The sequence below is a fragment of the Beta vulgaris genome, chromosome 5 (genome assembly GCF_026745355.1).
Source record: "Beta vulgaris subsp. vulgaris cultivar EL10 chromosome 5, EL10.2, whole genome shotgun sequence".
NCBI lineage: Eukaryota > Viridiplantae > Streptophyta > Magnoliopsida > Caryophyllales > Amaranthaceae > Beta > Beta vulgaris.
The window spans coordinates 35,225,957-35,298,045 of record NC_079206.1 but is presented as its reverse complement, the minus strand read 5'-3'; the positions used below and the strand labels follow the sequence as shown (position 1 = coordinate 35,298,045).

Sequence of the window (72,089 nt, the reverse complement as noted above, 5' to 3'; positions counted from 1 at the left end):
TTCAAGTAGAGGGGTAGGTAATGGAATTATACAACCTACATTATGATTGGTCAATCATTTTTAGGTAGAGGTCATGCAAGTCATTTAAACATTAATTATTAATATATTTATCATTGAATCATTATTTCTTATAGAACTGTCGACAATATGTATAAACTGGTGGATAATTACCTCATATTTACACATAAAATTTTAGATATATGAATTTTCCTTTTCACTTGTATTTTTTCATCTTAGTATTATAGATATTGTAGTAAATGTATATTACTAAAAGATTATCTTATTAAATCAATGTGATAATAAAAGGCAATTTCTTGAACTCCTAAAAGAACATCAAAATTGACACTGAAAGTAGTGCAATCAAAATTTGACATTTTCTGACATTTCCCTCTAAGATTATCAGCACTTTCATAATTATGAAAAGTAGAAATAATGACCTTTAGAGTCGCACATTATCAAACATGGTTAGAAAACTTACTTAGAAATGAACTTATGTTAAACCTTATATTCTATCTATGCAAGCGACTCTCCAATTGCACTTCCTCACGATAGACGAAGGAGCAAAATTCTTGTGCACTCCAACATTATTGATGGTTATTGATCCCAACACATAGTCTTGTCTACATTGATGCTTCAAATGACACTTTTGATGTTCGAAAATTGTGATAGTTCATTGATGAAACCAACAAAATTTTGTTAATCCTAAACATCAATTTATTGGAATTGAATACAATGGTCACTAAAGATATACAATTCAATTTCGCCCCTTTTAGGGTAAATACAATTACACTAAGACGTTATTTAATCATTCCATACATTTTCTCATCCATCTCCCTTCCAATATCGTTGATCTCAACACAAGAAAGTTCCACTATAACGACATGGCTTTTCTGGATTCAATAAGGTTTATCCTTGGTGACCATCCTATTCCTACAACATATTAATAAATAGATTAAATTAGAATATCATAGTTACATCCAAATTTCAAAACCTTGTAAAGGAATAAATCATATCAAAATTCTGAATTGTTAGAGCAATAGATCCAACAAACATAAATAGCAAAACAACTTAAAACCTAGCAACATTATTGATCCCATTTGAATCACAATCACCTTTGAAAAGAAATACAAGTAAAATCGAACAGTTCAAACATTGTTGTTCGTTCTTTTCTAATCATGGAATAATTACTTAATTAATCCAATGGAGAATTAATCAAGGTGTAGCTCTTAACCAACCTCATGTAGAATTAGTTCTAATATCTAACTATTGACATTGCCTTACCTCCCAACAATCCCTTTTCGAACCATTAAAATTTGTAACGCCCCGATCCCCCCTAACTTTGTTAGTACACCTCTAACTTTTTCATTCTCTCTCCTTCCACCTTCTCCTCCTTTCCTATCTCTCCTTTTTTCTACTTAAATTCTACACATTTTAGGAAAACCGAACTCTTTGTGTTCCTAACTTTGTCTGACTATACACCTCTAACTTTTCCACCTTCTCCTCCTTCCATGTCTCTCTTTTTTTTCAACTTTAATTTAACACATTTTAGGAAAGCTAAATTGTTTTTGTTCCTAACTTTATCTTACTATACAGCTCCAACTTTTTCATTCTCTTTCCTTCCAACTTCTCCTCCTTCCGTATCTCTTTCTTTTCTACTTTAGTTCGACATGTTTTATGATAAAGCCAAACTCCTTTTGTTTCTTATATTTCCCATTGTCATCTTTAGCTCACTTCTCCTAATTGTGTGCTTCCCTCCTTCCCTAATATAGGATGTAGGATAATGGACTGAATTGAGTTAAGATTGTTTTATAAAGCAACTCTCTCAATCATTCTCAGGACATTCTTTTAATTCTCCTAAACCTACACCTCTAACCTCTTAAATATTTTTTATAATTTAGTTGTACACATTTTCAGAACGTCAAACTCTTTATGTTCCTTATGTTTCCTAGTGTCTTCGTTTACTTCTCCTAAATCTACACCTCTAACCTCTTCACTCTTTTTCCTTACTCCCCTCCTCCACTAATCTTATCCAACATTTGCCAAATGTACCAAAGCTTTTCTAGTATTTTAACTTATATCACTTCCATAATGTTACTGCTACTCCATTCCTTAACCCCCAACACGAAAAGCAAGTTCATCAATCAATTGAGTTTACCAATGATACAATACGCCTAACACTATAAAATATTTTTAGAAATCAACAAGCTTGTAGAAATAATGACAAGTAGTAATGTACTTACAACTATGTTGTTCCTCGGAATTCCAAGAATAAAAATATATGTTGGCTCATCTTCAATCGTAGAGTACACCTAACAATATAGAGAAAGAAACAGATAAAGTCATTATTCTACCAAACAAGAACAAAGGAAGTAAGTAATTGATTTAGTTTCTTAGAGGCCAAAAATGTTGAACCAAAATGCTCTATCTGTCACTATTTCATAGGTGGTAGCTTGCTATGGACGTTTATATACATCCATGATTTTATGTAGTCTTCGGCGTCACAAATTCACATATCTAATGGTCATGAGTTCATGACTAAGATACCATAAATTTTGTTTTTGAAATTCACATACGCTGACAAGGCTACATAGCACCTGGTGCCTCTACAATGGCTGCAATCTGGTGTTGTGCAAGGTGAAGATGGGAGTTAGTCTGTTGCAGACGAGGGGTAAAAGAGCAGCGGTGGAGAGAACTTAATGTGCTATTTTTTTGTCCTAATTGGTAGAGTGACTAATTATGTGCACAACATTACCGTCCTTTAATTTGTACTATAAAGCTCTAATTCTACCAAAATTACATCAAAGGAACTCTAACTTCAATCTTCCCACATTGAATGGAGGACTAACATTTGTTCAGCCCCTCACAGGAATACATCCGTAATTTTCTATATCCAAAATACACATGGATATATAACTTACCAAGTGTAAAATGAACAATATAGAGCAGGGCTAGTTGGCCATGCCCATCCATCATGTTCAAAGCCACATATGTTACGAGGAGACCTGCAGAAGAAGTTTATTAGGTAATTTATATGTGACTGAACACTGTTATTCTTTCAGTGATTAATAAGTCTACATACACAGTTCCATAATTTCTCATACCTAAACCTTATGCAATCATTCCCCACAAAAAAATATCCAGCTCATAACTTTTTGTTCCCCTACCACTCATATCTGCACAGTTGACTAAATAACTTAAAATAATCTTCCACTGGAATCACCTCTTGCACAGTAAAATAGTATCACATAATGACAACGGAAAAAATATTATGATAGGAAGTGAAGAAGAGTGCAGTTCATAATCATCTACCCTCAAAGTTTAAAATAGAACAGAACTCACAATAACTGTTCACAAGTCCTGCCAGATACATCATTCATGAAACTATTGTATGCTATGAGGTGGAACATGCCATTCATAATCATCTACTCTGAATTCCAATAAGCAATAATAATCAAAGATATATATAAAAAAAAGTGGCAAATTCCCCCCCCCCACACTTGTGGCAATTTGTTACAACAGTGTTACTTGAGCTCAACAACTTATGTGCGAGATGCCTAGAAAGTCCAAACTAAGGTATAAAAGTCGATATACATGCAAGTGTTAAAATATCTTGCATGGATAATAGAGATGAAATGAAGAATTGAGGTTATTACCAAAAATTGAAACATTGAAGTAGACCATTTTATATTTTCAAATTAAAGTATGTCTACCTCAATTAAAGTATGTCTACCTCACTGAAAGTACTTTCCCTGTCATATTAAATTAAAGCTGATGTTTCAGAGGAAGCCATAAGGTTTTCAGTTTTTACTTAGGTGCTTGAATATCATAGCTACGTTAGAGTGGTAAAGATCTATATTGAAATCCTATACATATATGTATCTACATATATATGTATGTATATTATTTATTTATTTATTAACTTTTCTTCATTTTGTCAAATATGTGTGCTTTGCTGGATCAGTTTGCAATTAAGTAGCTTATTATCTCATTCTTAAGAAACAATTTATATACAACATTAAACATGCCCTTAGGCAAGCTCATCTCATCATAGACCTATAGCAACAATTTATATACCACATTAAACAAATTGAAGATGAATTTACTTCTTTGACTATATAGTCAAGTAGAGTTTGCTTTGCATAACAATAAGATGCCGCGCAAAGACACTTTGTAATATGCAGCTAGCGGTCCAACCTCAATGTTCACAAAAATCACAAGTCAGATAGAGCCATTAACTAACAGGTGAAATAAAGCAAACAAATCAAAAATGGAGACCATGCAGACAACAATATTATTTCAATGAAATATAGTCACCATGCTCTTAAATCAACTGCAACTGAGTGAGAGATACATCAAAACCATCTTTGAGAAGGCTTAAGAGCTCCCTAAAATCCTGAAAAATATGGTGTATTAAGACCTTCAAAGCAACATATATAATAACCTAGAAAGTAAAAACTAACAAACCTGATGGCTGGAGTAACGGGTTTGTTCTTTGTGCTCTATGGTTGTTTTGAACATGCCACCCTTAAATACCTAATGCACATTTAAGATGTTAGCCAATTATCATACAATATATCTACTTCATAATAAATAAGGCAAAGATAAAAATAGGTCAAAAGAATTGCTAACCTGCATCCTGTATATGTTTTCATCAATTGTACAAAAATGTTATCAATCTGTAAACCAAAACATCTTTTCTGAGCAGCTAAGCTTACTATTATGCAACTAAACATTAAGCCATTAACTGCTTAACATAATTAAACAGTACCTTGTTTTTCTGATGCGTATGAGAACTGTTAATTATGTAGTATTCTAAATTTGTTGGAATTTTATGTAATTTAGGAGTCTTAAATTTTAGTAAATTAAGAGTTTGTTTATTTCCTATTTCTAGTAGGAATATGACTCAGAAATCCTAATCCTAGTAGGATCAGAACTCATTGTTTTGTTAGGAGTATATTAGTTTATGAATTCTAGTTAAGTTAGACATCCAAATCCAAGTTGGATTAGGATTCCTAATTAAACTAGAATTATAGTTCTGTTAGGACTTGTTTTTACTTAAAATCCTAATTATGTTAGGATTTGTTATGTAACATAGAATCATTGTTCTGTTAAGATTACTATGGTAGTAGTATTACTTATTTAATAGTTGTTTTATTACATTAGGAGTGTAGTTATAGGATAAGGATGAGATTAGCTTAATTCTTATCTTGTTGTTAGTTTCATTCTTATCTTGTTAGTTTATGTTTTCCTAGTTGGATTATCCTAGGTTGTACCCTATATATAGGGGCCTTCACTTTCATTAACAATATACATTATTTTGAGTTTAACAACTTTACTTGTGATTGTTTGCTTCAGAGTTTATTAATAAAACCATTAATAACTTTTCAGGAGTGTTAAGTTTTTAGTGTTAAACATCTTAATTTCAGGAGTGATTTTAAGAGTGTTTAGATTCTTGTATTCAAGTTTTAGGAGTGATCTTGAATCGAGAAATATCCCCTTGTTTTACTATTATCATTGGTCTTATTCGAGTTCTTGGAGTTCATTTCTTCAAGATTCATATTCATACATGATTATTAAGCCTATGGGTTTGGTAATCATATAAAGTGGTATCAGAGCTAGAAGAGGAATTTTGGCGTGAAAATTGGTAGGCACAAAGTGGACATCTTTGTGACTGGTTTTGTTAAAATTTCATTGAATTTGGACAAGAGAGGAAGCAGCAACAACCTTCGACATCAGACGTAAATTCCTTGCAGTTTTGCGGAAATTTAAGGTAATCTTTGAACGACTCCATCTCCCTATGTAAAACATATTTTTAGGTAATTCTTGAGCATAAATTGATCTACATCAAGTCTAGTTTACTTTCCTAAAATTTGTAAAGTTTGGGTTGAATCTGGCGCGACTGAGGTAGAAAAAAAACTGCGAATTATTGGATTGGAATTTTGATGTGAAATTTTGGTCGAGTGTTATACTTCCATAGGTTAACATACCAAAAACGTTCATTTTGTTTCGAGTTATATTTCTTGTATTTTAGACCTTTTAATTTCATGGGTATTCTGGATAGTTTTAATGGACTATTTTGACACAAAATTATGGAGCATTGCTATAGAAGTATTAAATCCATTCATAAGCTTAGTATTGAAAATTCTATTAAAACCCTAGAAGATCTCTTGGCTTCTTCTAAGCTTACAAAGACAGAAAGAATAATTTAGGAAAGGGTATTAGCTATTGGAAGGCATGCCCAAAGAATCGAAGCAAGAAGTAAGGACTTTGAGAGGCAATAAAAGGAAAAAGAAAACTTGGCTACACTCATGGCGACGCTTGAAGATTTGAATGATTTGGTTCAACTTCAAAAGAAACGACATGAAGAAAAACAACAACTTCCTATTGTCCAGGATGAAGGAAAGATCGAAACTTTTTCTTGTTGTAAGGATAAAGATTTGTACTTTGAAGTTTCTCATGAGGAAGCGGTGGTACATAATGGTTTTCCCAAAGCTTTACATGTTTTTTTAGGATGGATAAATTGTAACTAGGGAAAAATCAATATTTGGAAAGCCTAAGATTTTGTGCAGCAGAAGAGGGTGATGAATGACGCCACATATTCATGGTGTATATTCTTGTACCCTTGATTTGGATGATTTCATGGATTACAATAAACTTGAGGATAAGTTTTTTCGAAGAAGGGAAGTATGATGTGTATGAGAACTGTTAATTATGTAGTATTATAAATCTGTTAGAATTCTATGTAATTTAGGAGTTTTAAATTTTAGTTTATTAAGAGTTTGTTTGTTTCCTAATTCTAGTAGGAATAGGACTCTGAAATCCTAATCCTAGTAGGATTAGAACTCCTAGTTTTATTGGGAACATATATTAGTTTATGAATTCTAGTTAAGTTAGACATCCATATCCAAGTTCGATTAGGATTCCTAATTCGATTAGAATTATAGTTCTGTTAGGGCTTATTTTTACTTAAAATCCTATTATATATGTAACATAGAATCCTAGTTCTGTTAGGATTACTATGGTAGTAGTATTACTTATTTAATAGTTGTTTTATTATATTAGGAGTGTAGTTATAGGATGAGGATGAGATTAGCTTAATTCTTATCTTGTTGTTAGTTTCATTCTTATCTTGTTAGTTTATGTTTTCCTAGTTGTATTATCATAGGTTGTACCCTATATATAGGGGCCGTGACTTTCATTAATAACATAGATTATTTTGAGTTTAAAAACTTTACTTGTGATTGTTTGCTTCAGAGCTTATTAGTCAAACCATTAATAACATTTCAGGAGTGTTATGTTTTTAGTGTTAAACACCTTAACTTCAGGAGTGATTTTAAGAGTGCTTAGATTCTTGTATTCAAGTTTCAGGAGTGATCTTAAATCAAGAAATATCCCCTTGTTTGACTATTATCATTGATCTTATTCGAGTTCTTGGATTTAATTTCATTAAGAATCGTATTCATACTTGATTATTAAGCCTATTGGTTTGGTAATCATATCATTTTCTAAGTAGCTGCTTGTGCATAGCTACAAGTTGAGCGCATAACACCTAGTGAGAGGGCGGTTAGCGGCCTGCGATTTTGCAATGTTATTGCCTTTTCTAGCCCTCACTACATTTTAAATGTCTCCTAAAGTTGTATTGTTGTTTTTCTCTCTTTCACCATTCTTCTGCTGAACTCAAGCATCAAGATTTCCATATTAAACACCGCGAAACAAAAATTAAAATCATTAAGGAACAAAATAATTAACTAACCCGTTGGCTGCTGCTCTGCAACATAGTAGTTGAAACTCCTAGAATCAGTAGCTGCAGAAATAAGAAACATCATTTAATCAAAATCGTAGGCTTAGTAATCCCTGTGTGGCCTTGAACTAAGCTTTTGAAGATCTGGTTCCAGACAACATCAACCTTCAAAGACATCTAACAAATCTAAACTCGACCATCCCATAAGGATTCAGAGCGGACCTTATACAATTTTAAAACAGATTCAGCCTCCTTGGGAGCGTTTAATCCCAACTTATTGACACGATTCCATCGATCAAGTTTATTCATACCAATACATGGTCCATACGCCATGTTCATGTCGAATTGCCTTAACACCTTTTCGTTTTGATCTTAATCATCTGAGAAGAAAAGAACACCAAATCAATCAGCCTCTTTAGTCAAATATTGCCATAACATTCTACTGATTAATCAAATGCTTCTCTCCAAAATTAATAAGCCATATTTAACTAACAACAAATTAATATAAAACAAAATCATCTTGAAAATTACTTTCATACAGCAAAATTATCAAATTCTAAACACGAAAGTCAAATGCAGCTTATAAATTGAAGATGAAGGAAGTAATTTCAAAGGCGATCATTCAATTGGTTAATCCTTAAATAAAAAAAATGACCACGAAAGTCAAATGCAACCTACACTTTGAAGGCAAAGGAAGTGATCAATTATGCAATTAGGTTAGATAGCTCCTTATTCGAAGCGTGTAATTCTAGCATTTTTGGCATATTATAAGTAATTCTAGCTCCTTATTTAAAGCGTGTAATAGAAGTCATTGAAAAATCACGAAAGAAGTATAATGCTAATGGCATATTTCGTCGGGAAGAAAACCTTAGAAACGATCCCCTAAATTCTGAAAAAGCTTCAAGTTCCAAACTGCTCTAGTTTTTGCCAGTATGAATCACATATGAAGAACTTCTTTTCAAAATCTCTTAAGGTTTCCATGTCGCACATCCATAAGCCTCATTCAACGCCCTTGCTGATTTCCAAAAATATTTGTCATTGTTTTTTCACTCTATGTTCCATGTGTCTCTCTATTCTACATCAAATCCTCGTTTTAATCTTCAAGCCTTTTGCTCTAATTTTTATTCCTAAATATTTTTTTTCTAGGTACTTCTTTATTCATAAAGATTCAAAGAGTTCCAAATTTTGTTTTTCACAGTGTTGTTCGAGTAAAAAGAACTGAAGAACATACGCGGAGACCACTAATCCACATTTAGTTTAAATTCATGCAACAGTTATGAAGAGAAAGATTAACAAATTGCAACCCAAAAACACTAATTAAACAAGGAATTCATAATATAAATACATAAAATTTTAAAAATACTTGAATGTAGCATCCTTGGAACAGAAGAATTGGAGTCGCTACAAATCTACAAAATCCATAAAAATTATACCAAAAGTAAGTATTAAAACAGTAAAAAATATCATTCAATAAAACTAACTAAAAAACCAAAAGTAAGCATTTACATTCATTGCACAATCAGATATAACTAACTAATTTAAAGAACAAATCATAATGTCAATAGTAAGGCTACCTCCTTTTAAATCTTCCCATACATATATTAGTCTTAGTGACAATTTACCCCACCAAAACACATTGAAGGATCAAAGAAGTCTAGGCAACTTATGAATTCTCACATAAATATAGTTACTTTTTGTTACTCGTACTCAAAGTGATAGTTCATGAATTTTGTCCAATTTTGTCCTTTTTTTCTCTTGAATTTTGTAGAATTCAATCTAAGTTTTCGATTTTCGTTGAATTCTTCATAGTGAACCTCCCATCTAGAGCGACTATATATTGGGCGAATTTTCATTTTTGATAAAGAAGTTATGGGCAAATTCAATACAAAAGGTTAGTACTTTTTCTATAGTTTGATCTTTTTTTTTTTTTGCTAAAAAATCTGTGTCCATGAAGTAACCATGTTGTCCATGTTGCGAAGTGTTTAAAATTTATGGGTTTGGTTAATTGAATTTGAAGATATGTTTGATGGATTAGATTGATGTTTGGAGAGTTGTTTCAATTTTTTTTTGTTTTATTTTTCGGTGCAATTGATGTTTACATATGGACAAAATTGTATGATTTTTAGTTATTTGTACAAATTTTGTTTTTAGAAATACCAAAGCCCAGTTGATGGAAACATCTTCCACTTCATATGAAAAATATTAAATCCTACAACTATTTAGTTAATGTACACGAAAAAATTAAATAAAGTACAAAAATAAAATTGATTATAATTATAGCATCACATTTTTTTAGTGGAGATGTTTATGCAAAACTTTTCTTAAATTTTTTTATGAAAACATTTTTTTGTGATGAACAACAACTTGATCAAGGAAAATAACATAATCACATTGTTTCCTAGCTAAGAGCGACTATTCTAGGTGGGGTGATTTAAGGTTGGAAACCTCTTATGACTTCCTCATACCCAAATCACTCCAAAAATTAAAAAAGAGTGGCAGGAAGAAACAATGATAAAGTTAGTAGATGATTGAGGAGATAATAAAAAAATAACGAAAATTTCAAATTTACCTTGCTAGCTCAATGATGCACTTCCTTTTGCAAATTTTCTTCCTTTTTTGTGATTTTCTTAATTTTTAAGTGACTTTCCAAATCAACTTAATTACTAACTTAAGCTCTTTTGTGTTTTTTCTTTTGATGAACTTCTTTAATTACTAATAATTTTCCTAACTTTCACTTTCTTTTTCTTGAATGTGATATTTAGAAGAAGAAAGTAGAGAAGATGAGTGTAGTTTTGAGCGAAGTTGTGAAATTAAGGTAATTTTTGCTCCACTTGGTTTTGAAGTAAAAAAAGGAGGGTATTTATAGGGAAATGAGGAAAATAAACTAGGGTTTCAATAAAATAGAAAATCAGATTTGTAACCCAAAAAAAACCTTATTTTCCTCATCCTTAACCACCCTAATGACATCACTCTAATGACCTCGCCCTAATGACATCATCAAATCTCTTTGGAAACACAAATATTCTTATTCTTTTTGGATTTCTCAATAATGAGGCAAAATCAAATTTTCATAAATTATTCTTCACTAAACACCCAAATACGTAATAAAATGCATCGAAAAACATGTAAAATAAAGCTGATTAGAACGCTACGCCAAACGTATGAGCCTGCGCTAGGCACGTCGTCTGGTGTAGGGCATTGTTGTGCGCTAGGCGCACAATCAAACATCTAGCGCATGATTGTGTGCATGGCGCACACTCGAATCTTCCGGAAAAAAAAAATCTGGATTCTCCTCTCTTCCACATGGAATTTGATTCTTATTCTCACTTCTTTTCATGATTCTTATTCCCTAACCAATGGATAAAGGATGTGATTAGTGGATAAAGAATATATTCTTGGGGTTTTCTACGTTATACCCTTGTGTTTCTTCAATTTCTACGTTTTACCCCAACTAATTTGACTTATACATAGTTTAACCCTTAGAAGGTTATTCACTAATTAGATTCGTTCCACTGGAATATAAAAAATAGACAAAATTAATGATGTATAATCAGCGGTAGGGGCATTGTCCTTTGAAAAAGATAAGTTTAAGGGTACTGTGTGGAATTTTGAAAAGCTTGGGGTACAGTGTAGAAATTGAAAAAATACAAGGGTATAACGTAGAAAAACCCTATATTCTTATTCTTTATCCAAAGAACAATGACTTGACCATCAAGAAAACTGATTAATAATGGTTTTGGGGATACGACTAAAATCCCGACGCCTAATCGCGACTCGTTTTTTTTTCGTTTTTTTGAAAGACTAACTTTAGACAATTAACAAAAACTCATCAGATTAATAAAGATGAGCATGATTATAGCGAATCATTTTATTAAAACAGTGGTTGTATTTGTTGACTACGACTCACGAAAATTATATTTCTAAGCCGAAACCGCATGTCTAATACGCAAATATGGAATACCATGCGATGGAATAAAACTCGTGTTCCAAGATGTGACATGCCTCTGGCGGGGAGTGCACTCCATGATGTACGATAATTCTCCCGATCTTTTTTTATTTTATATAAAAAAATTATTGGAACATTATATAAAACAGGGGCTCAAAATTATGTGTCTACATAGCCTAATTCACCAATCCCTCCACCCTGACCCCCTAACCCTATTATCCTAATTAACCTAACCCCCTACCCTAACTACCACTACCTCCCCCATCTCCCACCCAGAGCACTTGCCTCACCACCCTCACTTTTGCGGCGTCGCCTACCCTCCCCACCCTTGCAAGCCGCAACCCACCCTAACCCTCCTCCCCCCCCCCCCCCCCCCCGCCGGCACCACACCGCATATGTAAACCACAACCAGCATAACTCCACCATTGCAGCTGCCAACCACAACCAACACCAACCCACCACCGCAACTTTCAGCACCACCCAACCACTACAATTGTCAACCATATTCGGCACCACCTCACCATTGATAGTTGTTGAATGAGTTCAAACTTAATTTTGTCCACAAATTTCAAAACCCTCTGTCACAAAGATTTTACCTTCAATTCATGTAATTGTTACAATTTTGAGCAGCATTATATACCACTAACCAAAGCTAGGTGGGGCATCAATTTCCGATGCAACCACAGTGGTTTCGTTGCTGGTGCATGGGGTGTGTGAAGTAATTCAAAGTTACCGTTACTGTCTCAATTAAGTGCATAATAATTGGTGGATAGTCTAATGGTTCACCTTCTTAGTCTCTTCATGAGTTTAAGTCTTTTGGTTTTCTTTATAGTTTCCTGTAATGTTGCTATATATACCTTCTGTAAGTTTGAGAAATAAAAAGTGTGAGAAAGTATTTTCCTCCACCTTTACATATAATACAGTAGAGTGTTATTCTGTTTCCCACTACATTTATGCTAGTATCAGAGCAAAGTACTCTAGGTTATGGTCCACCTAAGCCCAAAAAAAGTGAAACAAAAAAAAGTTATAAAAAGAGGAAGGTAAAGTAAGAGAGATAAAAGAACGGGTGACCACCATCATCTGTGAGAATCGTATAACCCAGAAAAACAAATCCTAATTGAATAGTAAACACTATTATGCAGAAAACACACAAAATTTGAGTGAAGATTTGCAAGCAATGGAAAAAATTCTTCATCTCAACCCTTAATTCAAATCTTTAAAGGGGGGAAAGTATCACTTATGGAATCTTAAATTTAAGACAATGTTCAAATCCTAAGAGTTGTGGGATTTGGTGGAGACCGGCTATACAGAACCGAGTCTGGTACCCGTAGTGGCTGATCAACTGTTAAGGGAGAATCGCAAGAAAGATGCAAAGGTGTTATTTCTCATTCAATCAACATTAGATGATGATATTTTCCCCAGAATTTCAGCAGCTTCTACTGCACATGAAGCTTATGAAATACTCAAGCAGGAATATTTGGGTGATCAGAAGGTTATAAAGGTATGGGACAAAAAGAATTTGTGCAAGCTTATCTATCAAGAGTCATTTAAATTCTTAGTTAGATTAAGTCATATGGTGAAAGTATTTGTAACAAGGATGTGATGAGTAAAGTATTGAGAAGTTTGAACAAATATTGGGATCATGAGGTGCCTGCAATTACGGAGTCAAAGGACCTTGCTAATTACACCTTTGAAGATTTGATGGGCATTATGTTGGCTCATGAAAGTTGGGTAGAAAAGGGTGATGTCAAAGTTGAAGAGAAGGCTTTCCAAGTGAAATAGTCTTCAAATAGAGGAAGAAATGAAAATTTTCGTGGTCATCGCAGAGGTGATAGAGATAGTTATCAAGGTCGAGGTCGAGGCTGAGGTCGTAATAAAGAGAAGAGGTAGATTTGGTAAAAGTGCTAGAGGTCGAGGTCATTTTGGCAATGTATGTCTACCTAATGAGTCAAGCCAGAAAAGAAGTCCAATTCAGTGTAACTTTTGAAAGAAATATGGACACAAGGAGGCTCAATGTTAGAGCAAGCAGGTGGGGAACAGAGAGTTGTAAATTTTACACAGAGAGTGGAGGAAGAAAGCAAGTTGTTCATTGCACGGACTAATACCGCTGATATTGCGAACGATGTATGGTTCATTAATAGTGGATGTTCAAACCATATGTCTCGTTCAAAGTCTTTGTTTAGATATCTTGATGAATGACAGAAAAGGGAAGTTCGACTTTGTGATGATAATAAGGTGCAAGTGACAGGAAAATATACGATTGCCATTAAAACTATCCAAGGTAATGTAAAAATTCTTCATAATGTGCAATATGTGCCTAATTTAGCTCATAACTTGCTAAGTGTCGGACAGTGGATTTTCTATTGTGTTTGAAAATGATTCTTGTGTCATTTGTGACCAGAAAACTGGGCACACAATTACTAGTATCAAAGCGACCCATAATAAATATGTTTCTGCTAGACATTTCAAATGATATAAGTAATGCCTTAGCTATTCAAAGAGATAGTGAAACTATAAATTATGGCACTTGCGTTATGGGCACTTAAATGTCAAAAGCTTGGGAGTCTTGAGACGACATGAGATAGTAGTTGGGTTACCTAAAATGGGTGAACATGCTTTTTGTGAAGGGTGTGCCTTTGGGAAGCAATGTAGGCAACCCTTTCCTATTGGGAAGCATCGAGGGCTTCTAATTTTCTTGACCTAGTTCATGTTGATTTGTGCGGTCTAACGAGAAAGAAATCAATTGGAGGAAGTCGTTATTTTTAGTTATTCGCAGATGATTATACTCGCATGAGTTATGTTTACTTCTTAAACTTGAAAACTAAAGCCTTTGACAATTTCAAGAAATTCAAGGATTTAGTGGAGAACCAAAGTGGCAGGCACATGAAGTCATTGTGTACTGATCATGGAGGTAAATTTTAAAGTGTTAAGTTCATTATTTCCTATGATTAATATGGCATACGAAGGGAAATCACATCACCATACATGCCTCACCAAATGGCGTGGCAGAACGAAAAGACAGACCCGTGGTGGAGATGGCTGGAAGCATGCTGAAAGCAAAGGAGTTACTTGATGAGTTTTGGGGAAAAGTTGTAGCTACTGTTGTCTACTTGTTGCACATCTCTCCAACACGAGTTGTGATGAATAGAACACTGTTTGAAGCATGGTGTGGTAAGACACTTGATAGTATTTGGGTGTATAGCTTATGCTTTAGTTCCTTCTCATTTGCGTCACAAACATGATAGTAAGTCAGAAAAATATGTTGTATAATATGAGCACTATAAGAGGGGGGGTGAATTATAGTGAGAGAATAAGCTATACTTTTTGCGGAATTAAAAGTAAACTTGGGAACAAACAATGGGAACACGAGAGATTTTACGAGGAAAAACTTCCTTGGCCTAGTAGGAAGAAACAACCTCGACCACAAGGGATTTTAAACAACTTTCCATTATAATAGGCCAAAGCAACTCTGATTACAACCTATTACTTTTTTCTCTATTCTCAACTTAAGTCACTCAATCAAGTTCCCAACGACAGTTCCCAACAACTGACGTTTTCTCTCAAACTTCACTCGAAGTTCCTTTCTCTTTCTCTTTCTCTTGCTTCACTCAAAGCTTTCTCACACTTACAAGAGTTCACTCAAACCCTTTTTCTCAAAAATACACTTTATAAAATAATGGAAGAGTAATAAACTCGATTAATGTAAGTATGAATTCTCTTAAGGAAAAGGCACTGACACTTTAGATAACTTAGGACAAATTAACTAAGTCAGACACAATTTTGCTCAAATGAATTAGGCGCCTATTTATAGACAATTAAGACAAGACATGTTCTCCACTAACTTAGACCATTATCACATGTTCTCCATGATGTATAATTAGTTAATTAAATTAAATTAATTATTTCATGTCATGTAAAGCATCCACTAATCCACTACTTCAATTCATAGAAGCAGTAACACAGTACGTGGTTTTTGCAAAACTTGGAGAATAATTAAACTTATTTAATTAAATAAATACTTGGAGGATAATTAATTTAAGCCACTAAATCCACCAACTACATAAACGTGTAGCAGTAAACTTTAGGCGTGTAATCTAGTTTTTAGGAAATAAATAAATAAAATACTTTAGCTAGTTTTTAGGAAAAATATCTTTTTAAAAATCTTTTACAAAACCGGAAAACAGTTTTACAATTAAAAATTCGGAACATTTTAAAAACCGGAAATAATAAATTTTCGAAAACTAAATCTTTGAAATAAAATATAAAAGATAAAATATATATTTTAAAAAGATAATATTTGAAAATCAGTTAATTTAAAATCAGAAAATCTTTTTAAAATCTTTTCCTAACAAACTTAAACTAACTTCCTAAAATAATGGATCTTAGTCAAAATATCCCTAATAACTCTAACAACTATATTGGGCACACAATTATCTTAGGCGCACAACATTAGTCACTTAAAAGTTCCTAAATTAGTTTTAAGTCTTGTTCCCTAATTTTTAAGTCTTGTTCCTTAGCCTTGTTCCTATAGTGCCAGGTCTGTTCCTTTCATGGGAACAGAACCAAGTTCCTTTGAGAATTCACCACGAACTTAATAAAGCTTTTACTCAACCTTAACAAGAAGATTAATAAATACCCTAATGTATTCTAATCTTCATTCCATGCTTGATTCTTCATCTCTCAAACATCTTTACTTCGATCTTGATTAATTCTCCGCTTTAATATTTAATCAAGTATTGTCTTAGCTCGAGAATTGATGTATAACTCGATTTCAAGCACCAACTTGTACGAACCAAATTATAGTTCTCAAATTTAGTAACTTGGACTACTCACAAGTTATTAAATTTTATGACTTTAGTTTAAGTTGGAACACTCACAACTTGATACTAAAGGTTGTTTATTGTTTTATGAGAACACTCGATCACAAAACATAAACTAGAAATCAACACTCAAAAGTCGAAAATAAACAAAATACTTTAATCTTAATCTACCTCTTATTGATATGAACTTGTCCCTTATATAGGGTACAGTTTATCCTAATTCAACTAGAATTTAACACTTCTACCTACTAGAAAACATAGACCTATTCTACTTTAGTTTAGAACATAAATCATAAACTTATCCGATTATTATTATTATTCCTACTCCTAGTAGAGAACCTGCACATTCCCCATGTTTATTCCGTTGCATGGCTTCCTGCACCTACGTAACTTATGCAGCATTGTCCCATTTCCAATCCAAGCCCATGGATTCGAAACATCCTCTCGCCATGCATGTCTTCTTCTTCACGTTGACATAACACAAGCTCTTTGTCTTCGTAGCTTGTATTTGCTTCCTCATCATCCCCCCTTTCTTCAAAAGGAATTGACCTCAATTCTTGTATTTGCGTGTCATCTAAGTAAGGGCTCAAATCTCCCACATTGAAAGTGCTAGCCACGCCATATTCAGCCCCGATGTCGAGTTTATATGCGTTGTCCCCTATTTTTTTCACTACTCGAAAAGGTCCGTCAGCCCTTGGCATTAGTTTATGTTTACGCTGATTTGGAAATCTCTCTTTGCGTAGGTGAACCCAAACTAAATCACCCTCCTCGAAGAGGCGTGGTTTCCTTCCCTTGTTGGCTTGTTGCTTATACATGTTATTCACCTTTTCAATGTGTTCTTTCACTTGCTTATGTAGCTTCACCATTGTCTCAGCGTGTTCTTGTGCATCAGCATGAATATACTCGGTTATTGGGAAAGCAATCAAGTCAATGGGTACATATGGATTTACTCCATATACGATCTCAAATGGAGAGGTCTGAGTTGCATATGTTGGTGTCCTGTTATACGCGAATTCGGCATGACACAACTTGACATCCCAATCTTTACCTGTCTTATTTACTAGGCCTCGAAGTAAAGACCCATTTGTCCTATTGGTGATTTCCGTTTGCCCGTCCGTTTTGAGGATGATGTGATGTACTAAATAAGAGCTTGGTGCCTACTAATTTCCACAACCCTTTCCAGAAATAACTGAGAAACTTACTATCACGATCCGAAACAATAGTCTTAGGGACTCCATGCAAACGAACAATTTCTCGAAAGTGTAGGTTAGCTACCCCTACCGCATCCTCAGTTTTGTGACATGCGACAAAGTGGGCCATCTTTGAAAACCGATCAACCACCACCATGATTGAATCTTAACCCCTTTGCGTTCTAGGCAAAGCCACAATGAAGTCCATGCTAACATCTTCCCAAGGTCGTTCCGGCACCGGAAGGGGTGTATAAAGACCCTTTTGAAAAATACTCTTAGCTCGTTGACACGTTCCACATCGTGCTAACACGGCTCGCACATCTCCATGCATTTTGGGCCAATAGAAATGTTCATGCAACAATTCAATAGTTTTATTAATACCAAAATGCCCTGCTAATCCGCCACCATGTTCCTCTCGAATGAGCAGCTCTCGTATGTTGCACTTATGAACACATAACTTATTGCCTTTAAATAAAAACCCATCGACCAAATTGAATTGATTGACTATCTCATGCTTGCATTCGTTATAAAACGTACTGAAGTCCGAGTCTCCTGCATAGTACTCTTTGAGAATTTCGAAACCTAACACCTTCGAGTTCACCATGGCTATTAAGTTGTGCTTCCGGGAAAGGGCATCCGCGACTGTATTAGTCTTACCTGCCTTGTATTTGGCTACAAAGTTAAACGACTGTAGGAGCTCGACCCACTTCGCGTGTCGGGCATTCAGTTTATGCTGACTATTGATATGTCTCAAAGAATCATGATTCGAATGTAACACAAAAGCCTGAGGTTTAAGATAATGGCTCCAATGGTCTAATGCACGAACCATGGCATAAAATTCCTTATCGTACGTCGAATAGTTCAACTTGCCACCATTTAATTTTTCACTGAAGTAAGATATGGGCTTACCTCCTTGCGTTGGAACCGCGCCAATCCCCGTTCCACTTGCGTCACATTCTACTTCAAAAGGCTTCGTGAAGTCAGGTAATGCTAATATGGGAGTGTTACACATCTTCTCTTTCATCAACTCGAAGACCCTTTGTGCTTGTTGCGTCCACACAAACTTCCCCTGCTTGGTGCACTCCGTAATAGGACTCATAAGGGTGCTAAAATTCTTTATGAACCGCCTATAAAACGATGCCAACCCATGAAAAGATCGTACTTGTGTCACCGTGGTTGGTACGGGCCATGAAGCGATTGCTTCTACTTTCTTTGGATCCACCTTGATACCCTCATGTGTAACAATGTAACCAAGGAATCCAATTCCACGCTGCATAAAATCAAATTTTTCTAATTTAGCGTACAGTTGTTGCTTTTGTAGTGCCGCAAACACTTGCCGGAGATGGTTCATATGCTCGCCCTCGTCCCGACTGTAGACCATAATATCGTCCAAGTAAACTACCACAAACTTACCAATGAACGGACGAAATACTTCGTTCATTAACCGCATAAATGTGCTAGGAGCATTTGGTAACCCGAACGACATCACTAACCACTCGTACAGGCCATGCTTCATTTTGAATGCGGGCTTCCATTCATCTCCTTCTCTCATGCGAATCTGATGGTACCCGCTACGGAGGTCAATTTTCGAGAATAGCTTGGAACCACTTAACTCATCTAACAAATCATCCAATCGTGGAATAGGGAACCTGTATTTGATGGTGATATTGTTGACCGCTCTACTATCGATACACATGCGCCACGTCCCGTCCTTCTTAGGTACTAATATGGTAGGTACCGCACATGGACTCATACTTTCCTTTACGTATCCTCGTGCCATTAATTCATCAATTTGTCTTTGCATCTCCTTCGTTTCTTCTGGATTACATTGGTATGGGGGCTTGTTGGGTATTGGTGCTCCTGGTATCAAATCTATTTGATGCTCAATCCCCCTGATGGGTGGTAACCCTTGCGGTAAATCATCGGGGAAAACATCTTGAAACTCCTGCAATAATTCCTTTAACGCACGATTTTTTATGTCCTCGAACGGTTTTACCTCTTTAATTACTAGAACATAGGCCATTTGATTATGCTGGAATTCCTTTGTCGAATTGCTTCCTAGTTTACATACATTACTTGTTTGCACTCCTTTGGGGCACTTCTCTTGGCGACTTTAATGCTGCTAGGACTTAGTGGAAGTAAAATCCTCGTCTTCCCATCGTGCGTGATTTTGTAAGTGTTGGCTTCCCCATCGTGGATTGCTCTCCTGTCAAACTGCCATGGTCGGCCAACTAATATATCACAAGCGTCCATAGGTACGATGTCACACAAAACCTTATCTTGGTATTTGCCAATTGTGAAATTGACCAGCGCTTGCTTCCTCACCGATACTTCGTTGTCCTCATCCAGCCATTTAAGTTTGTAAGGCTTCGGGTGCCTTGTAGTGGACAATTGTAGTTTGTTAACTACGTCAGCAGCCACTACGTTGGCGCAACTTCCCCCATCCATTATTAGCTTGCAGGTGGACTCATTTACGTTGCACCGGGTATGGAAGATAGTCTCGCGTTGCGTCTCGTCTACAGACTTCGAATGCAACACCCTTCGTAGGACCAAGTTATTTTGCTTTCCTTCTTCCTCCTCATCACTACTTTCAGGCCTACACTCTTGGTCACTATTTTCGTCATCCTTGCCATCGTTCCCAAGACTTTCAACCTCACGCACATCCCTTAATAACAAAACGGATGACGATCGGGGACTTCGATTCGAAGTAACTGAGTACGATGGCCAAGGAAATCCCGAAGTCTATCTTGAATGGGAATCGGCATTAGAACGGTTCTTCGAGTATAAAGGAACCAGTACCGAAAAGCAGTTCAAGATCGCAGTGGCGAAGCTAACCAAGTATGCAGCCCTATGGTATGCCAATTTAAAGAAGCAGCGCAACAAGGGAGGCAAGAAAAAAATCGAAACTTGGGAAAAATTAAAAAAGGTACTACGTCAGAGGTTGTGAGTGTTCCAACTTAAACTAAAGTCAACTAGAATTTTATGACTTTAGTTTAAGTTGGAACACTCACAACTTGATACTAAAGGTTGTTTATTGTTTTATGAGAACACTCGATCACAAAACATAAACTAGAAATCAACACTCAAAAGTCGAAAATAAACAAAATACTTTAATCTTAATCTACCTCTTATTGATATGAACTTGTCCCTTAAATAGGGTACATTTTATCCTAATTCAACTAGAATTTAACACTTCTACCTACTAGAAAACATAAACCTATTCTACTTTAGTTTAGAACATAAATCATAAACTTATCCTATTATTATTATTATTCCTACTCCTAGTAGAGAACCTGCACATTCCCCACGTTTATTCCGTTGCATGGCTTCCTGCACCTACGTAACCTATGCAGCATTGTCCCATTTCCAATCCAAGCCCATGGATTCGAAACATCCTCTCGCCATGCATGTCTTCTTCTTCACGTTGACATAACACAAGCTCTTTGTCTTCGTAGCTTGTATTTGCTTCCTCATCAAGCATGGATTTCCTTGCAACAACATACATAAAATATACTATGTCTTTTTGAAAATGACAACAAAAGGCATATACTAAACATAATATACATAAGTCATATAAAAAAATTTTAACAAAGTATGTAACCAAGTTAAATTAAGTATTATAGACTCGGTTATTTTATTTTGCAAAGTCGAAATATGAGAACATAATTCATGACAAAAAAAAATATACTCTGATTTGCCTTATCTTTCCCCCTTTGGCATCTTCAAAAACATAGTCCACGATTTCAAAAAGATGAATATTATTCACTAAACACATCATAGCACCAAACTTTTAAGAAATAAGTTGGTTAGTATAAGCAAATAAAACATTCAACTCTCAAAAACCGCAATCCAAGAATATTAGCCATTCATTTAGACGCACACATGCAAAAAGATCAAACTTAGAATTAGCAAACTAATAAGTTCCATTGTAGCATGATTAAAGGAAAAGGATAGAAAAGACAAATATTAAACAAAGTTCATGTTCCCACACAAAATAAAACAAACTAAACGAGAAAAGTTTATGATTTAGGAGAGGGAGGTTGTTCTACTTCTTCCACCACATCATGAAGCTTTGCCATCACTTCTTGATGATTTTCGGCCAATGTATCATTTCCCTTGAGCACAATGTCTTCCAACTTCAACAACCTAGAGTTCATTGCTTGAATGGAGGAAGAAAGTTCACCAAGCCGAGCCATAATCTCTTGTTGTCCATCCAAGGCTTTGTCAACTTTGTGCATAACCCTTTTACCAACCCATTTAAATCCTTAGCTTCCGTAGCAAACTCCATCATTGCTTCCGAATGACCCATAACCAAGGAACAAAGAATCCAACTTCTAGCATGAGCTAGAGTATATGTAGAACCAATGGTAGGATTTTGAGAAGACGAGGGAGCTTGAGAAGGATTGGGAGTGCTGTTTGTTCCTTAGGTTTGGGAACAGCAGTTGTTCCTCTGAATGGGAACACACCTGTTTCTTAGCTTTAGGAACAGAACAGGAGGGTTTTGAGGTGAGGGAGGGATAGGATCATTTTGTGGTGCTAGGGTAGAGGGTGAGGCAGATTTTTGTGGAGATGGAGGAAAAGGAGGATTGGTTTCCATGGGAACAGGAGTCGGTTCCCTAGAAGGAGGTAGGTTAGATTCATAATCTTCCCTTCAATCCACCTACTTTATCTCTTCCTCAAAACTTTCTCGGCATCAAGCAAAGGAAAATTAAGCACTTTCATGTTTGAACCCTTTGACTAGCTCTAGTGCTTTTAAAAACCGGTTTCACCACCTCATCAACCACCTTCTTCCCTTTCTTTTAGCTTCTTCTTTTCTTTTTCGATTTTCTTTTCTTTTTGATTTTTCTTTTCTTTTTCTTTTTCCGCCTTTTCATTTTTTTCTCTTCAACTTCTTTTTCTTCTTCTTCTTCTTCCACTTCATCATCCACATCATCATCCTCATCATCATCAAGTTAGCCTCCCTTATAACTTCTCCATTCAAACACAAACATTCAAGTTATTCAAGGCACGCACATTACATATTTCCCGTGGAACACCAATGGACTGAGTTCCCGAAATTTTCATATTAACTTAAAAATTTCGGTTACTAAGCTCCATATCCAACAACAAATCCATTTTCAATGCAATGACTCAAGTGTTGAATCATTAAAGAGGGAAAGTTTATGTGCTTATGAGAGGCTAAACAATGAATGTAAATAAGATCCAACATGCTAACTTGAGCACGTTTGGAAAGACGAGGCAATAAAGCTTTCTTAGGATGTAAAAAAATTTTGTGAGGGGAAAGAAGATTATGATCAAGAAATGTTTTCCCTTTTGACCACCATACTTAACAATCAATTGATCAAAAGAAATGTCCGAAAATGGATATGAACCACGTTGTTTCTTGAAATAAACATCCGTTCCTCTCACGGGAACACCAAGCAGTTTACCCAAAATTTTAGCATTAAAATCTATTTGAGTTCCCTTACCAAGTGGAACAATTTCCTTCTTCATCCATGGAAAAGTTTTCACAAAATTCGTCCATCAATTTAGGAATCAAACTATTTCCATAACATTTCACAAAAAGATTTCCCACCTTGAAACTTAATCATATTGAGCAATTGACGAAAATTTACTCGTTTGCACCATGAAACATTAATAAAAAGTCCATGCACATACCTAGTTGCCGAGGGATTTTTTCGAGCAACACGAGTTGTTCCTCTCTCGGGAACATCTGATTCCCCCTCACTTGTTGCATGAGCTTCTTCAACCTCCATTTCAACCGTTTCTTCCATTTTCTTCCTTTTCCTTAGAATTCTAGATGAAGAATTGGGAGAAATATCCATGAGTGTGGTGATTCAATTTTAGTGAGGAAGGAGAGGGTTTTTCGGCTTTGTGGGAGGAGAGAGAGTGAGAAGTGTTTTTGGTATCATATTTTGTGGAGATTTTCGGTTTTATGAGAAGGAAGGAAAAAAATTTGTTTTGTTTAAGGAGGAAAAATAATATAAAACCGTGTATTGTACACTTTATTTGAGAAAAAAATCTATCTAATTAAAAAGATATCTTCAACTAACTTGAGAGATATAAGGAAAATTCGGATTTTTTGGAAATGAAATCTGAACTGAATATTTTTGGTTTTTCGAATTTTGAAAAGAAAAAATATATCGAATACGCTGGGAACAGCGTTTGGGAACAATGAATGGAAACAATGAAATTTTGCTACTTTGGAACTCCATTAATTCTTTTAATCCTTTGTCATCACTTAAGGCATAGAATTGTCTTATGAACAATAAGGGGAATATTATTGGACATTGGTGAGCAGTTTTCAGACATTTTTACTTATACAATGAAATAATCATATAAGATTGTGATGTATTTAAGCAAATAAAAACATCGAAATGCACATCCAGACATAATGCCAAAGAATTAACACAAAGGGGAATTTGTAGCAATCATTTCAACTTGATTAAGCCAAGTTCAAGTCTCAATTTCTCAAACCTATCTCTATTTAAGGGCTTTGTCAAGATGTCTGCAATTTGACGTTCAGTCTCACAGAATTCCATTTTAATAAGACCCTTTTCAACATTATCTTTCAGAAAGTGATGCCTAATATGGATGTGTTTGACTCTTGAATGACGCACGATCTTTAGAAATACTAATAGCACTAGTATTATCACAATAGATGGGAACACATTCAAAGTAATTCCATAGTCACGTAGTTGTTGTTTTATCCATAGCATTTGGGAACAACATGCTGCTGCTGCAACATATTCAGCCTCTGCTGTAGATAAAGCAACTGTTTTTGCTTCTTGGTGCTCCAAGAAACTAAACTATGACTAAGGAACTGAACCATACCTGATGTACTCTTCCTATTGACCAGATCTCCTGCATAGTCAGCATCCGCAAATCCTTTCAATTCAAAGGTATCACTTCTCGAATAGAATAGGCTTAAATCATCTGTTCCCTTGAGGTATCTTAGGATTCTCTTCACAGCTGTGAGATGAGATTCCTTTGGATTGGCTTGAAACCTTGCACATAACCCTACACTGAAAGCAATATCAGGACGACTTGCAGTTAGATATAGTAATGAGCCAATCATACCTCGATACTTGGTTTGATCCACACTTTTTCCTATAGAATCTTCATCCAATCTGGTTGAATTCCCATAGGTGTATGATTTACTTTGGAGGCTTCCAAACCATACTTTTTCAATAGTTCCTTTATGTACTTTTGTTGATGGATGTAGATTCCTTCTTCTTCTGCTTGATTTGCAACCCCAAGAAGAAGTTGAGCTCACCCATCATACTCATTTCAAATTCTTTACTCATGAGATTAGCAAAGTCCTTGCACAAAGATTCATTAGTGGCACCAAATATAATATCATCAACATATATTTGAACAAACTAATAAATGTTTTCCTTTTGATTTTAAAAACAAGGTTCGATCCAATTTTCCTCTTTTAAACTCATTTTCAAGAAGGAACTTAGAAAGTCTTTCATACCATGCTCTTGGAGCTTGCTTTAACCCATAAAGAGCTTTGTCAAGCTTAAAGACATGATTAGGAAATTCTTTATTTCAAAACCTGGAGGTTGTTCTACAAATACCTCCTCATTAAGATAACCATTTAGAAAAGCACATTTTACATCCATTTGATACAATTTAAAACCCATGAAGGCAGCAAAAGCTATAAGATTCTAATTGCTTCCAGTCTTGCAACTGGAGCAAAAGTTTCTTCATAATCAATGCCTTCCTGTTGATTGTATCCTTTCACAACTAACCTGGCCTTGTTTCTTTATAGTTCCGAACTCATCTAATTTGTTTCGAAACACCCACTTTAAACCAATAACCTTGTTATGTTTAGGCTTAGGTTCAAGGTGCCAAACTTTGTTTCTTTCAAATTGATGAAGTTCATCCTGCATTGCTACGATCCAATCAGCATCAGTGAGAGCTTCTTCATGATTCCTAGGTTCCAACATAGAAAGAAAAGCATGAAAAGCACAAAAGTTTTTCAATTGAGATCTCGTTTGAGTTCCCTTTTTTATGTCACTGATTATTAGTTCCACAGGATGGGAACGATGAGTTTTCCAAGGCTTTGGTTGGAAATCCTGGATGGAAACTTGGTTTCCTTGATCATCTTCATTTCCCTGTACTTGGGAACCAGGTTCAACAATAGTGGTTCATTCACTAGTGCATCATCACTTAGTTCTTCTTCCTCATTGGGAACAGGAACAGGATGTTGTTCCCCTGGCTTTGTCCCCATGACTTCGTCTTCCAAAGTCTCATCAATAAGACTTAGATCTTTTGCAATCCTATTTCGAAGTCATCTTCAACCTGTGTGCTTGCATCAAATTTATCTGTTTCATCAAAAATAACATGCACACTTTCTTCTACACACATAGACCTTTTATTATACACTCTATAAGCCTTGCTACTAGAAGAATATCCTAAGAATAAGCTTCTTCACTTCTAGCATCAAATTTTCCAATATTTTGTTTCCCATTATTATGAACAAAACATTTACATCCAAATGTTCTGAAATATGTAATATTGGGCTTTTTACCAAAATACAGCTCATAGGGGGTTTTATTTAATAAAGGTCTTACCATGGCTCGATTTATAATGTGACAAGCAGTATTCACAGCTTCTGCCCAAAAGTTTTTAGGAAGACCACTAGCTATCAACATAGTCCTAGCCATCTCTTCTAGTGTTCTATTCTTCCTTTCAACACACCATTTTGTTGAGGTGTTCTAGGGGCTGAGAAATTGTGATCTAATCCGTTGTCTCTGCTAAAGTCATCGAACTTAAATTTTCAAACTCTTTCCATGGTCGGATCTAAGGTAAGTAACTTATGACCACTCAAATTTTGACTTTCTTTGCAAAGACAAGGAACTCATCATAAGTCTCGTCCTTGCTAGAAAGAAAAATAACCCAAGTAAATCTAGAGAAGTCATCTACAATTACTAACACATATTTCTTTCCACTCCTACTTTGTATCCTCATAGGTCCACATAAATCCATATGTATTAACTCTAATGGTCTTGACATTCTTGGACTTGAAAGAGGACCTAACATGCTTACCTTTTGCGCATGCATCACACACATGATCTAAATGAAACTTAGTAGAGGGTAAACCTAAAACTAGTTCTTTAGAACGCAGTTTGTCAAGCAAGGAAAAGCTAGCATGACCTAGACGCTTGTGCCATAAAATGAATCATCATCAATAACACTAAGGCATGTGAATTTGTTTTTGGGAACAAGGTTGAGATCCACAACATATGTGTTCCCTTTCCTTGTTCCTTCCAAAATGATATCCTTTGTGCTATTGTTGACAATTAAACATTTTTCACTATTAAACTTCACACAGTTCCCTCTATCACAGAATTGGGAAATACTTAACAAGTTATGCTTTAATCCATCAACTAGAAACACATTTCTATGGAATGTGACGATGACTTACCAACTTTGCCCATGGCAACTATGTTACCTTTCTTGTTGTCACCAAAAGTCACACTTCCACCATTATAGGCTGAGAGTGAGAGAAATCTTGATTTATCTCCAGTCATATGCTTAGAACAACCACTGTCTAGGTACCATGTGTTGTTCCCCCTCACTCCAACCTGCAAGAAAACTAATTGTTAGAGTTAGGAACCCAATCTTTCTTGGGTTCCTTTCCTTCAGGAACAATAGATTTCTTTTTCCAAATTACTCTACTTGTTTCCAAGTTCTCATTATGCGACCAAGTCTTTTAGGACAAGAGTTCCTAAAATGACCAGTGTTCCCACAAAACATACAAACTTTATCACTTGGTAAATCAACTCTCTTTTTAGGTTTTTCAAATTTCTTTTTGTGATTAAAACCAAGACCTTCAGTTCGTTTTGTTTGAGGGTTCTTAATCCAGTTTGGAATAGGTAGCATTTTCTTTTCATTTCTCATTTGGTGCAGTTCCCCTACAAGTTCTTTTTATTTTCAATTTCCAAAAATGAAACATGATTTTTCAATTCGTTTATTTCATATTTGAAACTTTGCAAGGGAACTGACTTGATGTCAAATGAACTTACTTCAGGAACAAACTCTTTTAGTTGAGTTAACTCAAGACTTAACAAGTAGTTCTCATTTTTAAGATTTTCGAAATCCTCTTTTAATTTAAGATTTTTGTCAAACAATTCGAAAAATCTTTTCTCAATATCAATTCGAACATTTTAAGCCAAGAGGTATGTTCCTTTGCAACACTTAAAGCATGTGGACATTGTTTTAGTTTAATAGTCTCATATTTGCAATCTTTTACAGCGTCAATGATGTGCCATGTTCATATGGCATTTTTCAGTACTTATTTGGTTATTTGTGTGTGGTCTTGAACATATTTTGGTATGATTTGTACTCTTTATCTTCATATGGTTTTTAAGTTCTTTATTTTCTTTTATGTGATGAGAGGGTCAAATTGTAACAATGTGCTTTTGAAGAAAATGTCAAGTCACAAAGTCAAGTGTACAAGTGGAATGAGTCAACAAAGTGCATTTAAGTGGCAAGGGAGAACAAAATGGAAAGAATGTGAATCAATTGAGGAAGCATTCAAGGAAAGAAGATTGAAATTTGTACCGGCAGCCTCCGCGGTCGCGGGACTAGGGACCGCGGTCGCGGCGAATTTTGGAGAGAATACACGATTTCGCCGTGAGCAACTCCGCGACCTTACCGCGGTCGCGGACCACCTCCGCGGGCGCGGACCTACTCTCCGCGGTCGCGGACCTCTGTAATAAGGAAACGACTCTTCGTTTCCTCTGTTTTGGCGGATTAAAATATTACTTAGTCTTTGGTGTTAGTTTTCCTGATCTATCATCTGTTTTTAGAGAAAGAACAATCAAAAGAAAAAATATAGTAGTGATTACTTTTGGATTATGAGGAACTAATTTCCTAACTTGGTAAATCAATTGGAGCAACCTTTTCATCCATTTTGTGAGTTCAATCTTTTCCTTTAATTGCTTGAATGTTTGATGATTCTTCATATTCTTTATGCTAGATTGTTTTGTACTTTGAGTTAATCTGATCATTTAACTTGTGGTTACTTTACAATCTTTACTATCTAGATAATTGTCTGCTTTGAGGTTATCTAGCATTGGTAGTTTTTGTGCTCAATTATCACATGTTTTGGGTAGTTGTGCACAAGAAGAATCATCTCATAAACTTGTGTTTGACCGCTTGTGTGATTGCAAGTTTATCCTATTGACATTTCCTTAGTTGTTATTTAATCGTTTAATTGAATCTAGAACGCTTGGACTAGATTGTTAAACCGTTAAGGATTGGATTAGAGCGCTCGCTTAATCTTACCACTAAGTTAGAGGAGATTGAATCTGTTGATTCGCAATAGGTCATTCAAGTAGTTATAGGAATTGAGTTGTTCTATGATCAAAGTTTGAATTGGTTGTTAAGATTGATTGCCAAGTATTTGTCTAATATTGATTATCGTTTGCTTAGTCTTTCTTAGTTATACTTTTAAGCGAAAACCCCCCCCATTGTTACCACAGTACACATTTAACCTTGCCAAACCCTTCTTCCCCGTGAATTCGAACCTTACTTCCTTATTCTACGTTTGTGTAGGGTAGTATTGATTTATTTCCGCGTTAGCCGATACGACTTAGGCCTCGCCAAATTTAGCGCCGTTGCCGGGGAAGGCAGCAAGTTTGGGTTGTTATTTGTGTGTTATTTGCTTTTATTGTTGGTGTGTGAACCCGTCTTATGGTTCACACCCGTGCTTCTCACATTGGATCTTTGTTGTTTGATTCAGAGATCGAAAGGACACTCTATCGCTTGAGAAAGGAAATTCGTGATCACTTCCGGGAGTTGCCATATTATTCTGAAGTTGAGGAAGAAGAGATGCCGCCTAGAGCTGATCCGACATTGAGGGAGCTATCTGCTCCTAATCTGGACCAAGCACCATTGGCCATTCAATATCCAGAGTTTGGGGAGAATGTTACTTTTGAGCTGAAGTCGGGTCTTGTTCATTTACTGCCAAGCTTCCATGGTTTAAATGGGGAGGATCCAATCAAGCACCTCGCGGAATTCCATGCTGTTTGTACTAGTATGCAGCCAAGGGGTGTTACGGAGGATCAAATCAAACTTAGAGCCTTTCCTTTTCATTGAAGGATAAGGCTAATGATTGGTTCTATCATCTGAGCCCCAACAGTATCGATACATGGAGGGGGATGAAGCAAGCGTTCTTGGAGAAGTTCTTTCCTTCAAGCAAGTTGAATGAGCTTAAGAGGGCCATTAGCAACATTGAGCAAGGTTATGATGAACTTTATGATTACTTAGAGAGTTTAAGAGGCTCGTTGCTTGTTGTCCTTACCATGGTTTTGCCGAGAAGGATCTTGTGCTGTACTTAGTTGCTGGGCTCCTTCCAGATGAGAGAAGGATGGTGAATGCTGCTTGTGGGGGTAACATTGACAACAAGACCCCACAACAAGCCATGGAGCTCATAGGTGAGTTTGCTGAGAGTTCTCGCACCTATTCTAAGAGGAATGCTACCCGAGGTGTTAAAGCTGCAAGTTCTGATTCATCTTTGGAATCGGAGGTTTCCGACCTTAAAAATAGTTCCGGCAATTTATGATAAGTAACAAACCTCAACAAGTGAAAGCTTGTGGAATTTGTTCCAATACCGGTCATCCTACCGATACTTGCCCAATTTGCAAGAAGACACTCAAGAGGTGAATGCTTTGGGATATCAAGGAAATAGAAAGTATGATCCCTACTCAAATTCATACAATCCAGGGTGGAGAGATCATCCGGCTTTCAGTTACAAGCAAGGGAATCAAAATTTTCAAGGGAATCAAAATTTTCAAGGGAACCAAAATTTTCAACAAGGAAATCGACCTCCTCCATTCAAGCAACCATATCAACCTCAAGGGCACTCATCTAGCTCTAACCAATGTCCACAGAGGATATGATCAAAGCTTTGACTAAGAATGTGACTACCATGCAGTCTAATATGGAGCAATTTCAACAAGAGACTAAGTCAAGCATTTACAACTTGGAAACACAAGTGGGCCAAATGTCTAGTGTCATGAATAGGCTTGAGGCCCAAAATTCTGGAAAATTGCCATCTCAAACCGAGGTGAACCCCAAGAAGAATGTGAGTGCTGTGACATTAAGGAGTGGTAAGGAGCTTCTTGATCACGCATCCGAAAAGAGCAAGGTTGTGGAAGAGAAGACAAGATTCAAAGATGAGGAGGTGGAGGTTCTTACTCCTACCAAAGAGGTGGAAAAAGTGGTGAGTCCTAGCTCTCACCAAGAGGTAAAATCTTTCCCGGAATACAAACCGGCACCCCTTTTCCCGATGCACTTAAGGACAATCGTAAGCTTGATCTTTCTAAGGATATTTATGAAACATTTAGCCAAGTAATGTGAATATTCCTTTGTTGCAATTGATTAGGACTGTGCCTTTGTATGCTAAGTGGTTAAGGAGATGTGTTCAATTAAGAGGAAAAGTAATGTTAAGGAAAACAAACGGTTAGGGTTAGTGAACATGTGTCTGCTGTTTTTCAGAAGAGAATGCCAAAGAAATGCGATGATCCGGGCATGTTCACTATTCCTATAACTCTTGGTGATACTAAGATTGATAGGGCCATGTTAGATTTAGGAGCCTCCATCAATGTGCTTCCTTATTCTTTGTATGAGTCCTTGACACTTGGTGATTTGCTTCCTACCAATGTTGTTATCCAACTTGCGGATAGATCTACTTCCATTCCTAGAGGTGTGGTTGAAGATGTTCTTGTGGTAGTTGATAAGTTAACTTTTCCTGCTGATTTTTATGTGATTGATATGGAGCATGATAAGCATTCGGCCCCGATTCTTTTAGGAAGGCCGTTCTTGAAAACGGCTAAGACCAAGATTGATTGTGACACTGGTTCTTTGGCTATGCAGTTTGATGGTCAAATCATTGAGTTTAATATGTATGATGCTATGAGGTACCCTAACATTGAGGATCACTCTCTCTGTGCCATTGATGTGTTTGAGCCATGTGTTCAAGTGTGTTCGATGTCTTACGTGATGATGATTTGCAAAGTGTTTTGGACTTTAGTTTGAATGCCGATTCTTTGGAGTTTTGTTTGCCAGATAATGTGCTTAAAATTGTTGTTGAATTGAATGAGCTTTCCAAACTCCCTATGAATCCTTCAAACTATAAGCCCATGCCACTTACTGTGCCTAGCACAAGACCACTTCCTTCTGTTGTGCAGGCCCCCGATGTTGAGCTCAAAACTCTACCGGAGCATTTGAAATATGTCTTTTTGGGTGAGAAAGAGACCTTGCCAGTTATCATTTCTAACAAGTTGACCTTGGAACAAGAGAGCAAGTTGGTGGAGGTGCTCAGGGAGCATTCGACAGCGATTGGGTGGTCAATTGCCGACATCCATGGCATTAGCCCCTCCACATGTATGCATCGGATCTTGTTGGAAGATGAAGCTAAGCCGGTGAGGCAACCTCAAAGGCGTTTGAACCCTCCCATGATGGAGGTGGTGAAGAAGGAGGTAATAAAGTTGTGTCAAATGGGTATTATTTACCCCATCTCCGATAGTAAATGGGTAAGTCCTACACAAGTGGTGCCAAAGAAAGGTGGTGTCACAGTGATACCTAATGCAAATGGCGAAATGGTACCCACCCGAACTCAAACCGGGTGGAGGGTATGTATTGATTATCGCCGTTTGAATTTGGTAACTAGAAAAGATCATTTCCCCCTTCCTTTTATTGACCAAATGCTTGAGCGACTTGCAGGGAGGGCTTTCTATTGTTTCCTTGATGGGTACTCAGGCTATTTTCAAGTGCCCATTGCTCCAGAGGATCAGGAAAAGACAACATTTACGTGTCCCTTTGGCACTTTTGCGTATCGGCGCATGCCGTTTGGACTTTGTAATGCCCCTGCCACCTTTCAAAGGTGTATGGTAAGTATTTTCTCTGACTTTGTGGGGGAGTTTTTAGAGGTTTTCATGGATGATTTCACCGTTCATGGTGATTCTTTTGATCAATGCTTGTATCATTTGTCCCTTGTCTTAAAACGTTGTATTGAGTCTCATCTTGTGTTGAATTCTGAGAAATGTCATTTCATGGTTGAGCAAGGCATAGTATTGGGGCATGTTGTTTCATCTAGGGGGATAGAGGTAGATAAAGCAAAGATCGATGTGATTCAATCCCTTCCCTACCCCACTAGTGTTCGTGAAATTAGGTCTTTCCTTGGTCATGCCGGTTTTTACCGGCGGTTTATAAAAGATTTTTCTAAGGTGTCCACTCCTTTGTGCAAGTTATTGCAAAAGGATGTTGATTTTGTGTTTGATGATGCTTGTAAGAAGGCCTTTGACTCTTTAAAAGAGAAGCTTACTTCTGCCCCTGTCATTCAAGCCCCCATTTGGTCAAGCCTACCATCCTCAAACAAATGGTCAAGCCGAGGTGTCTAATAGGGAAGTTAAGTCTATTTTGGAAAAGACCGTGAATCCCACCCGCAAGGATTGGAGTTCCCGTCTTGAAGATGCATTGTGGGCTTATCGGACTGCCTACAAGACTCCTATTGGCATGTCTCCATATCGGTTGGTTTTTGGTAAAGCGTGTCATTTGCCTGTGGAATTAGAGCATAGAGCTTATTGGGCAATCAAGCAATTGAATATGCGCTTTGATGGAGCCGGAGACCATAGGAAGCTTCAGTTGCAAGAGTTGGAGGAAATCCGCCGAGAATCCTATGATAATGCAGCCATCTACAAGGAGAAGACAAAAGCTTGGCATGACAAAATGATTATGCGGAAAGAATTCAAGGTGGGTGACAAGGTACTTCTCTACCAATCCCGCTTGAGATTATTTCCGGGTAAGCTTCGATCCCGTTGGGATGGTCCTTTTGTAGTTGTTAAAGTCTACCCTCATGGTGCAGTTGATATCCGAAGTTTGAGTACGGATAGTGTTTTCAAAGTGAATGGCCAAAGGCTTAAGCCTTACTTGGAAATTGCAACAAAGGAGGATGTAGAGTTTTTGGAACTCTATGCTCCTCACTACGAGTAACCTTGTTGTGCTTGCATGACGTCGAGCTTTCGACTTTAAATTAAGCGCTTCTCGGGAGGCAACCCGTGTTTTGTATATATTTTATTTGGAGATGAGTTGTTATGTTTTGTTTTGTGTGTTTTGGTGTTTTGTTTCTTGTAGGACAACCTTTGAAGCAATTCAAGAGAGCTGAAAGGGGTGGGTTTCATCACCACTTCCTTTGAAAAAAAAAAAAAAAAAAAAAAAAAAGAAAAAAAAAGAAATCAAAAGAAGAAGAAAGAAATTGCCGAGAGCAGTTCCGCGGGCTAACCGCGGGCGCTGCAGCAGTCCGCGGGCGCGACGTCAAACCCCGCGGGCGCGGCCCTGGTTACAAGAAAAAAAACGAGACAAAATGAGCCGCAAGCAACTCCGCGACTTCACCGCGGGCGCTGAAGACCTCCGCGGGCGCGGACCTTACCTCCGCGGGCGCGGACCTTACCTCCGCGGTCGCGGACCATCGAATTTCCGCCAGGTTCGTTTTTTTTTTCTTCTCGCCCTTTTCTCTTTCTTCCTCCTTCACTCAATTTCGACCCCCTCTTTCTCTCTCTTCTCACTTTCCCTCTCACAAAACCTCACCCCCCTTTCAAATTTCTTCAATTCTTTCACTCAAATTACTCTCTTTCACTCTTTCAATCCCTTTTCTCACATTCTCATCTCATTTCCCACTCAATCCCCTTCAAAAATCTCCACTTTTCTCATCTTTTTACAAAATCTTTTGAAAACCCTAAAATTTGGGGGTTTTTGATTCTTGGAGTTTTTGGGCAATTAAAGAAGCAAGGAGCATTCTTGGGGGTGTTGTTCTCACTTGGATATGTGATCAACCACTTTATTGATTCTTCCATAAGGTAAAACTTCAATTCTTCACTCTCTTTTTGGAAGTTCCCTTCATTTTTCATTGTGGTTGATTGATTATTGAGATTGTGGAGATTTGTTGTGTTTTTAGAACTCTTTGTGGTTGTGTTGTCATTGTTGAGAGTTGAAATTGTGAATTTTGGAGTAAATTGTTGGAGGTTTGATTTGAGAAATTGAGGGTGGAATTGTTGTTTGACTTACTTGGGTTGTCTTGGTGAGAATTGTGGTTGTTTTAGCAATGGTAAGAAAGCGTGGTCGTACCCAAGGTTCCAATTCCAATGAGCCTGAGGTTCATGAGGAACCTGCTGCTAGTGAGGTGATGATTGACACTATGGGGTTGACTGGACTCAATAGGGAGCAAAAGATGACTTGGAGAAATCTTTGTCGATCGAAACGAGTGGTCCAGTGTACCAAGTTTATTGACACTCCTTTCATGGCTCAGTTGGGGCTTTTAGATGGATTTAGAGAGATGATGGGGAGAGCTGGATTATTGGGCATGCTTGATTATGCACCTCGCACTTATAAGAGGTGTGTTTATGAATTTTTATCCACTCTCACCTTGGTGAAGCATAGGGGAGAAACTCGTATTCGGTTTAGGATGCATGACCGAGTGCGTGATATTTCTATGAGCCAAGTTAGAGAAGCTTTCGGTTGGGTCGCTCCCTCCAGCGACAATCCTTTTGTCCCCATGGGTGTTCCGTCTGAGGAGGTTGGTGTCTTTTGGTACCGCATTTCTGGATTACCCCTTAGCAGTGGTGGTGAGAAGATTAGTAGTATCCGTCACCCTGGTCTACGCATGGCTGCTTACTTCCTAGGCATGACTATCTTCTGCAAGGGTGAGACGGGGAAATTGAACCAATTAGAGATGTGCTATCTTCGTTCCTTGCTTCCAGGTAGTGTTGGTATTCCGGATTGGGCCGACCTATGGCTCAAATCTTGCATTGATGTGCGAACCAAATTGGGTGGTCACCTAAGCATGGGAGGTATGATTACACATTTGATTACGCGGTTGGGATATCCTCCTAATAATGCTTGTGAACCGGTGGCTGATAAGTTTCACTTGTTTAATGCCCGCACATTGTTGAAAATGAACATGTTGAAGAGCTCTGATGGTCCCCCATTTCAGATACACTGTGGTGATGGTTTTATCTTCCTTCCTTCGGCGAATTTTCCTTTTGGCCCCACGGTGGCCGATTTCTTTATTCGGCCCGAGGTAGGCGGTGGGATTTTGGATGATATGGATAAGGATGAGGAAGGTGATGGGGATTATGATATGGAGATGGAGCAAGGTGCAGGAAGTAGGTTTTCCTCTATCGAGGAACAGTTGCAGGCTCTTACTCTCCAGGGTAATGCTACCATGGGCTACATGAGGCATTTAGATGCTTTCTTTCAGCAGCAGTATGGTGGTAGTTATGTTCCATATGGTGACTTCCCTGGAGGAGCATCTGGCTCTGGTGCTTCCGGTAGCGGTGGGGCATATCATGGTGATCCCTAGAGGTTTGTCTCTCCCTTTTGCTTGCTCTTTTGACCTTCTTACACATTGGGGACAATGTGTCCTTTAAGCATGGGGGAGAGGAGTTGTTGATGATTGATGATTTGTTTATAATGTAAATATTTGTTTTAATTTCGTAAGTTCAAAAAAAAAAAAAAAATAATGAAAGAAAAAAAAAGAAAAAAAAAAAAAAATGAATGAAAAAAAAAAAAAAACATGAGAGATGAAAAAAAATAATGATGAGTGGCTAGGTGAAAACCCGGGAGGGCGCCTAGGCAAAAGGAGAGGACTCGGATGTCACTTATTTCTCGGAGTGGTGGCATATGAAGGGTGTTTGAAGCGGCGTTTGGGTAGGTCACTCATGTTTGAAATAAGGAGGTTGAGGTTTAGATGGTGGTAGGTTAGAAAACCTCTTGTTTTTCATCTTGGAGCCATAAGGGGAGTTGGAGATTGTTTTAAGAGGTAAGCTCTTGGTTTGATGGTGTTATTCCGAACCAAGGCTTTGTTTTGAGGGAGTAGTGTGTGAGTTGAGCTTGGGGGATCTAGGACATGTTAGCTCCCTTGCTCTTTGGTTGTGTGCAGTTAGCTTGGGTGTGTTGAGGTCATTTCCACACCAAGTTAACTATCCTTGTGGATTATGGAGCGATAAGATGGCTAGAGTTTTGATGCGTTGAGGTTACTTCCGCTCAAACTTTAGCTAGTTGCGATTCATCACTTTTTCGCTTTTGATTGGAGTAGTGGTGTTAGGATTGGATTTTGCGTGAATTTCTCCATGCTTCCTTGATAGACCTTGGAGATAGAAAGGAGTTAGGATTTTACTCGAGGACGAGTAAAGGTCTAAGCATGGGGGAATTTGATGTGCCATGTTCATATGGCATTTTTCAGTACTTATTTGGTTATTTGTGTGTGGTCTTGAACATATTTTGGTATGATTTTGTACTCTTTATCATCATATGGTTTTTAAGTTCTTTATTTTCTTTTATGTTGATGAGAGGGTCAAATTGTAACAATGTGCTTTTGAAGAAAATGTCAAGTCACAAAGTCAAGTGTACAAGTGGAATGAGTCAACAAAGTGCATTTAAGTGGCAAGGGAGAACAAAATGGAAAGAATGTGTAATCAATTGAGGAAGCATTCAAGGAAAGAAGATTGAAATTTGTACCGGCAGCCTCCGCGGTCGCGGGACTAGGGACCGCGGTCGCGGCGAATTTTGGAGAGAATACACGATTTCGCCGTGAGCAACTCCGCGACCTTACCGCGGTCGCGGACCACCTCCGCGGGCGCGGACCTACTCTCCGCGGTCGCGGACCTCTGTAATAAGGAAACGACTCTTCGTTTCCTCTGTTTTGGCGGATTAAAATATTACTTAGTCTTTGGTGTTAGTTTTCCTGATCTATCATCTGTTTTTAGAGAAAGAACAATCAAAAGAAAAAATATAGTAGTGATTACTTTTGGATTATGAGGAACTAATTTCCTAACTTGGTAAATCAATTGGAGCAACCTTTTCATCCATTTTGTGAGTTCAATCTTTTCCTTTTAATTGCTTGAATGTTTGATGATTCTTCATATTCTTTATGCTAGATTGTTTTGTACTTTGAGTTAATCTGATCATTTAACTTGTGGTTACTTTACAATCTTTACTATCTAGATAATTGTCTGCTTTGAGGTTATCTAGCATTGGTAGTTTTTGTGCTCAATTATCACATGTTTTTGGGTAGTTGTGCACAAGAAGAATCATCTCATAAACTTGTGTTTGACCGCTTGTGTGATTGCAAGTTTATCCTATTGACATTTCCTTAGTTGTTATTTAATCGTTTAATTGAATCTAGAACGCTTGGACTAGATTGTTAAACCGTTAAGGATTGGATTAGAGCGCTCGCTTAATCTTACCACTAAGTTAGAGGAGATTGAATCTGTTGATTCGCAATAGGTCATTCAAGTAGTTATAGGAATTGAGTTGTTCTATGATCAAAGTTTGAATTGGTTGTTAAGATTGATTGCCAAGTATTTGTCTAATATTGATTATCGTTTGCTTAGTCTTTCTTAGTTATACTTTAAGCGAAAACCCCCCCATTGTTACCACAATACACATTTAACCTTGCCAAACCCTTCTTCCCCGTGGATTCGAACCTTACTTCCTTATTCTACGTTTGTGTAGGGTAGTATTGATTTATTTGCGCGTTAGCCGATACGACTTAGGCCTCGCCAGTCAACAATAAACTCAAATAACTTTTCTTTACTTAAAGAATTAAGACGAGTTTTGATGGTGTATAGACATGCCTCAAGAGATTCAATCTCTTCATCAGATTCGGAATTGTCACGAGCCATAAGACAGAAGTTTGCAGTCTCCTCATTCGGTTGAGGATCATCATCTTCTTCGGAAACAGAGTCTCCCCATGCAGCAACCATAGCTTTCTTCATGTCAGATCGATTATAGGAGTTTTTGTATTCCTTGTTCCTATCTCTGCTCGTTCCCTTCCTTTGCCTTTTTCTTGTTCCCATTGGGGACAATCCTTGATGAAGTGCTCAGAGCTGCTACACTTATGACAAACAAGTTTGTTAGAATATTTCTTATTCTTACCTTTGTAATCTCCATTCTTCATGTTCCTAAACATTCTTTTGAATTTTCGGACCATGAGAGCGGATTCTTCTTCATCAGTTTCTGAGTCTTCATCTTCATCAGCTTTTAAGGCAATCGATTTTTGCTTGGACATGTCTCCATTTTCATTGTCCAATTGCAACTCATGAGTCATAAGGGAGCCATGAAGTTGTTCCAAATTGAACTTAGTAAAGTCCTTAGTTTCCTGTACGGCAGTTATCTTAGCCATCCAACGATCCCTAGGAAGGCTTCTTAGGACCTTTCATACCTGTTCCTCAGATGTAATCACTTTACCAAGAGATGTTAGCTCATTAATTAATATTAGTAAAGCGTGTAAACATGTCTTGGATAAATCTTTTGATTTCATTTGAAAAAGTTCATATTGGTTCATCAAAAGATCTATTTTTGATCTCTTAACTTCACTCGTACCTTCATGAGTGACTTCAAGAAGATCCCAAATTTGTTTTGCGGTTTTACATCCCATGACACGATTGTGTTCATGAGGTCCAAGACCACAATGAAGCAGTTTATAGCAAGAGCATTAATTTCCATCTTTTCGAAATCAGCTTTATCAAAATCAGATATAGATTTGGAATTACCTCATTTTGTCATTAGTGGTAGTAATTCAAAATCACCTACCTCTATGACTCTCCATACCTGGTAATTGTCGGCTTTGATAAAGATCTCCATTCTGTTCTTCCAGTAAGTGTAAAACTTACCATTGAACATTGGTGGCCTCTGCGTAGAGTACCCTTCTTCCAGTTTCTCTCTAGTATTCATATTTTTCAAGATCTTGAACTCAACAGGGTTTCCTGAATATTAGAGTTCCCGCTCTGATACCAATTGTTGTATAATATGAGCACTATAAGAGGGGGGTGAATTATAGTGAGAGAATAAGCTATACTTTTTGCGGAATTAAAAGTAAACTTGGGAACAAACAATGGGAACACGAGAGATTTTACGAGGAAAAACTTCCTAGGCCTAGTAGGAAGAAACAACCTCGACCACAAGGGATTTTAAACAACTTTCCACTATAATAGGCCAAAACAACTCTGATTACAACCTATTACTTTTTCTCTGATTCTCAACTTAAGTCACTCAACTCAAGTTCCCAACGACAGTTCCCAACAACTGACGTTTTCTCTCAAACTTCACTCGAAGTTCCTTTTCTCTTTCTCTTTCTCTTGCTTCACTCAAAGCTTTCTCACACTTACAAGAGTTCACTCAAACCCTTTTTCTCAAAAATACACTTTATAATAATGGAAGAGTAATAAACTCGATTAATGTAAGTATGAATTCTCTTAAGGAAAAGGCACTGACACTTTAGATAACTTAAGACAAATTAACTAAGTCAGACACAATTTTGCTCAAATGAATTAGGCGCCTATTTATAGACAATTAAGACAATCCACTAACTTAGACCATTATCACATGTTCTCCATGATGTTAATTATTAATTAAATTAAATTAATTATTCATGTCATGTAAAGCATCCACTAATCCACTACTTCATTCATAGAAGCAGTAACACAGTACGTGGTTTTTGGAAAACTTGGAGAATAATTAAACTTATTTAATTAAATAAATACTTGGAGGATAATTAACTTAAGCCACTAAATCCACTAACTACATAAACGTGTAGCAGTATATTTAGGCGTGCAATCTAGTTTTAGGAAATAAATAAATAAATAACTTTAGCTAGTTTTTAGGAAAAATATCTTTTTCAAAATCTTTTACAAAACCGAAAAACAGTTTTACAATTAAAAATCCGAAACATTTTAAAAACCGGAAATAATAAATTTTCGAAAACTAAATCTTTTAAATAAAATATAAAAATAAAAATATATATTTTAAAAAGATAATATTTGAAAATCATATTAATTTTAAATCAGAAAATCTTTTTAAAATCTTTTCCTAACAAACTTAAACTAACTTCCTAAAAATGGATCTTAGTCAAATATCCCTAAAAACTCTAACAACTATATTGGGCACACAATTATCTTAGGCGCACAAATTAGTCACTTAGAAGTTCCTAAATTATTTTAAGTCTTGTTCCCTAATTTTAAGTCTTGTTCCTAGCCTTGTTCCTATAGTGCCAAGTATGTTCCTTTCATGGGAACAGAACCAAGTTCCTTTGAGAATTCACCACAAACTTAATTAATATTTTACTCAACCTTAACAAGAAGATTAATAAATACCCTAATGTATTCTAATCTTCATTCCATGCTTGATTATTCATCTCTCGAACATCTTTACTTCGATCTTGATTAATTATCCGCTTTAATCTTCAATCAAGTATTCTCTTAGCTCGAGCATGAATTTCCTTGCAACAACATACATAAAATATACAATGTCTTTTGTGGTTAGGTCATCTTCAAAACTCAAGGGTCAACAAAATATATCTTTATGGTTATTGTACTTAGTCTAAAGCATATATGTTGTATAACCATGTGAGTAGAAAAGTTGTTGTAAGTAGAGATGTTAGGTTTGATGAGGAAGAAAGATGGAGATGGAGTAGTGATAGTGGGTCATCAGTGGCAGGAATTCCAACTTAGGTGCAACCTAATTTAGCAGAACCAAAAGCTTCTGAGTCTAGAAGCAAGACACTCATCTCGGATAGTGACAATTCATCTCGTTCAAGCTCTTCTCCACAGTCGACACCAAGGAAATTTCGCTTAGTAACATAACTATATGAGTTATGCACTTTTGCTTTACTTGTAGCAGATCCCACTTGTTATGAAGATGCAGCAGAAAATCAAGCCTCGCAAGAAGCAATGAATAAGAATATGTCATCCATACGAAAGAATGAAACTTGGGAGTTGGTTGATAATGCCAGAGGATAATAATGTTATTTGGTTAAAGTGGTTGTTCAGAACAAAGTTTAATGCAGATGGAAGTATTCAAAAGCATAAGGCTCGGCTCGGAGCTAAAGGATACTCACATCAGTAAGGCATTGATTATGAGGAGACTTCCTCTCCTCTTGCTCGATTCAAAACTGTAAGAGTTTTTCTTGCCTTTGCAGCCTGTATATCAATTTGATGTAAAGTCGACCATTTTGAATGGTGAACTAAAAAAGGAGGTTTATGAACACAACCTCAAGGATTTGTTGTTAGTGGCAATGAGTATAAAGTGTACAGGTTGAGGAAGGCACTTTATGGGCTAAAGCAAGCCCCATGAGCATGGTATAGTAAAATTGATTCTTTCTTTCTTGAAAACAAGTTTACAAGAAGTGATAATGAGCCCACTCTTTATAAGAATCAGCAAGGAAATGGAGATGTTCTGTTAGTGTGTCTCTATGTGGACGACATGATCGATATCAGTTCTTCACAATCTCATGTTGATGACTTTAAGTCAAGTATGATGAAGAATTTTGAGATGACTAATTTGGGCTTATTGCGATATTTTTGGGGCTTGAAGTGAAGCAAGGTGAAGACGGTATTTTTATTTGTCAAGAGAAGTGTGCAACAAATTTGCTGGAAAGGTTCAATATGACCAACTATGAAGTAGCAGCAACTGCAATGAATATAAACAAAAAGTTGCAGTGGGATGATGGAATGGAGCTAGCTGATGCAAACTTATTTAGAAGCATAGCTGGATGGGCTAAATTACTTGTCACACACCAGACCAGACATTACATTTTCTTTAAGTGTGGTGTCCAAGTTTTTGCATAACCCAACAAGGCAACACCTTGGCGCTACAAAAAGAATTATTCGTTATGTTGCTGTAACTATAAATCTTGGTATATGGTACAATTAAGTTGCAAACTTCAAGTTGGTTGGGTTCACTGATAGTAAGTGGGCAGGGTGCTTAGATGATCGTAAGGGTACCTCAAGTCATGATTTTAGCTTGCTTTTAGGTTTGGGTCTGGGGTAGTAACATGGAGTTCAAAGAAGCAAGAGATAGTGGCATTATCATCAGCAGAAGCAGAGTATACAACAACTAGTTCAGCAGCTCGACAAGCATTATGGCTATCAAAACTTTTGGGTGATTGTAATTATGAGCAAAATGATGCTACAGTGGTGTATTATGATAATAGGTCTGCAATTTCTATGGCCAAAAATCATAATGTTCATGGTAGGATGAAGCATGTAGATGTGAAGCATCATTCCATCAGAAAACTTGTAGCTAATAAGAAGATTATATTGAAGTTACGTGGTACAAATGAGCAAACTGCTGATATTTTCACCAAAACGCTTTCTCAAGCCAAACATATTTTCTTTAGGATGAAGTTAGGAACTAGTGACTTTGAATCAAGGGGGAGTATTGAGTGAAGTAATTCAAAGTTATTGTTACTGTTTTAATTAAGTGCATCATATTTGGTGGATAGTCTAATGGTGCACCGTATTAGTCTCTTTATGAGTTTAAGTCTTTTAGTTTTATTTATAGTAAAATTTAAAGTTGTTATAGATACATTCTATAAGTTTGAGAAATAAAAAGTGTCAAAAAGTCTTTTCCTCCACCTTTTCATATAATACAGTAGAGTATTATTCTATTTCCCAACAGCGTGATTGGTTGATGCGGTGTTTTGCAGTGTTAATGTTTTGTCATGACAGCGTGGAAGTATATGCCGGCAAGTGGTGGTCGTTTGTTTGCCGTGTTGATGCACCGGTGTTCGCGGTGGGCACGACACTTGCAATGGTGTAATTATGCTGGTTGTGGTTGACAGTCACGAGGCAAGGGGAAGAATTGAAGGGGGTAGAGGCAGGGGTGGGTTTGGTGGGGAAGCAGGTTACGGGGTAGGTTGGGGTCACTCTGCAGGTAACGGTTCACGTTAATTAAGTTATTAGTGAGCTAGGGTATTTAGGAAGTATGATTATGGTGTTAGGGTTTGGGATGGGTTAAATAGGGTTAATAATAGCAAAGTTGTAAATAATGCAAACAATGAGTTTATGTCCGTTAGAAAAAGATCATTAGGGGAACATTTTTATAAACTCATGGGTATATTTAAATATCTGAAACATTGAGCGTATATGGTGAATTTGTTAATTTGTTAGAAGTACATGGTGAAAAACCGTTACTTAATTCGCTAACAAATTAATTAAGTTACCATGCACCAGCCTAAATAACATTAATTAACCAACTCACCTAACATTTTCCCTCATCTTGCCACCTCCCTCTTTCAACCTACAAACCCCCTTTCCTGATCACTACCAACACCACGACGCCACCACTCACATTCATAATTACCGTCAACCCCTCCTCAACTCACCTTCCACCACCGTAGAAGCTCACTACAAATACCATCATATATGTCTTTTCTCGCGGTCTTCACTGCCACATTCACCATTGTGCAGTACATTCAACAAACTTCTGAGAATTGCTTGAACTACTCTCATTCTCTCTCCTAGTTTCATCCCTTTCCATTTTTGATGTAAAAAGGTTACTTATAACTCACTTACATTTTGGGATTTACCAGCACAAATCTAATCAAATTAAACTCTATGATTGTATTCCAAGGAGAAATCACAAGCAGAGAAACCAAGAAAAGATTCTTACTTTCCCAAATCCCTGAGCCACACTATTACGGGTTAGGATTTCGAAGGTCATGATGTTTCAGCTGTGGGGGTTCATATGTTGTTGTCATGGTCGTGTTCGTGGGGAGAGACAGAAGATGCACATTGTGGTGGTGGTTGATACGTTGCTACGGTGAAAATGATGGTTGTTGGTGGTGGTTGGTATTATTGGAACCGCATCAGGTTTATTAATAAACCGCATCAGGTAAAACGATAATTGTGATATATTGAAACTTTCCAGCAAATTTACTAAAAAACCTTCAATGAATAAAGTCTAGGAACCGCATCAGGTTTATTAATCTGATGTGGTCCACAAGAGGACCGCATCAGATTTTGCTTCCACCTTTCCTTCCCATTTTTTAATTGATTTTCTGATGCGGTTTTATAAAAACCTCATCTGATACTAAGTGACATATAAAGTTTTTTCCACTAGTGTTCCTTGAAAAATTTGTTGAATGCTGCTTACACAAGGGAATAGGTGAGGTCTGCAATGTGGGACATTGATGAATGTAAGGCCTCAGGCCCCGATGGATTTGGTAGTGCATTATATAAATATGCTTGGGATGATATTGGCAGTGATGTGAGCAATGTCATTCTTGATTTCCTGAATATTGGAAATTTACTGAAAGAAATTAATGCAACAAGCCTTACCCTTATTCCTAAAGGTAAGTGCCCTGAAAGTGAAAGAATTTCGGCCAATAATTTCTTGTTGCAATGTTTTGTATAAGTGTATCTCAAAGGTCTTATGCACTAGGCTTAGAGATGTTTTACCAGAAATTATTGCACAGAATCAAGGTGTATTTATGCACGGTAGATTCATTGCACATAATATAATGGTATGTCAAGATCTGGTCAAAGGTTATGAAAGGAAGATAAGCTCACCTGGGTGTATTATTAAACTGGGTCTTAAAAAAGCATATGACACAGTAGAATGGGATTTTGTAGAGGAAATGCTTGAAGCTTTGCAGTTCCATGAGCACTTCATTAAGCTGGTAATGGGTTGTGTGAGATCTCCTACGTTCTCTCTCTCCATCAATGGCACTCTACATGGTTTTTTTAGGGGTAAGAGAGGTTTGAGACAGGGTGATCCTCTCTCACCTCTACTCGTTGTGCTATGTGTTGAGTACCTTTCCAGGGTTTTGAAGATGGTGGGGGATAAAGATGGTTTCAAATTCCACCCTAGGTGCAAAGCTGTAAAGCTGAACCAAATGTGTTTTGTAGATGAAATTATCCTCTGCTATAATGGGGACTTTTGATGCAAGGTTTCCAATTGTTCTTGACATGATTGGATTTGTCAAAGGAAGTTTTCCCAAGGTGCAAAGTTGTAAAGTTGAACCAAATGTCTCCTTAATGATGGAAGGTTTCCAATTGTTCTTTAACACAACTGGACTGAAAGTAGGTCCGGAAAAAACATTTGTGTTTTGCTCAGGGATGTCTAATGAAGAGGTTAACAAAATTCTTGACATGACTGGATTTGTCAAAGGAAGTTTTCCTTTTAGGTACCTTGGCATTCCCATATGCTGTAAAAAAAAATCCATTGCTGAATGTGAAAATATTCTTGAGAAGATGCGTGTTAGGATAAAAGTGTGGAGTTCAAGGTATATGTCCTTGGCTGGGTGGGTCACCTTGATATATTCTGTTTTGATGTCTATTCAAACCTAGTGGTCTTAGATTATCTCCATGCCTAAAAGTCTTTATGCTCAAATCAATAAGATTTGTAGGAACTTTCTTTCGAAAGGTGTTTCAGATTCTAGTAGTCCTGGGAAGGTGGCTCGGAAAGATGTTAGTAAACCTAAGAAGGAAGGTTGTTTGCGTTTGTTAAACCTTTGTAATTGGAACAGTGCAGCCCTGGGGAAGCATGTATGGATGATAGATACTAGGAAGGAAAATCTTTGGGTCAAATGGGTTCATACTGTCTATCTTAGGGGTCAGAATTGGTGGGAATATATTGCCAAAAAAAGTGACAGTTGGTACTGGAGGAGGATACGACAGGTTAAAGAACAAATGGAGATGTGGGTTTCTGAAAACCAGCTTTGTAGTATATCAAAGTATTCCATCCAGAGGATTTACAAAATGATGGAGGTACATCAAAAAACTTTATACTGGTCAAGAGCAATATGGTGTAGGCTAAGTTAACCTAAGCATAGATTTATTGTTTGGTTGGCAATACTCAGAAGATTGAATACCAAAGACAAACTTATACAGATGCATATCACTCAAGATGACAGATGCTTGATTTGTGGCACTATAAGTGAAACTCCTCACCATCTATTTTTCGAATGTCACTATAGTGCTCAATGCTTGAAAGCTATAAACACATGGCTAGGAATCACTACACAAGGTCTTACCATGCCTAAGATGATAAAGTGGATCAGCAGGAGGAAAATGAACAAATTCAGACAAGGCATCCACTTCACAATTTTGCTTTGTATAGTTTACCATATATGGTTGGAAAGAAATAATGTTCCACGGAATGCACAAATTAGAAGTATAGAAAATACTGTAAATAGAATTAAGCATGATGTATATAATAGAGTTCATAGTATTATTCCCCATAATACTAGACTTGTTGATATAAGCTTGTTCAGAGAAATATTTCTCTCATAGGTGGAGTCTTAGGCTTGTGTAGCCTGTTCGTTTTGCTCTTGGTCTTGGGGTTTTGTCCCTTGCTGAGCTTATTGTTTCTGGTTTTTTGATGCAATAATATTCTAATCTTGCTTATAAAAGAAAAAAAAGGCCATTTTAGCCCATTTTAGGCCATTTTACTTGAAAATGAATAAATATGAGTAGTTTAATTTTCGTTTAAGTTATAAACACCTCAATCATTATATATATCTTAGTTTCATGTGCTTAATATTAGTTTTGATTCAATATACATAATATAGGTTAATTTAGCCCATTTTGGGCAATTTTACTTAGAAATGAATGAATATGAGTAGTTTGAAGTTATTTGAAGTTACAAACATCTCAAAAATCATATATATACTTTGTTTCATGTGTTTAGTAGTAGTTTTGATTGAAAATACAAAATAAAGACATGTCAAAAGCAAAAATAGGCCATTTTAGCACATGTTGTGCCATTTTAATTGAAAATGAATGAATATGAGTAGTTTGAAGTTATTTTAAGTTATAAACACCTCAAACATTATATACATACTTAGTTTTATGTGTTTAAAAGTATTTTTGATTGAAAATACAAAATATAGACATGTTAGAACCAAAAGTAGGCCATTTGTGCCCATTTTGGGCCATTTTACTTGAAAATGAATGACTATGAGTAATTTGAAGTTAGTTTAAGTTATAAACACCTCAAAGATTCTATTTATACTGAGTTTCATGTTTTTATTTATACTGAGTTTCATGTTTTTATTGTAGTTTTGATTGAAAATACAAAATATAGACATGTTAGAACCAATAATAGTCCATTTTAACCTATTTTTGGCCATTTTACTTGAAAATGAATGGATATGACAAGTTTGAAGTTATTTTGAGTTACAAACACCTCAAGCATCATATATATATACTTAGCTGATTGTGTTTACTAGTATTTTTTATTGAAAATACAAAATAACATGTTAGAACCAAATATAAGCCATTTAAGCCCATTTTTGGCCATTTTGCTTCGAAATGAATCAATATTAGTAGGTTGAAGTCATTTTAAGTTATAAACACCTCAAACATTATATATATACTTAGTTTAATGTGTTTAATAGTAGTTTTGATTGAAAATACAAAATATAGACACGTTAGAACGAATGATAGGCCATTTTGGCCAATTTTTGGCCATTTTACTTGAAAATAAATGAATATGAGTATTTTGAAGTTAGTTTAAGTTACAAACATCTTAATACTTATATATGTATACATAGTTGATTTTTTTAAAATTATTTTGATTGAAAATACAAAATATTGACATGTTAGAAGCAAATACCCATTTTCGGCCATTTTACTTAAAAATGAATGAATATAAGTAGTTTGAAAGTAGTTTAAGTTAGAAACACCTCAAACATTATATATATATATATATATATATATATATATATATATATATATATATATATATATATATATATATATATATACTTAGTTTCATGTGTTTACTATTAGTTTTGATTGAAAATACAAAATATAGATAGGTTAGAACCAAATATAAGCCATTTTATCCCATTTTGGGCCATTTTACTAGAAAGTGAATGAATATGATTAGTTTGAAGTTATTTTAAGATATAAACAGCTCAAACATTATAAATATACTTAGTTTTATGTTTTTAATAGTAGTTTTGATTGAAAATAGAAAATATAGACTTGTTAGAACCATTTATAGGCCATTTTAGCTAATTGTTGGTCATTTTACTTGAAAATGAATGAATATGAACAGTTTGAAGTTAGTTTAAGTTACAAACACCTCAAGAATTATATATGTACTTAGTTTCATGTGTTTAATAATAGTTTTGACTGAAAATACAAAATATAGACATATTAGAACCAAATATAGGCCATTTTAGCCCATTTTGGGCATTTTTCTTTAAGATGAATGAATATGAGTATTTTGAAGTTAGTTTAAGTTACGAACACCTCAAACATTATATATATACTTAGTTTCATGTTTTTAATAGTAGTTTTGATTGAAAATATAAAATATAGACATGTTAGAACCAATAATAGGCTATTTTAGCAAATTTTTGGCCATTTTACTTGAAAATGAATGAATATGAGTAGTTTGAAGTTAGTTTAAGTTACAAACACCTCCCGAATTATATATATATATATATATATATATATACTTAGTTGATTGTGTTTTATAGTATTTTTGATTTAAAATACAAAATATAGACATGTTAGAACCAAATATAGGTCATTTTAGTCCATTTTTGGCCACTTTACTTCGAAATGAATCAAGTTTGAAGTTATTTTAAGTTATAAAGACCTCAAAAATTATATATATATATATATACTTAGTTTCATGTGTTTAATAATAGTTTTGACTAAAAATACAAAATGTAGACATGTTATAACCAATAATTCGCTAATTTAGCCAATTTTTGGCCATTTTACTTGAAAATGAATGAATATAAGTAGTTGAATAAAGCCTACTAAAACCAAGTAACAAATTAACAATGGTGGTTTATTAATAAACCGCATCATACACAATGGTGGTGGTTTTGCAATAAAGGCTATTTATACATAATTAACCTATCGTATTTAAACTAATTTTTTCATGAAAAATGGCATTTGTCCACTCGAAGGGGGCACAAGGTTCACTATCTCGAACGACCATGAAGATATCCTCAATCATAAATTGTTTATGATGAACATGAATTATATCAATTTTGCTCATTTTCTACTTCATTTTATTTTGTATATTATTATGGATCGCTATTACAATCCCCTATGGAACCGAGTGCTTAGACACTCGCTTAAGAACAGGGGTGTTATTACACCCCCTAACCGTGTGCTACTTGGATGCAGGATTAATAAGCCAGCTGTTTATTACAGCTCCAAGGAGACAAATTCTAGCTCTTCCTTGTGGCCCATTTTATATCCAACTTCCTCGTGTTCCTTTTTTGCCTTGAAGACTTATACGCGCCTATGGAATTGAGTGCTCTCTCACTCGCCCATGTATATTTTCCTAAGTGACAAGGTTCTTGTAGCCCTATCAAATCGAGTGCTTTCCACTCGCTTTTGCATAGGGGTGTTTATCCACCCCTTAACTTGTTTTCTTTCTATGGCGAGCAATTTTTCTCATCTCAGAATTGCAACAAGGACAACAAGAAAGGTAATGAGGCCATTTTCTTGGCCTATGCACGAACAGTTTTTTATAATCCTACCATTGGCACGGTTCTTGAAACCTTAGTGAATCGAGTGCTTAACACTCACATATGCATATGGGTGTTTCTACACCACTTGACTTGTTTTTTTTTTCAGTGACAAGCCTTTAATCTCATCTCAAAATTATAGCACGGCGAGGGCGAACGGTATTGCGGCTTCTCTTTGGGCCTAGGTACGACCACGATTTTTATCGACCTACCAAACAAATCTATCTCTCCAATCTATTTATTACATGAAAATCTTATGCTGGAATATCCAAGGGGGTAAGAAGCCCCAAGCTTTGAGTGAGCTACTCTACCTAAAGACTAAATACATGCAAGATATTATCTTCGTCATTGAAACCTGAACTAATCATAATAATAGCCATTGAATTCTGAAGGCACTTCACTTTCACAATAAGTTAGTTGTAGACCCAATTAATCACGTGGATGGAATGTCGGTGTGTTAGAATAACTCCAATATTATCGTTCTAAATCAGTTCTGTCATGACCGTTTGGTTCACCTCGACATTCTCTACAAGTCACACAATAAAATGTATTGAATCTGGGGCACATATTTCCCGGCGAAAAATGTCGAAATGGATATATTTTGGACTTATCTAACAAACTACATTACTAATCTCCCCTCCCCCTGGCTTATGCTTGGGGATCGAAATGAGATGGTCTCTCCCACCGACAAATTTGGAGGCATCCCTCTTAAATAGCACCAACTTCTTCGATTTCCCCTATCAAGCAATAGACATTCCTTGTTTACAACAAGCTTTCTCATGGAGAAGCAACTGTTCCAATGAGATCATTTACGAACGTTTAGACAGAGCCATCTCTCATAAAACCTTCTACGACTACTTCGACAATAGCACAATTTTTTGTGGTAACTTTACAGTTTCAGATCATGCGCCAATTATTTTTTCTACCAATGATGAGGATATCACTAAATCGCCTCCGTTTCGGTTCCAAAATTTTTGGACGTTGGATAATGACTCACATAAAATTGTTAAGAGAAATTGGAATGTTCCAATTACCGGCTCGTGCTTCTATCGCATTCAACAAAAACTTAATCGCATAAAAACTGAACTTAGAGAGTGGGCTAAAACAAAGTACAAACACACGACTTATAAACTTCTCCACAACGACGCCACAATAAAAGAACTACAAAAGAAATTATGGCTCCATCCGTATAATCTAATCCTAATTAAACATATTAATCGTCTCATTTTGCAACGAGTAAAGCTACTGCTTTTTTACTAAAAAGCTTGGGGTCATAATGCAAGGAAATTTGGCTAACGCAGGGGGATCACAACTCTAGATTCTTCCATAATAGATTGAAGAATATAATGGGTAACTTGACTATTTTTAGATTAAAAAATGATATTGGCCAATGGATCGAGTCCCACGCCGATCTTACTTCTCTTCTTTTAGATTCTTTTAAGAAACGTTTAAAATCTTCCCACTCCGCAAATAGCTAGATTGATCAGCACTTTATAGACCCTTTCGTGTCGCAACAAGACTCCGATAATATACTTGCTCCAGTCTCTGCAGAAGAAATCACTAATGCTACCTTTGATATTGATCCTTTAAAAGCTCCAGGCCGATGGCTTTGGTGCAAGATTCTACCAAGCTTACTGGCCCATCATTTAAAGAGAAGTAATCACTACTATTCAAAGTTTCTTTTTTCATGGGAAACTTCCTCCTTCACTAAATCATACATCGATCACTCTAAATCCAAAAAAAAAAAGGCTCCGGAAACTCCAGATCATTTCCGTCCGATTAGCCTAATCAACACTATTTATAAAAAATATCAAAAATTTTGGTTAACCGTCTACGACCAATTTTGCAAAAAGAAATAAGCCCCCTATAAAATGCTTTTACTCAAGATCTCTCTATTCATGACAATTTCCTAATAGCTCAAGAAGCTCTCAATACATTACATAAATCTCAAAATAAGACTGGTTGGTGTGCACTAAAACTAGACATGAAAAAAGCTTATGACATAATTGAATGGGATTTTCTTTGGGAAACTCTTCGTGCTTTTGGTTTTCTCATCCTATGGATCTCATGGATAAACGAATGTGTTACAAATGTTTCCTACTCAATCAAATTAATGGCCAACTTCACCCTGGTTCCGCCCTTCCAGGGGCCTTCGTCAAGGTGACCCCCCTATCGCCCTACCTTTTCATTATATGCATGGAAGTGTTAATAAGGAAAGTGGCTATTCAAAGCCAGGTCCACAACTCCGACATTGGTTTAAACTCCTTCCGAGTACTGCTAATATTCCTTGTCTCCTATTTGCGGATGATAGCCTCCTTTTTTGTAAAGCTACTACTGTTAGTCTTGGACGAACACTTAAACAACTACAAGAGGGGATGGTGAATTGTAGTTGGAGAGATTTTCAAACTATTTGCGGAAATAGAAGATTGATTGAATAAGAAAGAAATAATTGCATGAATAAGAAAGAACTAGCACTAGTGGAAAAAAGTTCTTTTGCTACTTGTCAAATGCTTTGGTTGTTTCACAAACGGAGCATTTAGTGAGTTCCTTTAATATTTTAATATAAAAAATTCACAAATGCTCCGTTTAACCGGAGCATTTGTTATTCCTACCTTTTTTTTTTCACTCGCTCCCCGCCTCTCCTCATTCTAATTACTGCTCTCCCCCTTTTGATTTTCCTCTTGCCTCTCTCAGTTCGACACACTCTCTCTTTCCCCCTTTCTCTCTCTCACCCTCTCCACTCTCGATCTCTCTGATCTACCCTGTGGAAGTCTCTCTTACCCTTTAGATTTTCTCGTTCATCCCTCCCAAATCCTATTTCCCTCTTCTTCGATCTTCATCGTTAAAACCCTCTCAACAATCAACTTCCCCAATTTCACTCTCTCTCCTATAAACCCTAATTTCTCGCTTCCAATTCGAACTTTGCTTCTCTCACAAACCCTAGAATTTCTCAACTGGCATCGAAGGAGGTTTTTAATTTTCGGAACTTGCACCAAGATGACGACGACGACATGGAAGATGCCGAAAAGACCCAAAAATGAAGACGAAGTTACAGAATATGAGCCACAAAGAAGAGTAGAAGAATTGCAAGGTGCGAACAAAGATGAAATTGATGAAGTTGGTGTGCCAACTTCTACAGCTAATTGGACTCAATTGAACCCTAATTCGACTCCAAAATGGAGCACTTTGAGACTGCCAGCTCAGAGTTTCGTGCCGTCCGATTCAGATGCGTCGAGACAGAGGAGAGACAACCCGTTAGTCTCTCTCGTCCTTTAATTAGCTTGTTTGTTTTCTTCTTTTCGTTCTTTAATTAATTTGGTTTTGTTCGTAATAGTATGTATGACTAAATTTGGGTTCTGAGGTAACTGTTACTATGCTCACTAAAAAAATGCATTAATTGTTTTCTACATTGCTGCGCTGTTGGGTAGTTCAAGATTCAAGAGTAAAATTGGTCAAGAAATGCTTCTGTTAAAGTTGGAAAAAGTTCATTGATTTTAATATAATGTGCAACCTCAAATTTCCTATAGCATACTGTTAATGAGATTCATATGCGAATGGAGGAGCGTGCACTGACCTTGTTTGAATGGGTCAATCAAATTTTCCAAGGTGGATTTTCCGGCGATAAAGTCGGCAAAGAGGGTGGTGTTAGTACGGCATGGGCAGAGTACATGGAATGCGGAGGGAAGAATTCAAGGGAGCTCCAATTTCTTAGTTTTAACTACTAAAGGTGAATCTCAGGCTGAAACTTCTCGTCAAATGCTTCTTGATGATTCCTTTGACGTCTGCTTCACTAGGTATCGATTCGTCTCTTTTTTCTTTAGTACTTCTTCAGTTTTTTTACTTGCAACGTTTAAGTTAGGCACACGGTTTAAAAAAAAACTTAAACACGGTTAAATTTGTCTGTTTACCTTGTCTAATCTCTTCTTTAAATCGCTTGCCCCAGGTAGATGTGGCAAGTGGGAAAAAGCAAAAACAAAACTTAGGAATCTTAATTTTATTTTCTGGTATAATTTTTGATTATTGGTTGGTGAATTACAATGAAAGGAAGTGGATTGTGGTTTTGTAGTTGAGATAATTTGAAATTTTGGATTCAGGGTTTATACTTTATGTAGTATAATTGGTGTAATTATATGTTTGAAAATTAGGTGGCTGAGCTCATGTGTAGTGGTGTAATGAGATGATTTTCGTGAAAGACCCTAATAGCTGAATCGTTTCGATACTCTTGTCATAGGCCGGAATTCGGGCTACGGAAGCCCAATCACGAACTATTTCATTACTATGTTACTGGAGTTGCCAAATTATTGTGACCTTTTAGAATAGTATATGTGACTATTAATTCGGGATTGAGGGAGTGATTTCAAGTATGACATACTTCTGTTCTCAGTTTGAAGTTTGCACTTGACTGCTTTCTGATTTGCTGTTGCAGTCCCCTGGCTAGATCAAAGCGAACTGCTGAAATTATCTGGGGTAACCGTAAGGAGCCAATGATCCCAAATTTCGACCTGAGGGAAATAGATTTGTATTCTTTTCAAGTTGAGTTTTGTCTTCCACTTTAAGTGGATGGAGCGTTCAACAAGATAGAGTTGTCATGGTTCACTTCTTGTTGCTGATCCAATTGATTGTGCATACTCTGTAGGGGCTCTTGAAACATGAGGGGAAGGAGAAATTTGTACATTATCCTGTCAGGGAGTTGTGGGCACGTGCCAGAAGCAGTTGGGATAGCATATTAAATCATCAAAGCAAGTCCGTACTTGTGGTTGCTCACAATGCTGTCAATCAGGCTCTTGTTGCAACAGCAATTGGTAATTTTTGTTGTTTTGTTTGATGCCTCATATATGCATATGCATGCCCTTGTAATTCTTCTTTCCTGTCTTTTATCTGATTAGGCTTGGGAACTGAGTATTTCAGAGTTTACTTGAGAGCAACTGTGGTGTTAGTGTGTTAGATTTTATTCCTCGAGCAGAGGACAAGTCTCCACACATCTGCCTTAATCGCTTAAATCAGGTACATAAGTTATTAAGCTGTCTGGGCTGAGCATTGAATCTTCATTATTCAGAGTATCTACTCAATATGCAAAATTTCTACATAAAGTTGCTACAGTGCTAATGCATTTAACTACCATGCATTGATCAGTGAGTGGGCTTTGTGTTTGAAGCTCTTTATTTTCTTTGAAGGATTGTGTTTGTATTTCAGTGAAGTGATTGATGTTAAACTGCATAGATGGTCTAGAATATGCTGCAATTTTCGTCTCATTGCTAGATGCATTTGCTCATATGATGAGAAAGTGTTTGGTAAACTACCATCCAAAACCTTCAATTGTCTCCTTTCTTTCTCTGTCCCCATTAATATATGAATGCCTAGATTTCGTTTTGTAAATATGATGTTTGAAAAAGTTGATTGACTATATACTATCCATGAACCTCTGACAGACTGCAAATCATTGGTGGAGAACAGAAAACTGGCTTCAGAAAAGATTTGCTGAAGTACGTTCAGATACTAAACATGAGCACCACTTTAAAGTACTTGGGTACCAGTGGCGTGTACTTCGCTTCAACTATTTTACAATATAATGCACATGATCTAGTGTAGCGAGTCCTGGTTTTTCTTTGCATATTCAATAATCTAAATTTTATTATAACTTTACCTATAACTAGTTTCTTTGTGTTTTTTTTCCTTGGTGGCGAATTTCAATTAGGATTTCAAAAATCAGATTTTGGTTTTGGCACATATATTAAGAATAGTTATTATATGTGTATTAAAGTGTCAGTAGTGAAGAGAGAGAAGAACAGAGAAAGTGTTGGGATGGGGCGAAAAAAGGGTTGATGTTGATAGAGAGAAAAGAATTAATAGGAATGTGATCTTTTATTTAACAACCTCAAAAAGGCATAGGTGAAGAATATTATGGGTAGAATACAAGCCTAGGAGGGACTGAGTTCTTCTATCTGTATGTTAGCCATTTAAATATTTAAATTGTCATTTAATTTTGATATAGAAGCTCAACAGAAAGAATTAACAAACACATAAACTGATGTTTTCTTTTGGCAATGTACATCTTGCTAGATAAACTTTATATCATCGCTAGGAAGGTGCTATGATGGTTCTTGTATCTGATACAACATAGTGATTTGCTCATAAATATGTGTTTTTACACTTTAAATTGATAAACATATATTCATTTTTTTGCAGGATACTTTTTCACAAATACTCAACAAACCATAAGAAGCAACAAATTTCACAACGGTGATGCAAACAATTACAAGGTTTTTCTTACTTCTCTCGCACATTAAAAAGGTATTTCTTGATAATGTCTTTTTGTAGACTATGAGTGTTTTTTAATATTTTTACACAAATTATAGAATAATTTCGTAAAAGAAAAAAATGATGTTGCGAAAAAAAAAATGCTAGACAAAATTTACAAAAATAGAAAAGTTGTGCAACGTTTTTTCTGAACACATTGAATCAAATTACAACTTCTCATAAAAACTCACACGAACTATAATATTTGAACACCATCTTCTCATAATATCAAACATTCAAACTACAACTTCTCCTTTCTTCTTTAATTTTTTAATCCTCGACCTTCCATTCTCTCAAGGGTTTAATTCATCGGAAAACCACCCTATGTTGTAGACCACCCTATGTTATCAGACCACCCTATGTAATCTAACCACCCTATGCATGTAGACCACAGTATGTTAAAGGTAGATAATACTTTTGCACTATTTTTTTGATGTCTGGTAAATGTAGCTGATAAATGTAATACCCTCCCCCTCCCCTCCCCTCTCCTGCTGCACACCTCCCCTCCTCCACTGCCCCACACCCCACTGCTCTACACCCCTCCACTGCCCCTGCTGCACACCTCCCCTCCCCTCCCCTGATGCACACCTCCCCTGCCAGCACCTATTCCTGTTCCTGATCACATAACAGGCACGTACCACTTACCAGCACCTGTAATATGATGCAATATGTCCCTTATGATATTTATAATGGCCCACTGCACCCAGACATTGATCAGGGATTCCCTGAGCACGCCTCCCAACTTTATTGAATTATTCTGACACGCTTGAGTGTTTTATTCATGCTGTAGGAGTAATATGATATTATCAAATGAGCCTTCAATAGGGCAAAATCAGATGTTGTAGAAACATATGATGGAGGCTCTGGTAAATTCAAAGATTGCATAAGTGATGCACATGACTGTGGAAAACAGGTTTTCTTTTATCCATTGCACATTGGTGAATATGTGTGTTTGTGTACGTTTGGTGTGTGTGTTTGTGAACTAGTCATTGGTGAATATATCGTTTTTCTCGAGTAACTAAATGAATTTTATTGTCCATGAATCAGATGGTTTAGGAAATGCACTTTATGAACTTGTTTCTTGTGTAAACGATGGGGTAAAGGCTACAAATCAGCAATGCACTTCAACAAGTGATTCTAGAGTTATTTTTGATAGGGACTGCATTACATAATTGGATTATTATTAACTTCACATATATGCTCTTGTTGGTGGCAGTAAACTGCTAGAATTAAAGGGGATTTATGATTGTTGTCAACTCTTATAGTGACTCTTAGTGAGTGAAAATGACTCTTATTGGTAGTTTTGCTTGCTCTTGATTAGGTCGAGGTGGTTTGGAGCGGAAAACACCTCCGCAAGGCTACATAAGCCCTGGACTTCTTTGATCGATTTTGGTGGTTTGCTTACTACAATGTTGGATGAGATGTTAAGCCGGAAAGGGTGTCAAAAAGAAATGAAGGAAGATCGACTAAGATCTTTTCTATGGTTATCTTTGCTGTAACTTGATCTGCATTCAGATTATTAGGGAGAGCTAACTCTATTGTTATCCATTAATCGGTAATTAATGAGTTCTCACTACCTCGGTTAGATAAGTGAGTCTAAAGATCTTTGTCTGAGTTATGCATTTGTCTTATCTGAGTAATGCACAATACTTGAGAATGTAATGAAGTAATCTCTTTGTTATGGACTTGGAGTTAGGGAAGATGATTGGATTGCTCTGTAGTATGCTTATATTATGTGTTGTGTCCTGTTTCAGGCTGGGCAAGAATCCTTCAGATCTATCACTAGATCATACTCCAGAGGAGCAGCTGGGGCACTTCTTGTTGATGATATTGCAATAGTGTCATACTCTAGCTGTGGCCTGGTTTGCTGCACTATTGCAATAGTGTCATACTCTAGCTGCACGCATGCTAGCAGTATTTGAAATTTTTTTTTTACTATATAAAATACACAAATGCTCCGGTTGTTTCAAAAAACCGGAGCATTTGGTCAACAAATGCTCCGGTTTTCCTAAAGAACCGGAGCATTTGTGGTATTTTACTCATATAAAAAAGCTCAAATGCTCCGGTTTTTAACACAACCGGAGCATTTGAGGAAACAAATGCTCCGGTTGATAACCGGAGCATTTGTGAAATGCTCAAATGCTCGTATGACGTCTGCTACGGGTCAAATACGGAGCATTTGTGGGGTTTTTAACCGGACTTTTGTGAAATTCTCTTTAATAACTTTAGGCCAAAAGACTCTCTTTTGTACAACCTAAACTTGGACCTACTCTGTTACACTAGGAACTGGCTCCCTATCAGCTTGCTCCCCCCACTACAAGAATGAATGGCAATTGCGACCAACCTTAACGACCGTGCGGAAATCCGGTCGTAAAAAGGTACCAATTACATCGAGTTTTGAAAGCCGTCGTAGATATTAAGGTTATTTTGCGACGAGTCTTAAATTTGGTGGTAAACATTAAAACCTGGTCGTAAAAAGTGTGAAATTATGCGAAAAAACATGAGCGGGAGCTTTCCCGCTTTCTTAATTATTTTAACGTCCATATAGTTTGTAAGTACAACGGAAACCAACGGTTGCAAAAGACTATTAAAAAAAATATCATTAGTTTGATAATTCCCAAAAATTTAAAAAACCCTACGCTGTTCCATTACGGTTCCTTCTGAGCTTCTTCGCTTGCGAATTCCTCTGTTCATCCGAATTCCTCCGATTGGTGAATCGTTTGTTCAGATTATCTGGTAAGTTTCTCCATCCTTCATGCTATAAAGGCAAAATCAGATGTTCTCTTTTGTTTTTGTTCGCCTAAATTGACGGTCTTCATGTTTTTGTTGTTCTCAAACTGGATTCCTCCCATTGGCGAGAAGAGTGAGCGTTTCTTGGACTGGATTCAGGGCATCAGCTTCAGGGGAATTAGGTATTATTCTTCGAGTTTAAAGGCTTAATTTTGATTTAAATATTTAGGATTTTATTAGAATTTGGCTGGTATTATGTTGATTTGGTTTTATTAGAATTTCATTAAACGAACATAATGTTAAATCTTAAACTGGAAGAACAATTGTCGAATTTGGCTGGTATTATGTTCGTTTGGTTTGATTTTATTAGAATTTGAGTATGATTAATATAAAGCAAGATGATAATCTGTTAAATAATTTACTCTTCTTCTGTTATTGATATTATGAATTTGTTAAATCATCAAGAGTAACCAGCAGCTTCTGTTAAATCTGTTGAATACCTTTTAACAGATTATCAAGATTCTTCTGTTAAATCATTTCCAAGCTTCTGTTTTAGTCTTCTTCTTTTACTGATTTTGATGAAGAATTACTCCTTATTGCTCCTTCATTGTTAATGTTAGCTAATGATGATTCTGTAGTGATGGAACCTAGGCTATTAAAACGTGGGAGTGAAATGGAATTTGTGATAGCTAATAATCATGATCATGGGACTAGGGGAATTTAGTCGTAGAATTAGGATCAATTTCATGGTTCTGATTGTGGATTCTTAAAGGTAAACTGATTTTGTATTGTCCAGCTCGTAGAATGATGCACTATTCTGAATTTATATGACATATTTACGGTAAGTGCAGGGATATTTTAAAAGGGAAGGTGTTTTTGTTATAGTTTTTGTTTTATATTCATCTAGTAGGAATAATAGGATACTAGGATTGATTGAGTGTATGGCATGCATTCAAATATGGGTTAAGACTACGGGACATGAGCTTTAGTTTGGATTGCATCTGCCTGAGTCTGAAAAGTTGGTAAATGCTAATAAGCAGCAAAGTCTCAACAATGTCATTCTTCATTGGAGTTGAGAAAATGGCAATAATTGTGACTTAAGGAACGGACTTCTGAGTTTTGATTGAAAGTATAATCTAAACTAACAGGGGAGTGTGTACAGGGGCTGTAGGAGGGGTGTGTGTGCAAGCTGCAGGAACGAGGGTGTGTGTGTGTGCAGGGGCTGCGGGAAAGGGGTGTGTGTGTGCAGGGGCTACAGGAAAGGGGTGTGTGTACAGGGGAGTGCGTACAGGGGCTATAGGAGGGTGTGTGTGTGTGCAGGGGCTGCGGGAAAGGGGTGTGTGTGTGCAGGGGCTGCGGGAAAGGGGTGTGTGTGTGTGCAGGGGCTGCTAGAAAATGCCACGACAGACGAGATCAAGATAAACGTGGAGAACGGGGTTTTCACTGTGAAATTAGTGGCTACCTCCTACATCACTAAAGTTGCAATCTGCTTTTGGTGTGTCATAGTAGCAAATAGCAATGTTGCATACTTGCATCAGTGCATGTGTATGAATAATGAATGAGCAAGCTAAAAGCAAAGCTGTGATGATAATAATAATAATAATAACTGAATGAATATATAAATGGTAAGCCTGATCTGCATATCTCATCTTAACATGAGATAGATCAAACCTGCAGCTTGGTCACATCTCCTTTTAAGTCGCAAAATACTCGTCAAGATCTTCTCAAGTTATATCAAGCAACTGTAAAACCAGATAAAAGCATAAACTTCATTATAAGGGTCCAAATGAAACATAGTTTCCTGAGCAATACTCGAATACCATGTTACATGTTGACTAGCAGTATCTCCAAACAAGAAACCAAACAATTAACGCACAACCTATTGACCACATTCACCAGCACTTTACATCCTTTTATGATTCGTCCAACTGATCCAGCACAAATATAATATGAGATTAGTTAAACTCTTACCCGAATGCTTACTTATATATAATGAGGTCACAAATTATTAGCAGACAAAAACAATTGCTAATTGATGTATTAATAACTATAAATAATACCAATTATGAAGCTATGAAATTTCTAGATTGCATGTGACTGAGGACCTTAGCATAGCTGTACAAAGCTGATCTGATGTCCAGAGAGTGAGGTCCCTAAGAAGTTGCATTTTCTCTTCCTTTTTCTTTATCTTTACTGATCGATTAGTTTAATGAAGAGAGAAACGTAAATATCAGTTTATTGATTATTTTAACTATATAGTTTGATTTTGCTAGTCCATGATTTATGATTAATATATATTTTTGAATTCTCAAACAAGAATATGTCAGTGTTATACTTATATATACTAGAGTATATAATTATTACCAATTCAACAATGTATTGTCTCTACGATTACACAAGGAACAACTCTAAACTAAAGAACTATATATAGGTAGATGATGTAATATTTGCTGCGTTAAGCTGATAAGGAAGCAGGAAACTTCTAATTTTTTGGATTAGTTTTGTTGTTTGGACTATGGTTTTAAATCTTGGATCCGGTTGTGATCTCAAATTTTATTACTTATTAGACATTAGTAGGATATTTAGTAATTATTTGAGGTAGTCTTTCTAAACAAGCTGTAGAGAGCGATTATGGTTGTTTGTTATGGGTTAAAAATTTATACATTGTAATTTATAATTTGTTACCTTTTATTTTAGGGGCTTAGCAGCGAGGCGACTCGTGATTGGGCAAAACTAAAAGTAGCAATGACATGTGGAGGAGATCCTTACGTGAAGCTTTAGTTGGAATGATATGGACTAACATAGCGGGTTATGACATTTTCTACAATGTGGAACAACTACAATAGTTATGGTTTTTTAACTTGTGAAACTTTTGACAGATTCTCTAGACTTTTTATCGTATTGAACCGTTGGCTAAGATTGTAGATACTTTTGTTATTGGTACTTGTGTTTCTACATCTATGTACTTATGAATTATATTTTATCACGATATTCAGAGTGAGTGGTATATGGTTTATAGGTAAATATAGTGAATCCAAAGCAAGAATGGTCGCAAAATGTAACAATTTGGTCCGGCAAAAAACGAAATAAAGGTGCTATAAAAATCATTTAATAAAAGAACACCGACAAGAATTATGGTCGTAAAATGTGTTGCAAGAAATGCATGAAAAAGAATTGCGACAAGAAATATGGTCGTTAGTGGTGTAATGAAATAGTTTCAAGAGTATAATTGCGACCGAAAATTAGTCGTAGTTAGGTCAACAATGACTTTCAAAAATGAGATTTACGACAAGAAATTCTGGTCGTAAAAAGAATCGTTTGAATTTTCAAAAACTGAATTGCGACGGGTAATCTCGTCGCAGATACAAAATGTTTTGCGACGAGTTTTTCACCTCGTCGTAAAAAATCAATGACGACGACTCGTCCAAACTGGTCGTAATGTTTTTTGCGACAGAGCCTTTTGCGACCGGGGACGACGGTACGGAAATCTCGTCGTAAAAGGCGTTTGCGACGAGAAACTGTTCATTAACAACAGGATTTCCCGTCGTTGATGAGGGTTATTCTTGTAGTGCCCTGAACAGTTGACTTTCTCTCTTGACTTCACTCGAAGTCTTTTCTCTTTCTCTCTTCTCTTTCTCTTTCTCTTTTTCTCTCAAAATGATTAAAGACTTAGATTCACTCAACCCAATCTATAATACATTAATTGCTAAGAAGAAGAAAACCGAATATACTTTCACTAAAAAATATTACATAAAAAATTCTGAAAGCATACGTAAAAAGATCGTTACAAACTACTATTTGTAGAAACCAATCTTCTCATGTTTTTCTCCACGATTTTCTCCACTATCCTCTCCATGATCATACGCAGCTTCAGCCACTTCTCCCATGAATATGTCCGTTGAGTTTTTTACCATTGGTAGTTGGTTAGTTAGGCTTCCACAATCTCAGCCACTAACACACGCGCACCTCCACGTTCACACGCCTTGTTACTAGGTTGGTTGTTGTGGTTCCTAAACTGTAGGAACTACCTCAACGCATCTATTTTTGGGCGCTTTTTTAGGTTAATTTTTGGCGGCTCCTTGTTTATAGGAAAACAAAAAGGCTGCACACAGACTAACTAAACATAATATTATGGAATCATAACATATCAAATTTTTACCTCCATAATATTAACGGTTTGTCGCAAATAATGTTTAACAACTTGATCTTGATTAAACTCCTAATCAATTCTTCATAAGTTATTTAACATATTATTTGTGAAGTTTAAAATAAATAAACTAATTAAAACTGAAAGAATAAATCTAACAAAATAAACAAATCAAAACAGAAAGAATAAATCTAAGATACACGAAAGTAAATCTAACATAACAAACTAGAAACAAACGAATAAAATAAATGAAAACCAAATAAAGTTTAATTATTTGTCATTATCAAAATAATGAAACAACAACTACGTCCACTTGTACCAATCTAAAAAGAGTAATTGATGACTGTTGTACCATCTCTTCTCAATTGATTAATTTTCACAAATCATCAATCATATTCTCCAAAAAGGTCAACCAATCTCGTAAAGTGACTTTAGCTAGCCGTTTTAACATGCTCCCTAATTCCTCTCTGGGGAGATATCTTGGAAATTTCTTCATCTCCCACCATCCTTCTAAAGCTAATCTTGCCCATGTTGTCCAAAAAGCAGGAGCAAAGAATTAATCTGTGGTAATCTGGTTTCCTCTCCAAAGCAGGAAGACTAACTATGATCCAGGACAACCTCGAGGCTCTCTCGGCGTATACGTGCGTCTCAACTATGTTGACACCTGCCATCTCCACCTCTATTGATACTCTTCACGAAAAAATATTCTGGCATCAAAATAAGGAAATAATTTCAACCCCACTAATTGCATGGGATACAATCTGCATACTAAAATCCCATGTGGGCTTAGGCCTTCGAAAATCTTTACCAATGAATAAAGCCTTTGTTGCAAAACTTCGTTGGAAAATTCTCACCGACCCTGATAATTTTTGGGTTAAACTAATCTCCAACAAATATCTTCAAAATCAATCGTTTTACTTCAACGACTCACATTTGAATTTTTTTTTTTACTTGGTTTTATTAATCTTGCTATATTTTCTTCACAAACCTGAAGGTTCCTAGACCACCATAGGGGATTGTAATCGCGATACATAATAATAGACAAAATGCAATGAAGTAGAAAATGAGCAAAATTGATATAATCCATGTTCATCATAAACAATTTATGATTGAGGATATCTTCATGGTCGTTCGAGATAATGAACCTTGTGCCCCTTTGAGTGGACAAATGCCAAAAAGGAATGTTGACCCCCAAAACTTCCAACAAACTCATAGGGGTGAGCCACCACTGCAGTTCTAGAGCGGATGGCAAAGTGGCCAATTCCAAAAGATATGAAAACTCGTTCCATCTCGAAGGTGGAAAAAAGAGGTTTAGCCATCAAAAACACAATGAAATCCAAGCAAGCTAGGGTGGAACCCCCCGCTATAAATGAACGAACTCGATTTATTGAAACCAAAAAAGGCAGAGAGATTCATGCTAGAGTGAAACAATTTAGATGAAAGTAACGTCGGACCATCAGTGTGGGAAGTAAGCAATTCATACCAACCCCAAGTTAAAAAGGAAGAAACAAAAAAGAGAATCGCATAGTTGAGCCATTCCCAAAAGAGAGGGGTTAAAGCAAGGCATTGGCGAATTCTGAAAAAGACGTGGTGCACTAATGACATTCACTCATAGAGAAGCAGGTTCTAAGGGCTTAAAATATCGACAAGTAGAGTAGTAGTGTAGATGAACCAATTAAGTAGAAAAAAATTAAACATAAGAAACTTGGTAGACAAGAACCAGCTTAGTAAGGCAAAGAGTGAGCAACAATTCACAGGTGGCATAGAGAAAGTAGTAAGTAAGATACAGTCACACAGGAGCAGGCGACGAACCATAAAAGATGGGGTAAAAAATATGAAAGAGTAAATCTCTATCAGTAGGCACAGAGGATTTGACATAAGACTAAATTCAACAATTAAAAGAGGAATGGAGGGCAGCCATAAGTAAATATAAATCAAAAACAATGTAACACTGCAGATGAGCAAATGAACGAGCTTGGAATTAAACACAATGCACTTGGAAGACAAGAGCCAAAGAAGCAAATCAAAAGTGAGCAACAAGACACATGTAGCATAGAGAAGTCAAAGAATGAACTCCACTCAAACATAGTGAGATAAAGAGCAAAGAAACATAGGTTGACAAAGATGATAGATGAAGGTGATGCAATTTAGTCCGAAACAGTTAAAGGAAAGTGAGATCCAAGAATTATAAGATTAATGTAAGGCAGACCCAACCAAGCAGAAATAAAAAAGTGGGTAAAGAGACTTACCTGGACACCTTGGAGGCTGAGGACAAAACCGATAAGATGCCGATGAAAGTGAGACTGTCGGTGGTGGTTGGGACACCCGCACGGCTTGCAGACCCGGTGGCGTTGGTTGGGCAGAAACCCGAGTGGAGGGAACGAAGTGCGGTGTGAAACTGCAACTTGTGGTTGGTCGGCGTGCTGGTGGAGGAGAGCAGATTCGGACGGAGGTAGTGGCGAAACTAGAGGCGGTGGTGCCGGAGGTCGACGATGTAACACCCCGATAATTCTCTCTTTCTAGAAAATACTTTTATAATAAACCTTAGAGAATTACCCAGGCATTATCGCCCATGTGATAACGTTTCGGCTTACTCAGAATTTTGCAGCGGAAAAGAACTTACTAAAAACCACTTTATTAAAGCTTATGAAATCAATAACAATATCTGAAACTAAAACACACCAACTCAAAAACTAATGTCTGAAAACACAAGTTCCTACGAAAGCAACTTAAATGATACTAGTAATACAATGAGTCTCTCCATTCCAGATTCCCAATGAGATGCATTTGCTAACCTGTAATGTCAATGCTTTCTCGACTCTGCTCCCCCAAGGTACCACAGGATCAATAGGCAAAGCCATGATCACACACACAACAAGCACGTAATCAGCAAAGCTCAGTACTACATATCAGTCATAAATAATCCTAACATGATACTCAAAAGTAACTTGCAGGGATAATATAATATAACATATAATAATCTGCAGACAACTTTACTGAACTGACTCTAAACTTTATTTCTTTCTTTAAATGGAATAGACGAATAGTTATTGACGAGATGACTTATCAAAATAATATGGGAGCTACCACATATTCCAAAATGACATGCGATATCGAGGAACCTTTGAACTGAAGAGGATGGTGATCAATCCATTCCTAGAAGAACCCATGGCACGCGTCACCATGCAATTCCAACCCTTATGTCCAACTCTAGACGTGTGCACCAATCTAAAGTCTATAACCTATTCTCGTTCACTTTACGTTGAATATATTTTATTACTTGTGTTGACACAACAAACACAATACTAAAATACAAATATATACAGGATCTCTTTTTTTATCTTTGGATTAACAATGATCAACACTCATCAATCAAGACTCCCTTTAACACCTTTTTATTATTTAACTAACTTGTGCATGTACCTAGCCAACAATAAACTTTACCTTTATATAGGTAGAACTTGTAACTTACCAAATAAGGTCTCACGGTTCCTTAAGATAATAAATACTCAAAGAGTACATGTAGAGACATGATTCACTCTAACTTATATTAATTCACTCACGAATTAATAAATAAACTTGACTTATCCTGCTTGCATCAATCTTCCATACAAACATTTATAATCATAATCACTTCTAGTTTACATGTAGCACACAGGCAAATAACATGTAAAAACAATTCCAGTAATCATATATATGAACAAATAGAGTCCTATACATGATACTAATAAATAAATACTCTTAGAGCATGCTTCTAAATCAATAGCACGTAGACGATGTACGTACCTTGTATAACCAATCGGTAGGCCACTTTTACTCGCTAAAAGTCTCCTACTACGAAATCTCCGCCTAGAAAATAAAGTAATGAAATAAATATCTCGAACTAAAAATTTACAGCAACTTTAAAACGATCAAAACCCCCTTAAACGTGTTTTAAAATCGTTTTTACGTACTAAACTTTCGTTATTTTTAATCCCTAGTATAGTACAACTATTCTAGTGATTAAAAATTATTTAAAACTCTCAAAATACTTATTTTCTGAAATTACAGCACTTATAATCTTTAATAAAAACCCTAAAAACTATAAATTTCATGATAATAACTAAAATAAACTTAACATATTAAATCTGAAATTTATTATAATAATAATCATAATAATCAAAAATTATTTATATAAATAAAACAGTACTTTAATTCATGAACATGATAAATATCAATATAATAACATAAAAACTAGTATTTTAATGGAATCTTAGAGAGGAAGAAAGAAAAACAACCAACAATAATGAGGTAAAAGAGGCGCCTAACAGCAGCAGCCACGACAGAGAACCCGGTGGCAGCAGGTTCGGCTCTTGAGAAGTAATAGTGATGTTTCTTGTTGAACAAGAAACGTTACTTGAAGAAGAAGAAACGAATTTTTGGGAGAAAATTGAAGAACGACGCACAAACCAAGAGGAGAGAGAAAGTGTCGAGTGAAAAGAGACGAATTACGTGAGAAGAGGAGAAAATAAAGTATGTAGGGTAAAATAATTGGGTTTTTAGGATATTTATATAAAGGCTTGTACTTGTGGGCTTAGGAAAAGAGATTTTAATTAATGAAACTTGATGACTAATAAGATGAGCTATTTAAAACTTTCGTCATCAAATGACTCTTTTCCTTTTTATCACTTGTGGGCTTTCGATTCCATTAACTACCTTTTCAATATACTTTTAGTTTTTAAAATTCTTATATTAATTAAAATATTTCAAATTTTATTAAGCTATGAAAAATAATTTCAGTTGACTTTTAAAATAGTCACCCCTTTTTAAAAGTCAAATCATTTTCCAAAATCATTTGAATTTAAATATAACTACATAAATACTTTAATATATTTATGAAAATTCTTTAAAATTGTGGGGGATTACAGTCTAACCCCCTTAAAAGAAGTTTCGTCCCGAAACTTAACACAAAATCCTCGTATTTTCAAAAGTTTGAACTCACCATTTCGAAAACTTTTGAAGAGAGATAGTGCCTCTTGTACAGCTTCCCATTTTTAAAACACTTGTGTTACTTATGAACACTTTTCTTATGCGGAGACTCTACTTCTTTTGCACTAACATGTGCAAATTGCCCGACATAGGCATACATATGCATGAAAATCTCAAAAAATAGACAAAAGCGCGAAATTTATCGCATTCTACCCCCCTTAAAGAAAACGAGTTACGCCCTCGTAAGTCACCTCAAGGAATATATTTGGATACTTTTTCCTCATATCATCTTCGGCTTCCCACGTTGCCTCTTAAGACTCGTGGTTAGACCAAAGAACTTTGACAACATGAACATCCTTGTTGCGCGTACTACGCACTTTCCTGTCAAGAATCTTGACAGGTCTTTCCTCATATGTGAGGCTACTATCTATCTGCACTCTTTCAAGCTCTAACACATGACGCTCATCAGGGATATAGCGCTTAAGTTTGGAGATGTGGAATACATCATGCATCTTTTCAAACTCCATTGGCAGCGCCAATCTATAAGCTACTTTCCCAATGCGCTCCAAAATCTCATATGGGCCTACATATTTAGCACTTAGCTTGCCCTTTTTCCCAAATATCATAACGCCTTTAGTGGGTGATACTTTCAAGAATACTTTATGCACCTACAGCAAACTCATCTTCGCGTCGTTTTAAATCTGCATAACTTTTCTGCCTATCTTGCGCAGCTTGAATTCGAGCCTGAATCAATTTGACATTCTTGACGGTCTCCTCAATAAATTCAGTCCCCAAGACTATATTTTCACTAAAGTCATTCCATCAAATGGGACTTCTACATTTCCGTCCATATAAGGCCTCAAATGGTGCCATCTTAATACTCGCATGATAACATTATTGTAAGAAAACTCAATCAAATCTAATTGGTCCTCCCAACCTCCTTGAAAATCAATTGCACAAACTCTCAACATATCCTCCATAGTATGATTATTCCTCTCAGTCTGACCATCGGTCGCAAGGTGAAAGGCTGTACTCATTTTCAATGTTGTCCCAAGGTTTAATTGGACTTTTTTCCAGAACTTAGATAGAAATCTAGAGTCACGATCCGAGATAATGTCCTTTGGAACTCCATGCAATCTCACTACATGCTTGATATAGGTCTTAGTGAGTTGCTTATTTTTCCATGTCTCCTTAATAGGTATGAACACGGCGGACTTGGTCAGTCTATCCACAATAACCCAAATGGTGTCATTTTCACTCCTCGTCTTGGGTATGGCAGTCACAAAGTCCATAGAAATAGAATCCCACTTCAATCCAGGGACCTCTAACGATTGAACTTTCCCTATGGGTCTCTTATGGTCAATCTTCACCTTCTGACAGGTTAGACACTTAGACACGTATTCGGCTACTTCTCGCTTCATGCTTGCCCACCAATAGGTCACCTTAAGGTCTTTATACTGCTTGTCACCCCCATGGTGCACAGAATATCGAGTATTATGCCCCTCGTCCATAAGACGTCTCTTAAGTCCTTGCAATTCTATGGTACACACCGCCGCCCTTTAAACCTTTGACTCCCATCATCATGAATCTTGAATTCTACTTCCTTTCCTTGCTTCATTTTATCCTTGATCATGTCTAGGTGCTCATCCCCGACTTGACCCTCAATAATCTCGTTGAAAACTGACACTCCCAAAGAAAGATTACTAAGTCTAGCCTCACTTTCCCCATGATTTAAAATTTCCAGATTTAACCTTTGCATATCTCTACACAACTCCTCAGGGACTATCAAAGTATTCAGACTATGGCTTGATTTCCTGCTCAAGGCGTCAGCAACCACATTTGCTTTCCCTTCATGATAGTGGATGTCTAAATCGTAATCTTTAATCAACTCCAACCATCTTCTCTGCCTCATATTCAAGTCTTTTTGAGTAAATATGTACTTCAAACTCTTATGATCTGTAAATATCTTACAAGTTGCTCCATAAAGATAATGTCTCCAACTTTTCAATGCAAACACTATGGCAGCTAAATCTAGATCATGGGTAGGGTAATTAGCCTCATAATGTTTCAATTGATGTGATGCATATGCAATTACCTTACCATTCTGTTGCAACACACAACCCAAACCATTTTTTGAAGCATCACTACATACCTCAAATCCTTCATTCCCATCAGGTAGGGTTAAAACAGGTGTAGTGGTTAACCGATCCTTCAAGATCTGAAAAGCTTCCTCACACTTCTCATTCCACTCAAACTTGGATCCTTTTTCATCAAATTAGTCATAGGTCTTGCTATCTTCGAGAAATCTCACACAAATCTCCTATAATAGCCAGCTAAACCCAAAAACTCCTAATGTCGACACACTCTTTGGAGTTGGCCACTCACTCACAGCTTGAATCTTAGCAGGATATACTGAGACTCCTTCCTTAGACACAAAATGACCCAAAATGCTACTTTCTCCAAACGAAACTCACACTTAGAGAATTGGCATATAGTTGGTTCTTCTCAAGTCTCCAAAATAATCCTAAATGTTCATCATGTCGGTTTCATTCCTCGAATATATCAAAATGTCATCAATGAAAACCACTACGAACTTATCCAAAAACTCATGAAAGATCTATTCATCAAGTCCATAAATATAGCAGGAGCATTGGTTAACCCAAATGGCATTACAGTGAACTCGTAGTGACCATAACGCGTTCTAAAGGCAGTCTTAGGTACATCCTTATCGCTACCCTCAATTGATGATACCTGAACGTAAGTCAATCTTCGAGAACACACTCGCTCCATTCAGTTGATCGAATAGGTCATCTATTCTAGGCAAAGGGTACTTGTTCTTGATGGTAACATTGTTCAACTCCCTATAGTCGATACATAACCTCATACTCCCATCCTTTTTCTTACGAACAAACAGGAGCTCCCCAAGGCGATGCACTAGGCTGATATAACCTTTATCCAAAATTCTTGCAATTCGTCTTAACTCACTCATCTCAGGAGGTGCCATTCTATAAGGTGCCTTAGATATAGGTGCAGTTCCAGGAACTAAGTCTATGGTAAACTCAACAGCTCTTGCAGGCGCATACCTGAAATTCACTCGGAAATACATCCATAAACTCGTTCACTATTGGAACATCCTCAAGTTTTAGTTCAGCTTCCTTACTAACATCTTGCACGCTACAGAAAAATAGCTCGCACCCCTTTCTCATCAACTTCTGCACTTGCATAGCAGAGATCACTCCAAACTTCTTGGGTTTCCCAAATCGTCTATATGAGGTCAATTTTCCCGAAGGGTTTCTCAATACTACCTTTTGAACTTCACAATCAATGCTGGCCTTGTAAAGACTCAACCAGTTCATCCTAAGAATCACATCTAAGTCCCGTAAGTTAAACTCAATTAAGTCGGATGGAAAGACACTCCCTCCTATCTTCAAAGGTAGGTTTCTGAACAACTTAGTACACTTTATGACTTCTCCAGTAGGAATACTGATAGACAAGTCAATTAATTCATATTCTACTAACCCTAGACTATTTAGGATAGAAGTCGAAATAAAAGAATAAGCCGCCCTCGAATCAAATAACGTTTTAACGAAAACTGAATTAATAGAGAAATTACCAGTGACCACATCAGCGGACCTCTCTGCTTCGCTATAACTCATCACGAACACTATTCCCGCAGGCTAATTCTGGGTAGGATTTTCATTAGCAGGCCTACTATAGTTTCCTTGGTTATTCTGACCTCCAGGCTTAGGACCCTGGTTCCCTGACTGATTGGATCCTGATCTAGCCTGATTACCATTGCCTTGAGTCTTCAGATCTTTCCCGTGCTTGGAGAAGCACTCATACTCTCCCTTGACGTCTCTCCTCGGATGGTTTTTGTCACAAAACTTGCAGTGATGGACTCTCTCAGGTTTCCCTTTGCGACTATCCTGGTTATTCCTTCCTTGGAAGTTG

The 72,089-nt window shown here is 36.5% G+C and overlaps 2 protein-coding genes and 3 long non-coding RNA genes across 5 annotated transcripts; all 5 read left to right on the top strand.

Annotated features, from left to right (window-relative positions):
- Positions 1-33,231: 33,231 nt before the first annotated feature.
- LOC125497763 (uncharacterized) lies at positions 33,232-33,708 on the top strand. The gene has a single exon (XM_048645441.1). It carries the CDS (start codon positions 33,232-33,234, stop codon positions 33,706-33,708), a length of 477 nt encoding a protein of 158 aa, XP_048501398.1.
- A 10,962-nt stretch (positions 33,709-44,670) lies between these two features.
- On the top strand, positions 44,671-46,884 carry LOC125497765 (uncharacterized). Its single transcript, XM_048645442.1, has 5 exons — positions 44,671-44,845; positions 45,039-45,172; positions 45,402-45,778; positions 45,902-46,262; positions 46,810-46,884. The coding sequence occupies exons 1-5, from the start codon at positions 44,671-44,673 to the stop codon at positions 46,882-46,884; spliced, it is 1,122 nt and encodes a 373-aa protein (XP_048501399.1).
- Positions 46,885-53,615: 6,731 nt separating this feature from the next.
- Positions 53,616-54,666, top strand: LOC130591505 (uncharacterized). Its single transcript, XR_008969255.1, has 3 exons — positions 53,616-53,790; positions 54,423-54,528; positions 54,633-54,666. It is a non-coding gene; the product is annotated as an uncharacterized LOC130591505 (long non-coding RNA).
- Positions 54,667-54,685: 19 nt separating this feature from the next.
- LOC125497296 (uncharacterized) lies at positions 54,686-57,734 on the top strand. The gene is made up of 3 exons (XR_007273926.2): positions 54,686-54,798; positions 54,883-55,000; positions 57,615-57,734. It is a non-coding gene; the product is annotated as an uncharacterized LOC125497296 (long non-coding RNA).
- A 1,134-nt stretch (positions 57,735-58,868) lies between these two features.
- On the top strand, positions 58,869-62,012 carry LOC104893467 (uncharacterized). The gene is made up of 3 exons (XR_007274337.1): positions 58,869-59,029; positions 59,156-59,205; positions 61,721-62,012. It is a non-coding gene; the product is annotated as an uncharacterized LOC104893467 (long non-coding RNA).
- Positions 62,013-72,089: the final 10,077 nt, after the last annotated feature.

Coding starts and splice junctions, on each gene's coding strand:
- LOC125497763 (XM_048645441.1), top strand. CDS start 33,232: ATGTCTCCATATCGGTTGGTTTTTGGTAAAGCGTGTCATTTGCCTGTG.
- LOC125497765 (XM_048645442.1), top strand. CDS start 44,671: ATGTGGGACATTGATGAATGTAAGGCCTCAGGCCCCGATGGATTTGGT. Junction 44,846..45,038: donor CCTTACCCTTATTCCTAAAG/GTAAGTGCCCTG, acceptor ATCTGGTCAAAG/GTTATGAAAGGAAGATAAGC. Junction 45,779..45,901: donor ATAAAAGTGTGGAGTTCAAG/GTATATGTCCTT, acceptor TAAGATTTGTAG/GAACTTTCTTTCGAAAGGTG.